The sequence below is a fragment of the Lissotriton vulgaris genome, chromosome 4_1, assembly GCF_964263255.1.
Source record: "Lissotriton vulgaris chromosome 4_1, aLisVul1.2, whole genome shotgun sequence".
NCBI lineage: Eukaryota > Metazoa > Chordata > Amphibia > Caudata > Salamandridae > Lissotriton > Lissotriton vulgaris.
The window spans coordinates 196,832,192-196,904,280 of record NC_141691.1 but is presented as its reverse complement, the minus strand read 5'-3'; positions in this window follow the sequence as shown (position 1 = coordinate 196,904,280).

Below are 72,089 nucleotides of genomic sequence, written 5' to 3'. Positions count from 1 at the left end.
TGCTCACTTTGCCACTGGATTCAAGCAAGCCGGGCTGAAGACGGCTGGAATTCCAGAAACCGGTCCTCGGAAGCTTGTTTCCGGTCCAGGGAAGACATGGCTTGGCAGTTCGGGCTGCACTGTTCCCATGAGGCACAGGGTCAGACTGATTTGCATATAGCCATGTCTGAACTGGGGTGGCAGAGTGGGCTAAAGAACGGTGATGGATTCAACCCAGATCTTTTGACTGGGTGTGAGTGTTTGATTGATTCAGATGCTCCGTCCATCACCACCCCCTTTTGTACCGCTTTTGCCCGCCATAAGTGTGGCAGGGTATACTCAGAAGTGAGTCCCTTGCTCACTTTGCCACTGGATTCAAGCAAGCCGGGCTGAAGACAGCTGGAATGCCAGAAACCGGTCCTCGGAAGCTTGTTTCTAGTCCAGGGAAGACATGGCTTGGCCGTTCGGGCTGCACTGTTCCCATGAGGCACAGGGTCAGACTAATTTGCATATAGCCATGTCTGAACTGGGGTGGCAGAGTGGGCTAAAGAACGGTGATGGATTCAACCCAGATCTTTTGACTGGGTGTGAGTGTTTGATTGATTCAGATGCTCCGTCCACCACCACCCCCAATTGTACCGCTTTTGGCCGCCATAAGTGTGGCAGGGTATACTCAGACATGAGTCCCTTGCTCACTTTGCCACTGGATTCAAGCAAGCCAGGCTGAAGATGGCTGGAATGCCAGAAACCGGTCCTCGGAAGCTTGTTTCCGGGCCAGGGAAGACATGGCTTGGCAGTTCGGGCTGGACTGTTCCCATGAGGCACAGGGTCAGACTGATTTGCATATAGCCATGTCTGAACTGGGGTGGCAGAGTGGGCTAAAGAACGGTGATGGATTCAACCCAGATCTTTTGACTGGGTGTGAGTGTTTGATTGATTCAGATGCTCCGTCCATCACCACCCCCTTTTGTACCGCTTATGGCCGCCATAAGTGTGGCAGGGTATACTCAGACATGAGTCCCTTGCTCACTTTGCCACTGGATTCAAGCAAGCCGGGCTGAAGACGGCTGGAATGCCAGAAACCGGTCCTCGGAACCTTGTTTCCGGTCCAGGGAAGACATGGCTTGGCAGTTCAGGCTGCACTGTTCCCATGAGGCACAGGGTCAGACTGATTTGCATATAGCCATGTCTGAACTGGGGTGGCAGAGTGGGCTAAAGAACGGTGATGGATTCAACCCAGATCTTTTGACTGGGTGTGAGTGTTTGATTGATTCAGATGCTCCGTCCATCACCACCCCCTTTTGTACCGCTTTTGGCCGCCATAGGTGTGGCAGGGTATACTCAGACGTGAGTCCCTTGCTCACTTTGCCACTGGATTCAAGCAAGCCGGGCTGAAGATGGCTGGAATGCCAGAAACCGGTCCTCGGATGCTTGTTTCCGGTCCAAGGAAGACATGGCTTGGCAGTTCGGGCTGGACTGTTCCCATGAGGCACAGGGTCAGACTGATTTGCATATAGCCATGTCTGAACTGGGGTGGCAGAGTGGGCTAAAGAACGGTGATGGATTCAACCCAGATCTTTTGACTGGGTGTGAGTGTTTGATTGATTCAGATGCTCCGTCCATCACCACCCCCTTTTGTACCGCTTATGGCCGCCATAAGTGTGGCAGGGTATACTCAGACGTGAATCCCTTGCTCACTTTGCCACTGGATTCAAGCAAGCCGGGCTGAAGACGGCTGGAATTCCAGAAACCGGTCCTCGGAAGCTTGTTTCCGGTCCAGGGAAGACATGGCTTGGCAGTTCAGGCTGCACTGTTCCCATGAGGCACAGGGTCAGACTGATTTGCATATAGCCATGTCTGAACTGGGGTGGCAGAGTGGGCTAAAGAACGGTGATGGATTCAACCCAGATCTTTTGACTGGGTGTGAGTGTTTGATTGATTCAGATGCTCCGTCCATCACCACCCCCTTTTGTACCGCTTTTGCCCGCCATAAGTGTGGCAGGGTATACTCAGAAGTGAGTCCCTTGCTCACTTTGCCACTGTATTCAAGCAAGCCGGGCTGAAGAGGGCTGGAATGCCAGAAACCGGTCCTCGGAAGCTTGTTTCCGGTCCAGGGAAGACATGGCTTGGTCGTTCGGGCTGCACTGTTCCCATGAGGCACAGGGTCAGACTGATTTGCATATAGCCATGTCTGAACTGGGGTGGCAGAGTGGGCTAAAGAACGGTGATGGATTCAACCTAGATCTTTTGACTGGGTGTGAGTGTTTGATTGATTCAGATGCTCCGTCCATCACCACCCCCTTTTGTACCGCTTTTGGCCGCCATAAGTGTGGCAGGGTATACTCAGACGTGAGTCCCTTGCTCACTTTGCCACTGGATTCAAGCAAGCCGGGCTGAAGACGGCTGGAATGCCAGAAACCGGTCCTCGGAAGCTTGTTTCCGGTCCAGGGAAGACATGGCTAGGCAGGTCGGGCTGCACTGTTCCCATGAGGCACAGCGTCAGACTGATTTGCATATAGCCATGTCTGAACAGGAGTGGCAGAGTGGGCTAAAGAACGGTGATGGATTCAACCCAGATCTTTTGACTGGGTGTGAGTGTTTGATTGATTCAGATGCTCCGTCCATCACCACCCCCTTTTGTACCGCTTTTGGCCGCCATAAGTGTGGCAGGGTATACTCAGACATGAGTCCCTTGCTCACTTTGCCACTGGATTCAAGCAAGCCGGGCTGAAGATGGCTGGAATGCCAGAAACCGGTCCTCGGAAGCTTGTTTCCGGGCCAGGGAAGACATGGCTTGGCAGTTCAGGCTGGACTGTTCCTATGAGGCACAGGGTCAGACTGATTTGCATATAGCCATGTCTGAACTGGGGTGGCACAGTGGGCTAAAGAACGGTGATGGATTCAACCCAGATCTTTTGACTGGGTGTGAGTGTTTGATTGATTCAGATGCTCCGTCCATCACCACCCCCTTTTGTACTGCTTTTGGCCGCCATAAGTGTGGCAGGGTATACTCAGACGTGAGTCCCTTGCTCACTTTGCCACTGGATTCAAGCAAGCCGGGCTGAAGACGGCAGGAATGCCAAAAACCGGTCCACGGAAGCTTGTTTCCGGTCCAGGGAAGACATGGCTTGGCAGTTCGGGCTGCACTGTTCCCATGAGGCACAAGGTCAGACTGATTTGCATATAGCCATGTCTGAACTGGGGTGGCAGAGTGGGCTAAAGAACGGTGATGGATTCAACCCAGATCTTTTGACTGGGTGTGAGTGTTTGATTGATTCAGATGCTCCGTCCATCACCACCCCCTTTTGGCCGCCATAAGTGTGGCAGGGTATACTCAGACGTGAGTCCCTTGCTCACTTTGCCACTGGATTCAAGCAAGCCAGGCTGAAGACGGCTGGAATGCCAGAAACCGGTCCTCGGAAGCTTGTTTCCGGTCCAGGGAAGACATGGCTTGGCAGTTCGGGCTGCACTGTTCCCATGAGGCACAGGGTCAGACTGATTTGCATATAGCTATGTCTGAACTGGGGTGGCAGAGTGGGCTAAAGAACGGTGATGGATTCAACCCAAATCTTTTGACTGGGTGTGAGTCTTTGATTGATTCAGATGCTCCGTCCATCACCACCCCCTTTTGTACCACTTTTGGCCGCCATAAGTGTGGCATGGTATACTCAGACGTGAGTCCCTTGCTCACTTTGCCACTGGGTTCATGCAAGCCGGGCTGAAGACGGCTGGAATGTCAGAAACCGAGTCCTCGGAAGCTTGTTTCCGGTCCAGGGAAGACATGGCTTGGCAGTTCGGGCTGCACTGTTCTCATGAGGCACAGGGTCAGACTGATTTGCATATAGCTATGTCTGAACTGGGGTGGCAGAGTGGGCTAAAGAACGGTGATGGATTCAACCCAAATCTTTTGACTGGGTGTGAGTGTTTGATTGATTCAGATGCTCCGTCCATCACCACCCTCTTTTGTACCGCTTTTGGCCGCCATAAGTGTGGCAGGGTATACTCAGACATGAGTCCCTTGCTCACTTTGCCAGTGGATTCAAGCAAGCCGGGCTGAAGACGGCTGGAATGCCAGAAACCGGTCCTCGGAAGCTTGTTTCCGGTCCAGGGAAGACATGGCTTGGCAGTTCGGGCTGCACTGTTCCCATGAGGCACAGGGTCAAACTGATTTGCATATAGCCATGTCTGAACTGGGGTGGCAGAGTGGGCTAAAGAACGGTGATGGATTCAACCCAGATCTTTTGACTCGGTGTGAGTGTTTGATTGATTCAGATGCTCCGTCCATCACCACCCCCTTTTGTACCGCCTTTGCCCAAAGGCAGCTCTGTCTGTGCCTCCCGAGACAATGGAAATCCCAGCTTAACTTCTTGACAATATTGTGTTATCCTAGCCAATGAGTATAAAGCTAGCCCTCTCTTTCCAGATCCCTTAGCTGCTTTGGTATCTGGAAGATGGCATGTCGTACTTTTGATTTCACATGAATATGCACATGAATGCCGTGAAGTGCACGGAAACGCGCCCACGAATACCGGGCTGCTAGTCGCCAAGTAAAGCTAGAATGGACGCACAGATTCCCTACAGAATTAAACCAAGAGTGCAGGTCAAAAATGTACTATACTCAGGATGATCGAAAGAAGGGGTGTGAGGGGCAGGCCAATATTAACAATGTGAGAGCCTATGAGGATTCATGTCACCCTTACCATCGAAGCTCTGCTTCCTTGGTTGTTCCGCCATGACGTTGCAGCTTTGGTCACTCTCTCCAGCTCTTCTTTTGGGAAGCTGTAAACAAATCCCTGCTCTACAGCTGGAGTGGAGCAGCTCAGCTCCCTGCCAGTACAAGTAGATATTGTTGTTTACTACTTCCTGGTCTGACTCCACCCTCCCCTCAGCCGCACCTCCTGATACGCTTCTGAGAATGACCCTCGGCGCCTCGAGCCATCTCTATGCCGGTCACGGTGTTGCTTATTATTTGATAACGCTTTTTTGCCGGACCCTGCTCTTCAGCTGACTTCAGAGAATAAACTCTGCTCAGGCAGTATCAGGCAGAAACCACATGCGGTCGCCACAGATCTCAGCTCGGGCTGAGTTACGGCTTCACGATTTAATGGCATAACAAACCAAGCCTTGCTCTAAAAGTGAGAGGGGTGGGGGGAGTGTTGCCCAGAGCACACAAATCGTTTCCATTGCGGGAGAGAGCCAGGGGCACCATGTGTTTGCAAATTGATTAAAAACATATTGTGTTAAAGCTCGCTCCCGCAAGGGAATCGCCAAACATGCAAGCGTTGCCTTTGAAGCCAATGCAACGCGTGCACGTTTTTGGGACACAAACTGCATCGATGGCTAAAGGCCTTTTTCCAAGCATCGCATGCGAGCTGCTAGGCGAGACCTAAAAGTAAAGGAACGTGTTACTCATATGGGGCCCAGCTGGGCACCCTGTGAGGGGAAGAAAGTGACAACTCTTATGTATGTAGATGCACACGTCCAATTTATGGAGAGAAAAGGAGACACCAATCCAAGTTTCAATATGTCACCGGGTTTCATTAAAAGAGTGATGAGTCATTTATTCATGGATCCGAGGGGAAGTGGGCTGCCTTAGTCAGCTACACAGTGAGGCTAGCAATTAATAACTAAACTCACATTCCCTCGGAGACTGCCAAAGTCAACCTCCTTGAGCTGATAATCAGAAAACCTTTTTTCATCTGTGATAGAATATAATTGCAAAATTTGTAAAAACAACAGTGGTCTCCATGGGAAGCTTGGCTAGCTGTCTGAAGATGGCAGACGTATGAGCAAAGAGCTCTGCACCGGTCTAACATATTTCACCCCAATTCTGGGGTAACCTCTAGAGGGCACCAGAGCGACACCATCAATCCAAATCCCATAATTCGCTGAGTCACAAACACCATACCACTGAGAGTGTGGCTAACAGAACCCATCGGCTTGGGGTCTGCGCTCTTTGGGGCCGGTGTGTGAGCCGCCCCACAGAGAGAAGCACTGGTATGCCACCCCTCTTGAAGGATGCCCAGCAGCGCAGTGCATATCCTAGGCTTCATGCTTAGCAGTGCCACTGAGCAGGATCGAGTGTCTAGGGGGTCGTCAGCGGCGGCCCTGCGCTGTTGTGGCCTGCTCTGGATGCAACCGGGCCAGAGAGGGAACTCTAACATGGTTGGGCCTGGGGCATGGTGCCCTGAACAACCACCGCTGAGGGAGGCGCCTTGAGATGACCACACAAAGACACAGGTGAGTGGTGCACTTTCGGGCTTTGGATTGGAGCCCGGCGAGGAGATGCGATCAGCCCTGATCCATGTGGCAAACTGGTGAATAATGCGGTGAGTTTTTTGGGGTCTAAATCAGGGCCGGGTGAGTATGCAGCTGGGTGGGAAGTTGCAACACGCCTCCTGCCCTGGTAGACACAGTGGCCTGGAGGCCGAAAAGCATAGCAGAGCCGCACCAACAGCCGGGGGAGTCTGGGTGGCCCCGGGACATCACTGTGGAGACCTAACACAGTGGCCAGGCACCTGGGGGGTGGCCCTGGATGGCAGTGACCCCTAACGCGGCACGGCAGTTGCGGAAACACTGCAGATCAGGAGCGCCTCCCTGGCACGGTACACTATTGGGGCCTCAACTGGCACTTGGCGATCCTACGAAGAGGCAGGAGGATGTACCTGTCCCCCTGCCCATGACGAATTTTGTGGCCTAAAGCTTGAGAAGTGCAGCAGAGCTGCCTATGAAACTTAGGGAGCCTGATTGTCCCGGGAACCCCAGAAGCAAGGCCAGACAGGCGTGGGAAGCACCAAGAGAAGCAGAACCCTGCTGGACCAGTAGTGCAGTCTCAAAGCGGCGCATTCCCAGGGCCCAAGCCGGGGCCAGGCAATCCCAAGGCAGGGCGGGTGGATGCGATTGCGATTGGCTCCAAACCCCTGGTGGATCCTACGACCTGGAGACTGGTAGACACATTGGAGCCGCTCCTAAAGTCTGGGGACCTGATTGATCCTAGGCTAACACTTTGAGGACCTCATGTGGCAGCCAGGGAGGGCGGGCCCGGGTGACCGGGCCTTTAGAGTCTGGTTCTGTGGGTACGGAGTCTCACCAACATAGTGGCGCCATCTTGGCAGTGGACCTGGACAGACTTGGGAGAGTGCCAGGACTAGCTAAAGGGTGCCTTCCCTGAAAGAAGCACCGCAACTGGATCCGGGTGAGACTTGCGGATCGATGGGGCCTGGGGCACGGGGGCTGACTGGATTCTAACCAGCAGAGGACCCTGCCCCACAAGGAGTGGGGCAGCTCCTATCAAGAGTCTCCAGGGCCTGAGTCGGGGCCCATCGGTGGTCCCGGGACACAGTGAGCAGTGTCTGAGCCCACATAAATCATCGCTCCCATTGGGACACAGTGCGAGAGAGGTCTGAATACACCTCAGCAGCGCTGCTTCGGAACACTCACGGATTTCCAAGAGTTGGACCTTGCTTGGTCCACAGGGATGGGCAAAACTAGAGCGAAACAATAGGGGCGGCCCCAGAACAGGATGAAGACTCCCAAGATCAGGCACAGAGCAGCCTGGAGGCACAATCAAAGGCAGACCCCATCCAACAGCAATTATCCAGGATCCTAGAGGCCATATCGGACACCAGGGCAACGCTGCACCAGGATATTAGCTCAGTGTCAGTGGGTTTGGCTCCCGGAGGTGGGCGAAAATGGAAATATGGAGGCATACCTGGAGCCCTGGCTCGGCACGGTGGTGGCCTCTGGGAACCTGACGCAGTTTTACTCCCTCAAGAGGGTACATCCGGTCCCAGCCCACCCGCCAACAGCAGGCCACCCCCTGTGACCAGTTATTTTCAGGCGTCGGCACACTATGGACAGTGACATCTTGCTACAGAAAGCTTGCACAAATGGTCCCTCTAAAGTGAACAATAGCAAAGTCTCAATGTTTCCAGACTATATCCTCGATGTCCAAAGGAGACGTACTTCATTTCTTGAGGTTAAGAAAGCTCTAAGAGTGGAGGGTCTCCAGTACTCCCTCATGTTTCCCGCACATCTTCGTTAAGTCCTGGAAGGCAAGACCCACAACTGTGAGGACCCCAAGGAAGCCTGGGACTGGATTGAAGCTTATCGAACTGAAACTCTCCAGCATGCACAGGGGCGACCCCCTACAACTGAAGGGCACAAACCCAGAAAAAGAGATCTAAGCAGCGGTCTGAGCGCACCCTCTCCAAGAAACCAAGCCCTTCACAGCCTGAACATGAGCGAGTAGTGGCATTGCAAGCAGTCGCCAAGATTGTCCATGAAGGTGGCTCCCCATCGGAGACAGGGTCGCCGTCTCTCGGGGGAGAGGGAGGGTCAGACTAGGACTCATCCGATGGGGCCAGCCTTTATTTACCCGTGCTGACACTGAAAACAGCAGATGAGATAGTCTAACTGGGCCCTATCTTGCGACGCTCTGCAGGAAGCAACACTGCCTTGAATTATGGTGTATGAACAGGGCTTGCGGACCATTAGGGCTGGTGCAGGAGGCACCACATTGCAAATGTCACCCCACATAACACTACTTTGCGCACCCCAGTGCATTAATCTGTGTGGCCACGGTCCCCCGTATGCTGTTGCAGTGGCTGGCTTGGGCCTTAACTGAACTTGAAAGATGTATCCATGGTTTGAGCAGATGGCTGTTGCCAGTATGCGCTGGGACTGGGGAGTGGTTGACAGTTTTTGTTGGGGGGGGGTTGAGTTGTTCAGTTTGTAAGGCTGGCTGGGGCATGATCTTTTACTACCCCTGGGCCCGGGACAGGGTGGGGGAAATGGGACCGGGGGACTGTAAGTAAGTAAGTAAAAATTATTTCTTGTGTAGGGTCCGCTGAGTCCAACGCTTGGACTATAGCTGAGCGGCATGTGCAAATTCCTAGTTCATTGAATTTTGCCTTGAGCAGGTGCCGACGTTCACTGTCTAATTGGGGGCAAATGCAGATCAGATGAATGAGGTCTTGTACAGCAGCGCCACATAAGTTACACTCCTTTGAACCTGGTGTCCTCCAGCCCAGTTGGTCAGTAGTTGTAGGCAAATTACCCATTCGTAGGGTTAGGTATTTTGATTTCAGATGTGAGGAAAAGGCTAGCCCTAGATAGGGTGCCGGGGCCAGCTTCTTATATGATTGGATTATCATCCAGGCGTGTGAGCGTTGTCTCAGGATTGGTTTATCATCAATCAACGAGTGCCAATTAGCTGCCTTTTTTGCAGCCTGTTTGAATGAAGACACTGGTAACTTCTTTTGCTACAATAACGCCAGCGCTGTGATTTCTAGGGAGGAATTTAAATACTTTGCGTGCTGGGAGTTTGGGTTGCTTTGCATGGCTTTCCAGATAGCGAGGTTAATTTGTGTCTCACGGTTCAGCCACCCATTGTACCAGAATCTAACTGTGTCGTATTTTTTTGCAATGTTTGACACTGCAATCCAAATTCAAGCCGAACCTGGGTGGGTGAGGCATTGCATGGTAATCTGAATATGCGTTTATACACCCTTGTTTGGATTTTGTCCAAGAGCGGCGCGCTATTTCCACAATGTACCACACTGCCATAGGCTATTGTTGGAAGTAGCTTGGCTTTGATGACTGTTAAGAGGGGGTGAACAGGGGGCCCTTAGCGACTTAGATAAACTGCTGAATGCATGGAGTAGCGCTGTTCCTTTCTTCACGATGTCATTGAAGTGCGCAGAAAAGGTGAACCGTCTATCCAGGTATATCCCCAGGTACTTATAATTGTCCACTACTTCCAGTTTGTTATTGTCAATTGTATAATTCAGTAGTTTTGTACGACGGTGAGTTATAATCATGACCTTTGTTTTCGTGGTGCTTATTTGTGCAAGGTTCTGTTTGGTGTATTCAGCCCGTTCATTTATGAGACGTTGCAGTCCTATTTTTGTCTGACTAAGGAGAACAACATGATCAGCATAGGAGAGATGCGTGAGGGGCATTATTCCTAATCGTGGGGGGGGTGCATTGATCCCATCAAGCCTTGGTGTCAGGTCGGCCATGAATAAGTTAAACAGATGGGGGGCCAAGACACAGCCTTGGTTTAGACCTTCACAGGTGCTGATCTTCCTCGTGAGCTGACTGCCGTTATCAAACTTTACCTGCATCCAGGGGTTGGTGTATAGGTTGATTATTGGGTTTAAGATCGCGTCCGGCAGGCCCTGCTGCTTCAATTTTTCTCAGAGTAATTGTCGGCTGACACGGTCAAAAGCTGCCTTAAAATCCACGAAGCATAAATGTAGAACTTGATGGTTTTGCAGGCTTTTTTCGGCAATCAGGCTTATTGCTACGGCGTTTGCCATGGTACCTATGCCACGGACAGGCCAAGGACAGGGGGACTGGAATCCCTTAAAATGACAACATCACACCACAAGATGATAATCCTTACCTGAAACATTAGGGGGTTAGGGTTAATGTCCAAATGTCACAATATTCATAAGTACTTTAAAAGATGGGGTTTGTAGATAGCCTCTTGCAGGAGACAAACCTCCTCTAAGGGGAAGTGGATAGACTGTACAGGCTATAGAGAGGGCAGATATTTGCCACCAATTACTCAGCATATGCCCGTGGGGCTCTGCTATGGGTTAGACCGGGGGTCCTTTTTGAAGCAACACGCACCATAATAGACAAACAGGGCAGGTATGTTCTGCTAGTGGGATGACTCTTGGGCTGGTAAATTACACTGTGCTGCCTTTACGCACCAAACCATGATCAGTTTGCCTATACGGCAAGTCTATCTGCACATTTGGCTGACATCAAGGTGTGGCAAGTGATCCTGGGTGGAGACTATAACTGCGTGGCTGATGTGATGCTTGACCGCTCTCACCCCCCGTCGGGGGCTCAGGCCTATCAAACAGCAGTGGGGCTATGGGAATGAATGGCTCATTGGAACATGCAAGACGTCTGGAGCATCCAACACATAAGGGTTACTCCCCCATACACCACCTCCATACAAGACTGGATGCCTTCTGGTGCTCCCCAGGGATTGGCAGCTCCATTAAGTACACAGAATCCCTAGGTCGGACATTCTCAGACCATAGCCCCTTGCTCCTGTCATAGCAACCCTATATGCAAAAGCCCCCGATCCCCACGTGGAGGCTTAACTCCTTGGCATAGGAAGATGTTCCGTTTAGCGAATCCCTGCAGGCATTAGTGGGTACGTTCTTTGCAGACAATGTACATACGGCCTCGTTGGCACTGGTGGAGTGGGAGTCATTGAAATAGATGGTGAGGGGACATTGTATGGGGCAAGCAATCAGCATATAAAGGGAATTACACCGGGAGCTCCTGTCTATTGAGGAAGTGCTGCGCACACTGGACAACACGCAGGGAAACAAGGTTACACAGATACACGTCTACTTGCCACACACAAACAAAACAATGAGGCCCTAGAGAGATTCCGTTCACACTACAGGGCATATATGGATTGAGCACAGGGAGAGAGGAGAAGGCTGGTCACCTGCTGGCATGGTTGGTGAGACTGGAGTCCCGGGCAACGCAATCACTCACATACAGACGGACACAGGCACAACTGAATTTGACCTAGGTAAGATTAATGAACTATTCCAGAGCTACTACGAAACACTATATACCGCCCCCCCAAGAGACCTCCTAATCAGATCTTAGTGCACTCCTGGCCTATCTGCCCCTTCGCGTTGCAGATGAAAAGACTGTGGAAGAGCTGGGAGCCCTGTCCAGATTTAGGAGGTCAGAGAGTCTATCACGTTGTTGGCCAATGGTAAGACGCCGGGTCCTAATAGCCTCCTGGTGGAGTTCTATACAAAATATGTAATAGAGCTGACCCCCATCTAGTCTCCATGTACCGTGAGGCTCAAGAGCTGGGACATTTGCCGGACTCACACAAACCGCAATCGTGGTACCACTCCCCAAGACATCTGGTCCTGATGTCAGAGTAAGGGACTTTAGACCCTTTTCGTTGCTCAACACAGACTATAAAATACTGAGCAAAATCCTGGTGTCATGATTGCTCTCACACATGAAACATCCCATACACCTTGACCAAAAGGGGTTCCTCCCCTCGAGTAGCTCCTTGTACAACTTGCGGAGACTGTATTCTGTTCTCTACCAGCAGGAGTCGAGGTCCCTCCTGCAGGCTGCTATCTTATCAGTCGACCGGGAAAAGGTATTTGGCATGGTGAGCTGGGCCTATTTATTTGAGGTCATGCAGAGACTGGGGCTGGGAGCAGGATGGCTGAAGTGGGTGCGGCTGTCGTATACCCGCCCACAGCACTATTCAGGACGGGTAGGAGTATCTCGCCACAATACGCGTTAACACGCCGCACACGCCAGGGATGCCCCCTATCCCCACTTCTGTTTGTGCTGGCGGTAGAACCCATACCATCTCGTTTTATGCAGATGCCCTATTGATTTACCTAAGCGACGCAAAGGATGGATCAGATACAGCTGTCATGATCCTCAATGCTTTTGTGTCTCTTTTGGGCCTGCGGGTCAATAAACGTGAAACGTACCTGTTTCCAGATGCCGGGCCCCTTCCTAGGTCCTGTTCCTGTTGATATTAACTGGGACCCGACACATTTAAATATTTGGGTATTTGAATCTTAGCTGATTTGAATGAGGGCAACCTTGACAGGGCACTTTGATCGCTCTGCTCCAGCATGGCTTTTTGGGGTACCTTGTGGCTCCCCACAATGGCATGGGTCTCTTTGACCAGTATGGTCATGCTGCCCCACTACTTTTTTAGCTAATCTACTGGTACTTATGCCTGCGGCATAGTTTTGCCAACTTAATGCACTGGTGCGTGACCTCATTTGGGGGGATGGGAGACAAATTCTGAGACACCCCATGAGTGAGGGGGGTCCGCGGGTGCCAGACTTTGAGTTTTATCAACTAACTGCACAGCTGCAATGGGAAGCTCAACGGTTAGAGGGCGTGAACCAGGGGGGAACCTTTGTCATGGAACCAAACCAGTGTCCGTTCCTTCTGCTAACAAAACTCCTGAATCGGACAACTAAGGTTCCCTATAACATGACAATACAGATCACAGCTTTGCAGTGCTGGAAACATTGCATGTCCAGATTGCCGGATGCGCTGCGATACTCTCCAGCGCTACCACTAGTAGAACTGCCATATGGGGAGTCGCAGTCGACTCTTACGGCCAAGCAGATGACGGCCTGGACAGAGACTGGGATTGAAACTGTAGGGGAGCGCTACTAGGACAAAACCTTACTTCCGTTTGCAGAACTGGTCGACAGGTGTGGACTCCTGCCGGGACAGTTCCTCACATATGAGGTGCTTGTGCGAAAGTTTGGGTGGTTGTGGGTAGTGGCCCGAGAGGAACCAGAAACTCATGCAGGGCTTCACTCCTTGGTCCCCCTGGGTACCGCAGGTCATCAAATAAAATGGTATCCTGACCCCATTGTCACAGCTGAGGAGCATATGGGAGAGGTTCCTAGATAGAGATTTTACTGATGTAGAGTGGAGTAGAGTGTTAAAGTCTCCCAAGAAAATTTAACATAACACGCGACTAAAATACACTCAATATAACGTTCTACACATGTCCTACAAGACTTCTCACCATCTCTTTGCTGCATTTTGTGGGGAGCCGAGAAGCTACCCAAGATGTGGCAAGATGGAAGCAGACTTCCTGCGCATGACCTAGTGTTGTGACAAACGACACGTCTTCTGGCAGGTGGTGCTGTCCAAGATCATCGATGCGCTGGGCCATTCTCTAGAATTAACTGTAGAATTATGCCTGTTTGGACTGTGTCCTCTCCCGCCCAAGCGGAAAGTTGGTAACGAGTTTATGCATTTTGCCTTGCCTCTTGCCAGGAGCTGAATAGGAGTGATTTTGAAGCAGACTTCTGAGCCACGGATAAACATCACCACCCCCTTTTGTACCCCTTTTGGCCGCCATAAGTGTGGCAGGGTATACTCAGACGTGAGTCCCTTGCTCACTTTGCCACTGGATTCAAGCAAGCCGGGCTGAAGACGGCTGGAATGCCAGAAACCGGTCCTCAGAAGCATGTTTCCGGTCCAGGGAAGACATGGCTTGGCAGTTCGGGCTGCACTGTTCCCATGAGGCACATGTTCAGACTGATTTGCATATAGCCATGTCTGAACTGGGGTGGCAGAGTGGGCTAAAAAACGGTGATGGATTCAACCCAGATCATTTGACTGGGTGTGAGTGTTTGATTGATTCAGATGCTCCGTCCATCACCACCCCCTTTTGTAACGCTTTTGGCAGCCATAAGTGTGGCAGGGTATACTCAGACGTGAGCCCCTTGCTCACTTTGCCACTGGATTCAAGCAAGCCGGGCTGAAGGCGGCTGGAATGCCAGAAACCGGTCCTCTGAAGCTTGTTTCCGGTCCAGGGAAGACAAGGCTTGGCAGTTCGGGCTGCACTGTTCCCATGAGGCACAGGGTCAGACTGATTTGCATATAGCTATGTCTGAACTGGGGTGGCAGAGTGGGCTAAAGAACGGTGATGGATTCAACCCAGATCTTTTGACTGGGTGTGAGTGTTTGATTGATTCAGATGTTCCGTCCATCACCACCCCCTTTTGTACCGCTTTTGGCCGCCATAAGTGTGGCAGGGTATACTCAGACGTGAGTCCCTTGCTCACTTTGCCACTGGATTCAAGCAAGCCGGGCTGAAGACGGCTGGAATGCCAGAAACCGGTCCTCGGAAGCTTGTTTCCGGTCCAGGGAAGACATGGCTTGGCAGTTCGGGCTGCTCTGTTCCCATGAGGCACAGGGTCAAACTGATTTGCATATTGCCATGTCTGAACTGGGGTGGCAGAGTGGGCTAAAGAACGGTGATGGATTCAACCCAGATCTTTTGACTGGGTGTGAGTGTTTGATTGATTCAGATGCTCCGTCCATCACCACCCCCTTTTGTACCGCCTTTGCCCAAAGGCAGCTCTGTCTTTGCCTCCCGAGACAATGGAAATCCCAGCTTAACTTCTTGACAATATTGTGTTATCCTAGCCAATGAGTATAAAGCTAGCCCTCTCTTTCCAGATCCCTTAGCTGCTTTGGTACCTGGAAGATGGCATGTCGTACTTTTGATTTCACATGAATATGCACATGAATGCTGTGAAGTGCACGGAAACGCGCCCACGAATACCGGGCTGCTAGTCGCCAAGTAAAGCAAGAATGGACGCACAGATTCCCTACAGAATTAAACCAAGAGTGCAGGTCAAAAATGTACTATACTCAGGATGATCGAAAGAAGGGGTGTGAGGGGCAGGCCAATATTAACAATGTGAGAGCCTATGAGGATTTGTGTCACCCTTACCATCGTAGCTCTGCTTCCTTGGTTGTTCCGCCATGACGTTGCCGCTTTGGTCACTCTCTCCAGCTCTTCTTTCGGGAAGCTGTAAACAAATCCCTGCTCTACAGCTGGAGTGGAGCAGCTCAGCTCCCTGCCAGTAAAAGTAGATATTGTTGTTTACTACTTCCTGCTCTGACTCCACCCTCCCCTCAGCCGCACCTCCTGATACGCTTCTGAGAATGACCCTCGGCGCCTCGAGCCATCTCTATGCCGGTCACGGTGTTGCTTATTATTTGATAACGCTTTTTTGCCGGACCCTGCTCTTCAGCTGACTTCAGAGAATAAACTCTGCTCAGGCAGTATCAGGCAGAAACCACATGCGGTCGCCACAGATCTCAGCTCGGGCTGAGTAAGCCTTGCTCTAAAAGTGAGAGGGGTGGGGGGAGTGTGGCCCAGAGCACACACATCGTTTCCATTGCGGGAGAGAGCCAGGGGCACCATGTGTTTGCAAATTGATTAAAAACATATTGTGTTAAAGCTCGCTCCCGCAAGGGAATCGCCAAACATGCAAGCGTTGCCATTGAAGCCAATGCAACGCGTGCACGTTTTTGGGACACAAACTACATCGATGGCTAAAGGTCTTTTTTCAAGCAGCGCATGCGAGCTGCTAGGCGAGACCTAAAAGTAAAGGAACGTGTTACTCATGTGGGGCCCAGCTGGGCACCCTGTGAGGGGAAGAAAGTGACAACTCTTATGTATGTAGATGCACACGTCCAATTTATGGAGAGAAAAGGAGACACCAATCCAAGTTTCAATATGTCACCGGGTTTCATTAAAAGAGTGATGAGTCATTTATTCATGGATCTGAGGGGAAGTGGGCTGCCTTAGTCAGCTACACAATGAGGCTTGCAATTAATAACTAAACTCACATTCCCTCGGAGACTGCCAAAGTCAACCTCCTTGAGCTGATAATCAGAAAACCTTTTTTCATCTGTGATAGAATATAATTGCAAAATTTGTAAAAACAACAGTGGTCTCCATGGGAAGCTTGGCTAGCTGTCTGAAGATGGCAGACGTATGAGCAAAGAGCTCTGCACCGGTCTAACATATTTCACCCCAATTCTGGGGTAACCTCTAGAGGGCACCAGAGCGACACCATCGATGCAAATCCCATAATTCGCTGAGTCACAAACACCATATCACTGAGAGTGCGGCTGACAGAACCCATCGGCTTGGGGTCTACGCTCTTTGGGGTCGGTGTGTGAGCCGCCCCACAGAGAGAAGCACTGGGGTGCCACCCCTCTTGAAGGATGCCAAGCAGCGCGGTGCATATCCTAGGCTTCATGCTTAGCACTGCAACTGAGCAGGATCAAGTGCCTAGGGGGTCGTCAGCGGCGGCCCTACGCTGTTGTGGCCTGCTCTGGATGCAACCGGGCCAGAGAGGGGACTCTAACATGGTTGGGCCTGGGGCATGGTGCCCTGAACAACCACCGCTGAGGGAGGCGCCTTGAGATGACCACACAAAGACACAGGTGAGTGGTGCACTTTCGGGCTTTGGATTGGAGCCCGGCGAGGAGATGCGATCAGCCCTGATCCATGTGGCAAACTGGTGAATAATGCAGTGAGTTTTTTGGGGTCTAAATCAGGGCCGGGTGAGTATGCAGCTGGGTGGGAAGTTGCAACACGCCTCCTGCCCCTGGTAGACACAGTGGCCTGGAGGCCGAAAAGCATAGCAGAGCCGCCCCAACAGCCGGGGGAGTCTGGGTGGCCCCGGGACATCACTGTGGAGACCTAACACAGTGGCCAGGCACCTGGGGGGTGGCCCTGGATGGCAGTGACCCCTAACGCGGCACCGCAGTTGCGGAACCCTTGCAGATCAGGAGCGCCTCCCTGGCGCGGTACACTATTGGGGCCTCAACTGGGACTTGACGATCCTACGAAGAGGCAGGAGGATGTACCTGTCCCCCTGCCCATGACGAATTTTGTGGCCTAAAGCTTGAGAAGTGCAGAAGAGCTGCCTATGAAACTTAGGGAGCCTGATTGTCCCGGGAACCCCAGTAGCAAGGCCGGACAGGCGTGGGAACCACCAAGGGAAGCAGAACCCTGCTGGACCAGTAGTGCAGTCTCAAAGCGGCGCATTCCCGGGGCCCAAGCCGGGGCCAGGCAATCCCAAGGCAGGGCGGGTGGATGCGATTGGCTCCAAACCCCTAGTGGATCCTACGACCTGGAGACTGGTAGACACATTGGAGCCGCTCCTAAAGTCTGGGGACCTGATTGATCCTAGGCTAACACTTTGAGGACCTCGTGTGGCATCCAGGGAGGGCGGGCCCGGGTGACCAGGCCTTTAGAGTCTGGTTCTGTGGGTACGGAGTCTCACCAACATAGTGGCGCCATCTTGGCAGTGGGCCTGGACAGACTTGGGAGAGTGCCAGGACTAGCTAAAGGGTGCCTTCCCTGAAAGAAGCACCGCAACTGGATCCGGGTGAGACTTGCGGATCGATGGGGCCTGGGGCACGGGCGTTGACTGGATTCTAACCAGCAGAGGACCCTGCCCCACAAGGAGTGGGGCAGCTCCTATCAAGAGTCTCCAGGGCCTGAGTCGGGGCCCATCTGTGGTCCCGGGACACAGTGAGCAGTGTCTGAGCCCACATAAATCATCGCTCCCATTGGGACACAGTGCGAGAGAGGTCTGAATACACCTCAGCAGCGCTGCTTCGGAACACTCATGGATTTCCAAGAGTTGGACCTTGCTTGGTCCACAGGGATGGGCAAAACTAGAGCGAAACAATGGGGGCGGCCCCAGAACAGGATGAAGACTCCCGAGATCAGGTACAGAGCAGCCTGGAGGCACAATCAAAGGCAGACCCCATCCAACAGCAATTATCCAGGATCCTAGAGGCCATTTCGGACACCAGGGCAACGCTGCACCAGGATATTAGCTCAGTGTCAGTGGGTTTGGCTCCCGGAGGTGGGCGAAAATGGAAATATGGAGGCATACCTCGAGCCCTGGCTCGCCACGGTGGTGGCCTCCGGGAACCTGACGCAGTTTTACACCCTCAAGAGGGCACATCTGGTCCCAGCCCACCCGCCAACAGCAGGCCACCCCCTGTGACCAGTTATTTTCAGACGTCGGCACACTATGGACAGTGACATCTTGCTACAGAAAGCTTGCACAAATGGTCCCTCTATAGTGAACAATAGCAAAGTCTCAATGTTTCCAGACTATATCCTCGATGTCCAAAGGAGACATACTTCATTTCTTGAGGTTAAGAAAGCTCTAAGAGTGGAGGGTCTCCAGTACTCCCTCATGTTTCCCGCACATCTTCGTTAAGTCCTGGAAGGCAAGACCCACAAATGTGAGGACCCCAAGGAAGCCTGGGACTGGATTGAAGCTTATCGAACTGAAACTCTCCAGCATGCACAGGGGCGACCCCCTACAACTGAAGGCCACAAACCCAGAAAAAGAGATCTAAGCAGCGGTCTGAGCGCATCCTCTCCAAGAAACCAAGCCCTTCACAGCCTGAACATGAGCGAGTAGTGGCATTGCAAGCAGTCGCCAAGATTGTCCATGAAGGTGGCTCCCCATCGGAGACAGGGTCGCCGTCTCTCGGGGGAGACGGAGGGTCAGACTAGGACTCATCCGATGGGGCCAGCCTTTATTTACCCGTGCTGACACTGAAAACAGCAGATGAGATAGTCTAACTGGGCCCTATCTTGCGACGCTCTGCAGGAAACAACACTGCCTTGAATTATGGTGTATCAACAGGGCTTGAGGACCATTAGGGCTGGTGCAGGAGGCACCACACTGCAAATGCCACCCCACATAACACTACTTTGCGCACCCCAGTGCATTAATCTGTGTGGCCACGGTCCCCCATATGCTGTTGCAGTGGCTGGCTTGGGCCTTAACTGAACTTGAAAGATGTATCCATGGTTTGAGCAGATGGCTGTTGCCAGTATGCGCTGGGACAGGGGAGTGGTTGACAGTTTATGTTGGGGGGGGTTTAAGTTGTTCAGTTTGTAAGGCTGGCTGGGGCATGATCTTTTACTACCCCTGGGCCCGGGACAGGGTGGGGGAAATGGGACCGGGGGATTGTAAGTAAGTAAGTGAAAATTATTTATTGTGTAGGGTCCGCTGAGTCCAACGCTTGGACTATAGCTGAGCGGCATGTGCAAATTCCTAGTTCATTGAATTTTGCCTTGAGCAGGTGCCGACGTTCACTGTCTAATTGGGGGCAAATGCAGATCAGATGAATGAGGTCTTGTACAGCAGCGCCACATAAGTTACACTCCTTTGAACCTGGTGTCCTCCAGCCCAGGTGGTCAGTAGTTGTAGGCAAATTACCCATTTGTAGGGTTAGGTATTTTGATTTCCGATGTGAGGAAAAGGCTAGCCCTAGATAGGGTGCCGGGGCCAGCTTCTTATATGATTGGATTATCATCCAGGCGTGTGAGCGTTGTCTGAGGATTGGTTTATCATCAATCAACGAGTGCCAATTAGCTGCCTTTTTTGCAGCCTGCTTGAATGAAGACACTGTAACTTCTTTTGCTACAATAACACCAGCGCTGTGATTTCTAGGGAGGAATTTAAATACTTTGCGTGCTGGGAGTTTGGGTTGCTTTGCATGGCTTTCCAGATAGCGAGGTTAATTTGTGCCTCACGGTTCAGCCACCCATTGTACCAGAATCTAACTGTGTCGTATTTTTTTTGCAATGTTTGACACTGCAATCCAAATTCAAGCCGAACCTGGGTGGGTGAGGCATTGCATGGTAATCTGAATATGCCTTTTTCAAAAACACAATATGGACAGTGGACAACTTTTAGCACCCTATAAGCACCAATCCATCTATTACCAATATATACATTTGGGTTGTCTTTCTAATAGCGTGCAATTTCCAGAATACTCCCTGTCCGGAGAGTATATCCCAACTGCTTTGGGAAGCACAATGTTACAACAAGTTCTGAAATGCACCACTTCAACAATCAAATTGACACCATGTGTCGGTGAAGGAGTCTATGTTCGAAAGAAATAATCCAAATAAGAGAACGCTGAGTCCGAAATTGCAAACAAGTGTTCAGGATTCCTTTAATGTTCCAATTGAAAAACCAGCCAACGCGTTTCGTTCCGTCAAGCGGAACTTCTTCAGGGCGTGATGATAGTTGACGAATGTAGAAATTTTCTGAGCCGGGATAACAAACTGCCGTAAATATCTATGTCCTATGTCTGGATATTGGTGACTGAGTTAGGTCACCGGATGCCAAATTCGAAAAAGGTAGTTACCTTGTATCTTCCAAAGGAAAAGCTCCTTGCGAAAGCCTTCCTGCTATTTTTTCTATTTTTTCATTTTTTCATCTTTAGTGACAATAGGCTGTGCAGTTTATTGCTGGATGTTAACCTTAAAGTGTATGGAATATATGTATTATTCACTGTCAATTGTTCAAATTCGTAGATCCCTAGTCGGCTCTGACGAAACAGTCACATTCAGGTAGTTACCTGTCAGGGTCCCATTCGATGCCCCCAGTTGGAAATAATCTGAATATGCGTTTATACACCCTTGTTTGGATTTTGTGCAAGAGCGGCAAGCTATTTCCACAATGTACCACACTGCCATAGGCTATTGTTGGAAGTAGCTTGGCTTTGATGACTGTTAAGAGGGGGTGAACAGGGGGCCCTTAGCGACTTAGATAAACTGCTGAATGCATGGAGTAGCGCTGTTCCTTTCTTCTCGATGTCATTGAAGTGCGCAGAAAAGGTGAACCGTCTATCCAGGTATATCCCCAGGTACTTATAATTGTCCACTACTTCCAGTTTGTTATTGTCAATTGTATAATTCAGTAGTTTTGTACGACGGTGAGTTATAATCATGACCTTTGTTTTCGTGGTGCTTATTTGTGCAAGGTTCTGTTTGGTGTATTCAGCCCGTTCATTTATGAGACGTTGCAGTCCTATTTTTGTCTGACTAAGGAGAACAACATGATCAGCATAGGAGAGATGCGTGAGGGGCATTATTCCTAATCGTGGGGGGTGTGCATTGATCCCATCAAGCCTTGGTGTCAGGTCGGCCATGAATAAGTTAAACAGATGGGGGGCCAAGACATAGCCTTGGTTTAGACCTTCACAGGTGCTGATCTTCCTCGTGAGCTGACTGCCGTTATCAAACTTTACCTGCATCCAGGGGTTGGTGTATAGGTCCATTTTTAGGTTTAAGATCGCGTCCGGCAGGCCCTGCTGCTTCAATTTTTCCCAGAGTAATTGTCGGCTGACACGGTCAAAAGCTGCCTTAAAATCCACGAAGCATAAATGTAGAACTTGATGGTTTTGCAGGCTTTTTTCGGCAATCAGGCTTATTGCTACGGCGTTTGCCATGGTACCTATGCCACGGACAGGCCAAGGACAGGGGGACTGGAATCCCTTAAAATGACAACATCACACCACAAGATGATAATCCTTACCTGAAACATTAGGGGGTTAGGGTTAATGTCCAAATGTCACAATATTCATAAGTACTTTAAAAGATGGGGTTTGTAGATAGCCTCTTGCAGGAGACAAACCTCCTCTAAGGGGAAGTGGATAGACTGTACAGGCTATAGAGAGGGCAGATATTTGCCACCAATTACTCAGCATATGCCCGTGGGGCTCTGCTATGGGTTAGACTGGGGGTCCCTTTTGAAGCAACACGCACCATAATAGACAAACAGGGCAGGTATGTTCTGCTAGTGGGATGACTCTTGGGCTGGTAAATTACACTGGGCTGCCTTTACGCACCAAACCATGATCAGTTTGCCTATACGGCAAGTCTATCTGCACATTTGGCTGACATCAAGGTGTGGCAAGTGATCCTGGGTGGAGACTATAACTGCGTGGCTGATGTGATGCTTGACCGCTCTCACCCCCCGTCGGGGGCTCAGGCCTATCAAACAGCAGTGGGGCTATGGGAATGAATGGCTCATTGGGACATGCAAGACGTCTGGAGCATCCAACACATAAGGGTTACTCCCCCATACACCACCTCCATACAAGATTGGATGCCTTCTGGTGCTCCCCAGGGATTGGCAGCTCCATTAAGTACACAGAATCCCTAGGTCGGACATTCTCAGACCATAGCCCCTTGCTCCTGTCATAGCAACCCTATATGCAAAAGCCCCCGATCACCACGTGGAGGCTTAACTCCTTGGCATAGGAAGATGTTCCGTTTAGCGAATCCCTGCAGGCATTAGTGGGTACGTTCTTTGCAGACAATGTACATACGGCCTCGTTGGCACTGGTGGAGTGGGAGTCATTGAAATTGATGGTGAGGGGACATTGTATGGGGCAAACAATCAGCATATAAAGGGAATTACACCGGGAGCTCCTGTCTATTGAGGAAGTGCTGCGCACACTGGACAACACGCAGGGAAACAAGGTTACACAGATACACGTCTACTTGCCACACACAAACAAAACAATGAGGCCCTAGAGAGATTCCGTTCACACTACAGGGCATATATGGATTGAGCACAGGGAGGGAGGAGAAGGCTGGTCACCTGCTGGCATGGTTGGTGAGACTGGAGTCCCGGGCAATGCAATCACTCACATACAGACAGACACAGGCACAACTGAATTTGACCTAGGTAAGATTAATGAACTATTCCAGAGCTACTACGAAACACTATATACCGCCCCCCCAAGAGGCCCCCTAATAAGATCTTAGTGCACTCCTGGCCTATCTGCCCCTTCGCGTTGCAGATGAAAAGACTGTGGAAGAGCTGGGAGGCCCTGTCCAGATTTAGGAGGTCAGAGAGTCTATCACGTTGTTGGCCAATGGTAAGACGCCGGGTCCTAATAGCCTCCTGGTGGAGTTCTATACAAAATATGTAATAGAGCTGACCCCCATCAAGTCTCCATGTACCGTGAGGCTCAAGAGCTGGGACATTTGCCGGACTCACACAAACCGCAATCGTGGTCCCACTCCCCAAGACATCTGGTCCTGATGTCAGAGTAAGGGACTTTAGACCCTTTTCGTTGCTCAACACAGACTATAAAATACTGAGCAAAATCCTGGTGTCATGATTGCTCTCACACATGAAACATCCCATACACCTTGACCAAAAGGGGTTCCTCCCCTCGAGTAGCTCCTTGTACAACTTGCGGAGACTGTATTCTGTTCTCTACCACCTGGAGTCGAGGTCCCTCCTGCGGCTGCTATCTTATCAGTCGACCGGGAAAAGGTATTTGGCATGGTGAGCTGGGCCTATTTATTTGAGGTCATGCAGAGACTGGGGCTGGGAGCAGGATGGCTGAAGTGGGTGCGGCTGTCGTATACCCGCCCACAGCACTATTCAGGACGGGTAGGAGTATCTCGCCACAATACTCGTTAACACGCGGCACACGCCAGGGATGCCCCCTATCCCCACTTCTGTTTGTGCTGGCGGTAGAACCCATACCATCTCGTTTTATGCAGATGCCCTATTGATTTACCTAAGCGACGCAAAGGATGGATCAGATACAGCGGTCATGATCCTCAATGCTTTTGTGTCACTTTTGGGTCTGTGGGTCAATAAACGTGAAACGTACCTGTTTCCAGATGCCGGGCCCCTTCCTAGGTCCTGTTCCTGTTGACATTAACTGGGACCCGACACATTTAAATATTTGGGTATTTGAATCTTAGCTGATTTGAATGAGGGCAACCTTGACAGGGCACTTTGATCGCTCTGCTCCAGCATGGCTTTTTGGGGTACCTTGTGGCTCCCCTCAATGGCATGGGTCTCTTTGACCAGTATGGTCATGCTGCCCCGCCACTTTTTTCGCTAATCTACTGGTACTTATGCCTGCGGCATAGTTTTGCCAACTTAATGCACTGGTGCGTGACCTCATTTGGGGGGATGGGAGACAAATTCTGCGACACCCCATGAGTGAGGGGGGTCCGCGGGTGCCAGACTTTGAGTTTTATCAACTAACTGCACAGCTGCAATGGGAAGCTCAACGGTTAGAGGGCGTGAACCAGGGGGGAACCTTTGTCATGGAACCAAACCAGTGTCCGTTCCTTCTGCTAGCAAAACTCCTGAATCGGACAACTAAGGTTCCCTATAACATGACACTACAGATCACAGCTTTGCAGTGCTGGAAACATTGCATGTCCAGATTGCCGGATGCGCTGCAATACTCTCCAGCGCTACCACTAGTAGAACTGCCATATGGGGAGTCGCAGTCGACTCTTACGGCCAAGCAGATGACGGCCTGGACAGAGATTGGGATTGAAACTGTAGGGGAGCGCTACTAGGACAAAACCTTACTTCCGTTTGCAGAACTGGTCGACAGGTGTGGACTTCTGCCGGGACAGTTCCTCACATATGAGGTGCTTGTGCGAAAGTTTGGGTGGTTGTGGGTAGTGGCCCGAGAGGAACCAGAAACTCATGCAGGGCTTCACTCCTTGGTCACCCTGGGTACCGCAGGTCATCAAATAAAATGGTATCCTGACCCCATTGTCACAGCTGAGGAGCATATGGGAGAGGATCCTAGATAGAGATTTTACGGATGCAGAGTGGAGTAGAGTGTTAAAGTCTCCCAAGAAAATGTAACATAACACGCGACTAAAATACACTCAATATAACGTTCTACACATGTCCTACAAGACTTCTCACCATCTCTTTGCTGCATTTTGTGGGGAGCCGGAAAGCTACCCAAGATGTGGCAAGATGGAAGCAGACTTCCTGCGCATGACCTGGTGTTGTGACAAACGACACGTCTTCTGGCAGGTGGTGCTGTCCAACATCATCGATTCGCTAGGCCATTCTCTAGAATTAACTGTAGAATTATGCCTGTTTGGACTGTGTCCTCTCCCGCCCAAGCGGAAAGTTGGTAACGAGTTTATGCATTTTGCCTTGCCTCTTGCCAGGAGCTGAATAGGAGTGATTTTGAAGCAGACTTCTGAGCCACAGATAAACATCACCACCCCCTTTTGTACCGCTTTTGGCCGCCATAAGTGTGGCAGGGTATACTCAGACGTGAGTCCCTTGCTCACTTTGCCACTGGATTCAAGCAAGCCGGGCTGAAGACGGCTGGAATGCCAGAAACCGGTCCTCGGAAGCTTGTTTCCGGTCCAGGGAAGACATGGCTTGGCAGTTCGGGCTGCACTGTTCCCATGAGGCACAGGGTCAGACTGATTTGCATATAGCCATGTCTGAACTGGGGTGGCAGAGTGGGCTAAAGAACGGTGATGGATTCAACCCAGATCTTTTGACTGGGTGTGAGTGTTTGATTGATTCAGATGCTCCGTCCATCACCACCCCCTTTTGTACCGCTTTTGGCCGCCATAAGTGTGGCAGGGTATACTCAGACGTGAGTCCCTTGCTCACTTTGCCACTGGATTCAAGCAAGCCGGGCTGAAGACGGCTGGAATGCCATAAACCGGTCCTCGGAAGCTTGTTTCCGGTCCAGGGAAGACATGGCTTGGCAGTTCGGGCTGCACTGTCCTCTCCCAGCCCTTCACTTTGCTTTATGTCCCAAGAGGCCAGGAGCCACGCCCACTGGGCAGGACTATATGTAATTGAAGTGCAATGGAACAGAACGAACAGTTGGCTCATAGCACACAACCATTGAGAAAGGGGATTGGAGTCCCAGAAACGCGTCTGGTGTTTGTGCAAGAACTTTGAAGCTGTTGGTGCGCCGCTATTCACAAGCAGTTGAAGTCCAAATAAAAGGAGCTATGAATTTTGCCTGTGGATTCCTTTCTTAGAGGGCAACCTGTCGAATTTATATTATATATATATATATATATATATATATATATATATATATATATATATATATATATATATATATATAGAAGATGATACATATGAATGTTGTCAGTTAATGCCCTCACTAGCTATATTTTAAGTGTCGAATTGAAGGGATGATAATGGAAAATACTAATTATGAGATGTAAAGAATGTTAACAAAATGCCAATAAACATATTTTCTAAAAGAAAAAACAACAACATTGGTCTTCATATTGTGTTCTATGAAATTGCCCACCATCTGTGTCAAGGCAGAGATCACTGTAGTCTATCCCGCTTTTGACCCTGCTTTTAAACTCTGTCCTTGCACTGCATCACAATCGCTTCTCCCACACATCTGCCTTGGTTTCTCCCTTCCCCTTTCCGCTGTGCTGGGAAAAACCAGTACCATGATTCCCAACATACTCTCTGCATCCTCTTGAAATTCCCCATCCCACTAAAGCCCCTGTGCACCTGACAGTCCTGACTACTTCTTTCTACCTGCTGAGTCCTGTCTCCCCGGCGGAGACACCAGCTGTCTTCTCTCCTTAGTTGCTTGCCACCTTCTCGATGCTGCTCTAGTCCACTTAATCTTCGCGCATGGCTCTTGCCCTGACATTCACCTTTCCTGTCTGGGCTACCCTCTCCACTGTCAGAAGACTCTCCCCCCACTTGTTCCTCTTCTGGACTATGGTCACCGCTGTCCTGAGCTCGTCCCAGGGCAGTATTACACCAATTTCTCCCTGAAAGGAGGCCCTACCCCCGGCTCTCTCTGTTGCCTGCACCAGACAGGTGTCCATCCATAGCCAAAGCATACATTGGCCTACCACCCCCCCCCCCCTCTGCACCCCTCATTAGGCTCTGCTGGATCCATGATCCTTTCCACCCCGACCTGGAAGCAGCCCTGTGCTTCCCACCCTTTACAGACTTAATTATTTCCTGTTCCTCATCTGCAGCTCTTACATGATACCGTCACCACTAATAACCCCATCTTCCTCGTCCTGCAGTCTCAGACCCAGTTCTAAGTTTGAGTCTCTCCTTGGTCTGTCTGCGCCGGGATGCCCCAGGGTAAGCTGAGCGCATTATAAGTTTCCTATTATTATTATTATTATTATTATTAATCGAAAATTATTGTTCGAGAGCTCAAGAAAACCCCTTCTTTAGGGAGTGAGCCTGCAACAGGGGCCTTACCCTGCATCAGAAAACTCTGACATGGAAAGTTTTTGGGGAGCCAGCTGCTCACACCATCCCTGGGTCCTACAAATCCCGTTTGTTGAGGATTCTCTGGAAGATGGTGCTGTGAAGTATGCAGCACCCCATACCCCACTCAGCCCTAACACTGGTCATAGGGATGCCCAGCCTTCGGAAGTGTTAGACCTGCAGCGCGAGCACCTTTCTCACCCAACAGGGAGCGGTACCACAATGGCCTGAATTTTCGCTTGGACCCAGTTTCTGGTGCACCCATCTAGCTCAGGTTCCCAGCCCTCTCTGCCCCAGGAAGGAGACCCATCCGAGGCTCACACCAGTCTTACTGTGTGATGTTGCCCAATTCTTTCCCTGGCATGCACCAGGGCCATCCAGGTAAGCCTGATCACCTCCTTCTGACTGGACCTTGGATCCTCCAGAACTCTCTACCCATTATCAGTCCACCCCAGGACTGGCGATGCTGTTCTTCTGACGAGTACCAGGAGGGCGCAGTTGCAGCCCCTCCACCATCCTGCTCACGGTCACCTGCACTTCTCCCCCACCTGGAGGTTGAGCCACAAGCAAACATCACTGCAGAAACAACTGTGGAGGTTGCGTGGTAGGGGCAAACGGCTTTGTCCCCCTCTCTAAATTGATTTATTGCAGGGGAAGCCACCCCGCCACTTCCAAAAGCTCAAGCATGCGCTGAATATTAAGTTCTGAGGGAGCAATTGAAGCCATTGATTTGCTCTTTAATCCAAAAGTTACTGTCTTAAATTGATATAAGTATGTCAGTGTTGTGCCTGAAATTAGAAATATTGCCACTCGCAGCAACAATTTAGGCTTTCCATAACTCAGTCACAAAGTCAGGAGCTCTAGAAATTCCCTTCATTGCGGCGGTGGGCGCAAAGGGAAGTCTGCACTCACACTACATGGGCAGCCACACGGGTGCCACGTGGAAGTGTCATTTCCCCTCCTTCCTCCCAACATCTCCAAGCATGGAGCACGCTGCATTGCCAGTGCTCAGTGTCTTGGCTCCATGTAGTCTTCTTAATTGTCTTTATTACAGTGCTGTCTGCTAAGAATTAGCCTGCATGTATCTCATATGCCTTGAAAAAGTGTATGCTATATTCCCTGTAGAAATATCACACAGGCCTTTCAGTCCAAAACTTGTCCAACTAATCCTGTCTCCATGTTTCAATGCTGTTTGAAGCCTAGAGTGGAACTACAATGTGAGCTCCCTTGTATACAGTATTTGTGACCCAGTCATTCTAAATAACAGTTCCAAAAATATTGCACTGTCTGAAGCATCTCCAGTATCTATAGAAAGCAGGCGGCATACCCATTTTCACTCGGCCACCATACTATTTACTAGGTATTTACCCCAGATATTCCCGGAAGCTCTCAACTTGTCACCTGTGGAAAATTTCACTCTGGTCACGGAATTGGTGGAATTTGGTGACTGTTCGGTACTCTGGTAAAGTAGCATTCTGGCCAAATTCCACCAATCGCTGAAAGGCTGAATCTTTTCTCGTGTGAGGCTGCAGAAAAGTGAGTTGGCGAGCAAGCACGAAGGAGATTTGGAGACCGTAGCCCGATTTCTGGTCGTTAGGAGGACATCCAGTGATATTTTCTAGGACAGGCAGTCGCGACCGGTTATGGGCGCGATTAGAGGGCTGTTTCTCGAGTAGATTTTCTACTTGAGCGGCAGAAAATATCAACTCAAATGGGCATCCACTCATGAGCACCATTTGCTGTTGTTCGTGGTGATGTGCATCATTTTGCCCATTGGCAGTACTCGGTGGAATCTTGCACGTTTTTATGTAACTCAACGGAATGTGGCGGAGTGAAATTCCCCGAGTTCCGCCCACCCCTACTCTAAACATGTTCAGTACTCATTCCAAGTTCCAAGCCAATACTTATCTTTGGTGGCAAATCCACCCTCCAGGTACATAAACATAGTTGAGTCCAACCATAGTGGCTAAAACCTTGACTTGACATCACCAATGGGTCCTGTGATTTTAGACGGAAAAGGCAGTATTTCCCCATTTGGCTTTCAGCCTAAAGGAAACACCAAAAGGATTCACCATCAACATTACTTGGACAAGGTCTGTACTTATGTTGCTGATGTATTGTAGCACATCATCTGAGCTGTCATGATGCACTCCTGCAATCCTCAATACCTCTTTCGTTTGCTTTTTGGCATACCTAACAGGCCAAGAGTATCATGGGCAACATTAAGAGGTGTTGCAGAAGTTGGAACCCCCGTCTCATACATTTACCTACCGGTCACTGGTATGAGATGACCTTCTCTGTTCGGGATCACGTTGTATGGTTGGTCAAGAGAAGTCTGTTCCATCCCACATATTTCGGGCCAACATTTATGTATTCTAGAATTTGATGTAAATTTCTTGTTTGGAAATATGGGCAAGGTTTGAGCCCAGTTATAAACTTCCAAGAGCCAAGATTTCATAAGTCTTTCGCACACTCAGTAAATGTTGTATGGCAAGCCCTCCACCACGAGTTCTTGCCCTTAGTCAATACTTCTATAGCTTGCCTAATTTCATCCAGAGCAAATGGTGCCTCTGGAGCAAGTCTTTGATCTTTTAATAAAATAGAAAGAGCCTTTCAATAAGTGAGCCCATATATCTTTCAAGGTGGCGCATCCCAGGAGGAGTAGTAATTAGCTAAAATGACTTTGATGTCAGTCTATGTTATAGTGCATACTCTGGGTATCTCCTCACAGCACCCCACTGGCATTTGGGGAGTGTCTGAGATCGGGAGTTGCTCTAGTAGTTCAATATATGTATGTATGTATAAAATATTTATAAACCACAACTATCGCTCCAAAGGAGCATCTTGGCGCCAGGCGGAAGGGAATAAAATATTCAAGTCTGTGTAGAACAATGCAGGAATCATATAAGCAAGAGGCGCAGGGATTCCGGGGCTGCAAAGATCCAAGTTTTCAGCGACTACCTAAAGGTGGATTCTGTGTGTGTGAGTCTGAGTTGGCCAAGAAGCAGGTTCTAGGCCTTTGCACTGAGGACAGCTAAAGATTTTCCACCTTTTTTTTACACCTGAAAGGAGGAGGTTTCAGGAGGTTTGCGGACGAAGATCTGAGCATACTGAAAGTGACATAAGGAGTGAACTTGGCCGCTAAGTATTTGGGACCTGATGCTATGGTCACTCTGAAAGTGATAAGCAAGATCTTAAATAATATTATTTTATGCATTGGCAGCCAGTTCAGTTCAGTTCAGTAAATCTTTATTCGATGGTTAGAAAACATCATAAAAGCACATATATACAATTAAAAATACAATTAAATACAATATCAAAACTCCATCTAAAAATTGCTGATACAGATAAAAGGTAGTAAAGGATTTTATCTTAAACATTAATTAACTCACTCCTCTAGTGTTTCTTAACCTTACTGAGACCTTAATAAAATTCATAATACAGCATACAGTGTGCATATCATTTGCTCTTTGTAAAAAGAGCAGGGCGACTTTAGCATGACGGAACGTCGCCTGTTTTAGGATGTCTACCAAACATTTTTGTCTAGGCATCCTATAAAAGGGATAAAAAAGTACAAAATGAAGGGTGTCCTGCGGAGACCGATTGTAGCAGCCGCAGGCACCCTTCTGCTCAATTGTTGAAGTAAAACATGGTGGGTCAGCCAGTATATTTGGGAAAAAAGTGAGCCTAAAACGAGACATTAAAAACCGGTCCTGGGAGTTGTGCATCAAATACAAATAAGGTTCCATGCCCTCACTATCCTTAATGAGACAGTGAGCACTAACTGAGCGTTTGGAAAGTTCCAATCCTGCTCTGCGTGTGGCAAACTGTTCAAGCAACATTTTTTTAATCTTCAGTTTGTCAAGGTTTGATATTGCACTTGGGTTACTGAAAAGATCCTTTTCATCTAAATACTCTAGAGTGTCCTTAATGTATTTTAGCCACGGAATCTGTAGACTTTTATCCCTATTCAGACAATCTCTCATTATTTGTCTGCTTAGGACTGCCTTGGGTTTCCCCAGATACTTAACCATGTCATGATTGGTCTAAGCTTAACCTGGTCCTCAATGAATGGTCTACCTAATTCTCTATGCGCAATTATTGCTGGGGTACTCTGAGGGGTTTTTAAGATCCTTTGTATGTATTTATCTTGCTCCAGCTGTAACTGCTTGGCATCCACAAAGCCCCACACTTCTGCTCCGTACATGGCTTTCATACTGCTTATAGAGCCATAAAGGTTCATAACCTGTTCTGGGGACCAGCGACCCAACCTTCGGGCAAAGTTTGTTATAGCACCATTTGAAGATATGAGTTTTGTGCACCACTCTTCTACCAAAGATTTACATTTCAGTGCCCCATCAAATAGCAGCCAGAGATAAGAAAAAGACTGCACCTTCTCTAGGGTATGGGTCCCTGTTTTGTATGAAAACTTCCTACAGGGGTTTTTGCCTGCCAGCATCACGAAGGACTTGCTTAAATTCACTATACGAAAAGGCAGCAGCGGACCTTGAAATGCCGCACCTAAACTCCAGTTCCAGTGAATCAATGTTTCAAGTATGTTTTTTGTGCTGCCAACCCCGACACCAGCTGCTGTTTGGTGTCGCTGTGTTCTCCAGATCAATTAAACAATTTTTTACTGTTCATGGGGGCGCACCAAAATAGAAGTCCAAGATGAAGTAAGTAGAAAAATGTTCTTTATTTATTTATATCCATTAAAATACACGTCATCAGTACAATATGTCACAAGTTCAGCCAACGCGTTTCACTCCCTACCAAGGAGTTTCTTCAGGGCGATGCAAACATTTTTTGGGTGTGTTGTATTCCAAGGTTCCTTCCATGATCACACTCGTTTTCTAATGCCACATGTTTGTTCACTCCAGCATACTTCTTAAGAATCAGCAGTATCTGTCTTCCCTTCTATTCCCACGTTTTCACAGACTCTATATATCTTGTCCAAAAAGCAGTTCTGCTATTTCATTGCTTAACCCGTCCCTGGCCGTATTCATTCAGGGTAATTGCGGTACTGTATCGGAAGACGATCAGTTTCAGCGTCTCGGCATGGCTGGTTCCAGGCTCCTTGCTTAAATTCACTGACAGGTTTAAAGTGTCCATGAAGTTACCAAATCCATCAATTAGACACTGCAAGCCCCTTGGGGTACGGGCGAGCAGGACCGCGTCATCCGTGTGCAAAAGCACCGGTATGTGGCGTGTACCTGCTTTAGGGCAATCTGTGTTCAAGGCAATCAAGGTCCTCTCTAAGTAATTGATGTAAATCGAGGATAGAAAAGGGGCAAGAATGCAGCCTTGTCTCACTCCACTGGTACACGGAAAGGGTTCTGTGTTCCCCCCCACCATGTTGTAGCGGACTTTTGGCAGTGGTGTCCCAGTGTAACTCTCTGAGAATGTCAATCAGACCTTGATCAATACCCATTTTACTCATCATGGCCTATAACTTATTCCTATTCACGTGATCAAACGCGGCTGCTAGAGTCATGAACCCCATGTAGATGGCTTCATTGCTGGCTTTGGTGTATTTTGCCACCGGCATGTAGAGGTTCAGACATTGGCCACTAGTGGACCTCCCAGATCTGAAACCGTACTGGGTGTCTGCAATGATACGATGCTCTTCCGTCCAATCCATAAGCCGTTTCAAAATTACCCGGCCCCGAATTTTGGCTGAGACATCGATCAGTGAAATTGGTCTGTAACAATGGGGGTTATCCCTATTGCCCTCTTAAAGATAGGGACAATTATTGCGGTAGACCATGAGCGGGGTAATCCAGACTTAACAGCCGCATTTAACACCCTCATGAGGATGGGGGCCCATAAGTCCACATTGCTCAGATATAGGTCGGGTGGGGTGCCGTCAGGGCCTGGAGTTACGAGTGAGGCCTTGGATCCCCTTGATTATTTCTTCTCGGAAAAATTCTATGTCTGTACTCCTCTTTCCATCCCACCCCCCCTACCCGTCAGTATCCTGGTTATGATTATAAAGACCCTCAAAATGTGTCACCCACTGTTTGGGTAAGATGTTTGTCCCAGTCCCAGGGGCAGTGCTATCCTGAAAGCATGGCCTGTTGATTATCTTCCAAAATTCTGTCAGGTCCCTTTTTTCACCAGCCTCCCTTAAGTCTGTTTGTCCAATCAGCTAGACCCTGTTCTTTTTGCACCAAGCCCTCACAGGTGTAATTGCTAGCCCTGGGTGAATTTGAACCCATCCACGCTCTACCAAAAGTGTACCTTGAATCATGGATGACATGTTGCACGGGTAAAAATATCCCAGTGGCCGAGGTCTTATAGTGCTTATCTGACTTATATTGCCACTGTTTAATATGTACTCCACTAGACTTGTGTCCCTAACATTCACAATTATACAATTGCCTACCATATCTTTACTTCTAAAGCCTAGCCAGTTCACCCTTCTGACATGCAGGATCTCCCCACTTTTGTTATCTGGTAGTGGCCTGTTCTGATTTAGCCAATTTATTATCTTATCTTTTAGTTCGGTGTGTGTCTCTTTCTGTTCAGGCTTCAGTTCCGGAACCCCCACAAGTACAACTACGTAAGGGCATGCTTCAGGGGGTAAATTTATGGTTGGCACAGGACTGGTAATTCTTCCATTAGTCTCCCACCTTGTGTGGTGTGTCTCCACTGGTTTAGGAGTTGGGAGCTTATTGTTTTGTGGTTGCAATGACGAATGACTCGCCCCCCTGTCTGCACCCATTATCCCTGCCCCCGAACTGTTATCAGTACCCAATTGCATTGATGCATTTAAAGTGATTGGTGCCTGTATAGCAGTATGTTGCTTACAGCTAGCACTTTTAATTTGTATGGGGAGCTGAGGATCCGAGCTAATATCCATCACAGCAGTGTTGTCTAATGGTTTGGTGTTTGTGGTAGTGTCCTGTGTCTTACCCCGTTTGTTTAATTCATTTATAATTTTATCTAACCTACTAGCTAGTGGTTTGATCTGCCTAACAATGAACATTTCTAGGTGGTTTATACCTGTAACTATTTGGGCCATCCAACTTGGTGGGGCTGGTTGTTCTGATGCTTGTGCTTCCGTGACCTCTACCTCTATACTTTTGGTTGGCGGTGAGGTGGACCTCCCTTTTGTTTTCTTAGCGCAAGACTTCTTTGGGCCTACTCTTCTTCTTCTACTGATAGGCGCTTTCTTATCAGGCAAATATATTGCCTTCTCTATGACAAAAGGCATCTGGGCACAAGGAATATCATGAACGAGTGACTCCAGAGTGATATGTGGGGGGTGGATAGGTCAGTTGTTGGGGTTAGGGATAGGCGTCTCTCCGTACGCTCTATCTCACTACAGACTGCTCCAATGGCTTTCCGCAACATAAGATCAATCGCGGTAGGCTGTACTTTGGGGGGGGGAGCGGTAAATTAGGCTCAAGAACTGTTACCCGTGGAGTAAGGATGTTATGAGGTTTAGCCTTTGATGAATGAGTTTTCACATTACTGGCCATACTGTGAATGATAGATCTAATGTGCCAAGGCTACCCCAATTTCTCCGGTTAAATGATCCCCCGACAAGCCAATGCCCCCCACTACTAGGCGTAGACCATACAACACACTCCCCCTTTCAACCCTCGTTGTTAGTTCAAGTTTAAAATACCCAGAATCCCAATCCAAGGATTCTTTTACGACTGATTGTCTTACTTTGCGAGATATCGTCAGTTCAACAGGCTGTAGAAGTCCTGGTATCTCAGAATGCCAAGGTGGGTGTCCCAGCCCGGCCTCTCCTGGCCCCGGACGGCCACAGACGGCCCGCCCTTTGCCCGGCTCCGCCAGTGCGCGTCCCACGTCGTGGGGGCTCTCGTTGATGTTTATGCGCCTCCGGGCACTGAACAGGCGTGCGCTGCTTCCTGGTGCATGGAACGCTGGGAGATGGAGTCCCCCCTCACTGCGGCCGCGCCGTGATCTGAGGAGGCTGCAGCGGCAGGGGGAGACCAGCGGCAAGGGCGTCATGCAGGGCGCCGACAACAGGAAGCGGAAAAACCACCAGGAACCCCCTGCGTAGTCACTGATCAGGTAGGTTAGAGTCCCGCTCCACCAGGGCTCTCGTTGATAATTATGCGCCTCGGGGCACTGAACAGGCGTGCGCTGCTTCCTGGTGCAGGGAACGCTGGGAGATGGAGTCCCCCCTCACTGTGGCCGCGCCATGATCAGAGGAGGCTGCGGCGGCAGGGGGAGACCAGCGGCAAGGGCGCGATGCAGGGCGCCGACAACAGGAAACGGAAAAGCCACCAGGAACCTCCCGCGTAGTCACTGGTCAGGTAGGTTAGAGCCCCATTGGCAGTCAATGTAGTGTCTTGAGGGCTGATGAAGCAGACGATTGGTGGGGAAGTTTTGGCACAAGACATGCTGCAGCATGTTGAACTGTCTGCAGTTTTTTGGAATTGTCTTATTGGTCCCTGCATACAGGCTATTGCAGAAGTCCAGTTTTAAGGTGATTAGGGCTGTGGCCACTGTTTTTCTTGCCATGCACATAATCAAGTTAAAGAACATTTATAAGGTTTTAACCAACTGGAAAGATTTCCCAACCACCGCTGGAGCTTGTGGCTAAAAGGAAAGTGATTTATCACATTTTACATCTAGATTCTTTACCAGCTCCACCCTGAGATGTCTTTGGGCCACCATAAGCTAGGGGTAAAAAGGATAGGACTTTTATATGTATAATCGTCCTGTACCTTTCCCTACATGATAGTATTCTAAAATTGCTCTCATTGTCAAAGACAGAATCCTTTTATAGGGTACACAAGGCAGTCAGTGTCTCACATACTTCAAATCTCTACCATAATTCAGCCCCAATTTACTGTCCTGATACCCACTCCCCAAATCACTAGCAATAACTTTTTGTTTTTATTATTCTGTCAGCATGCTTCCCAACGTATCCTGAGTTATACTCAGGTAGTCTACCTTGCCATCCCTCGCAATCTCCCCAAAAGGTGCATCTCTCAGTGCTGCCACCTGCCCTTCCCATGGGAGAATGCTAATGGACAATATACCCCATCCCGGATTAACTTAGCGTATCCAATGGCCTGTTAATGTTTTGCTGAGTTCTTCAGCCAAGTTTCATGGTCCCTTGAGTCCTCAATAATCACCAATGTAATGTCTCCTAAACCACTGGTGACAGTGAAGCCCAGTGATTCATAGAGTGCCTCCACCTCTGTGGCCGCCCTCTCAGCTTGTGCAGAGTAACAGATGGTCTGTCACATTTTTGTGGTTTTCTCCTTCGCTGCAGTCTTAGGGCCAGATGTACGACCGTTTTATTGGTCGCAAACGGGAAATCGTCCTGCTGGCGACCGCAAAATAGGTTTTCCCCATGTACAAGCCCTATTTTGCGATTAGGTAACCTATTACAGACTCGTAAAAAAGGGTATGCGTTTTACTTTTAGGAAGGGTCCCTTCCTAGTAGCGAGTCCCTCTGTAATGTAAGATTGTTTTGCGGCCGCAATTCACCACCCATTTCAAATGGGTGGTAAGCCATTTGCAAAAGGGAAGGGGTCCCCAGGGGACCCCTACCCCTTTGTGACCTGCACTGAAAATATTTTTTAAGAGCAGGCAGTGCTCCCATGGACCTCTGCCTACTCTTAAAAAAGAAATGTTTAATTTTTCTTTTTTAAATGCATCCTGTTTTCCTTTAAGGAAAACGGGTTACATTTTAAAAAGACCTGCTTTATTTAAAAAATCAGTCACATATGGGAAATGTCCATTACAACGCAATTTTTATAGTGTTGGTGACATCACATTGCATTACAACGCATGTGCCATTGCTACGCATGCCAGTACAACGCATGCCATTCCAACTAATTGTTAGGTAAGTAATGGAGGTAAGCGAGGTAAGTGTTTATATTCGAATATTTTTTTATATTTTGGTATTTTAGGTAAGTAATTCTCATGCCGGGACACTCACGAGTAGCCGCACGCGTAATAAATTCATATAACATAACATAATGGAGGTAAATGAGGTACATTTTTATTTTTGATTAGTATAAAAAAAAAAATTGGGGGAAGTATTTTAATATTTTTCAGTTGGTTTTATTTTTAGAAAAAAAATATATATTGAAAATATATTATATTTATTAAAAATATATTAAAAGTGCTTTGCAAATATTTCCTGAGATGAGATGTTTGAGAAACAGGGATTTTGGGTGGGAGAGTGTATTATTACTCAGGTATTAATTATAATACTTGAGAAATAATTGATATATTTTTGGAGTGATAGTATATTTAAATTTTTTTTAAAAATAAATCAAAAAACAAAATTTGCCACCTATCCTCTAAGATGGTACACATGGGAAACAGCGATTTTGGTTCGGGGAGTGTATTAATACTCTGGTATTATTATTAATGCTTGAGAATTAATAGTAATTTATTTTCACTGTTCGATAATTTTAAACATAATTTATATTTAAATTAATAAAAAAGGATTTTCCACATATCCTCTGTGATGGGATGCATGGGAAACAGGGGTTTTGGGTGGGGGAGTTTCTTAATACTCAGGTATTAAGGTTAATACTTGAGAATTAATTGATATTTTGTTTTACTAATAGATCATTTTTTTAATATTTGTATCTAAAATTATAAAAAAAGGATTTGGCATCTATACTTTGGGACGGGATGGATGGGAAACATGGGTTTTGGGTGGGGGAGTGTATCAATATTTAGGTATTATTTTCAATACTTGAGTATAATTTTTTACTTCATTAAAAATCTATTTCATTGTAAAATTCCTTGAATTAATTTTAATTATTAAATTTAATTAAAATGATATGCAGACAAACTGACTGTTTTTGGGTAGGGAGGTGATTTGATATCAAGGTTTAACTATAAGCCATCATTAAAAAATGAATATAAATGTAAAATTTAATTTTATAAAATTATTAATCTTATAAAGGTATATTAACATATTAAAAATAAAATAAAAGCATATATGTACAACATCAGTTTGCATAAATAGACAAATAAAATGTATAAAACGTACATTTCAGTAATAAAAACTTTAATAGTTAACAAAACAATCAATTGACACATTCATAGATTTGTAGGTAATTTTGTTACATTTAAAAAAATATAATAGTTATGTTAAATAATCAAAAAAAATTAAAAAAAACGTTATCAGTTGTATTTTTTTAAAATAAACATAGATTTTTAAATGTATTGTAAGATATAATTTTTATTTTCTGTGTATGTTTTCCCACGGTTTCCCAATTAGGTGAATGGGAGAAATTGTCTTTTTTTTCTTTTTACGAAAAACTATGACGTTGCAGCTTGCACGTAAGTTTCGTCATTGTGAGGATCACCGTGGTCTGGATCAGAAGCAAGGGAGAGCTGTGTCCAGTTAAGACAAATTTAAAATATTAAAAATAGATAAAGGGTGGAATAGTTTATTGTAAGGAGAGAGGAGGGAGGTTTTAAAAACTAGGGAAATTGTATTTTAATTTTTTTGTATGTTTTAACTTTAAAATGTTTTCATAAACAGATAGCAGTTGTAGGCCCATGTCAGGTTGATTGCTTTCGTAACGCTTTTTGTTTAATAAAATAATTTTATAAGAATGATTACTTTTTCTATTAAACTATAGTGTTATGAAAGCAATATTTTTGATTTATTTTTGATGTGATGTTTCTTTTAAATTAAGTTATTGCGTCATTATGGTTTTTTAAATAGGAGGAAGGAATATGGAAAAATACTTATTGGATTGCAGAAATTCTTTTTGGGACATTTTTAATAAACAAGGTTTTATGTTTTTTTGGACTTATGCTGGATTTTAGATGAGAGAGGATTTAATTGATGGATTTTTCTGTTGCTTTTTTTATAATGTTTTTACTTTTTTTGTTCTTTTAACTTGAATTCAATCGAGGGAGGATTGCAACAATGGATTTCTTGTTGCGTTTTTTGCCAAACAATTATTTTTGGGGGGTATTCTTTTTTTTGGATGCGTTTTTTGTAGGTGAGCACAGTACAGTGCTTTTTGCCGATGATGGATGGTACTGCGGCCCGTCTGTCCCACGACTAGAATTCATAACTAAGATTGATACTCCTGGGTACACGCTCAGAATCTCCTCATGTCCCAACACTCCAGGCTGAGACTTTTCTGGGCTTCAGAGGACTGTCTACCAACTCCAACCCCATTCCTACCTGTCCTGAGGAAGACCCGTCGTGACCACCAACTGGGGAACCATAGGGTTGAAACGCTGATGCTTAGGCTAGGTCCAGTATTACAGGGATTCTATACAACGCAAGATAGGAATCTCTGGAGTGAAATCAGCCTCTGGCCTAAAAACACACTTGTATATAGATAACCATGATTTCACTGTATATTTTGATACCCACTTGAGCACTGTGCACTTTTGTCACTCCTACTCATTTGGTATTCCTGTAAATAATTTATCTTGACAGTCTACCTGTGTATTATGAATATCATCGAATGAAGTAATTCTGATATAAATAATAAAAAAAACATTAATATCAGTTCTTATTCATTAAGTGTTAAGTAATATAGCTCAGTTCTTATTCTTTAAGTGTTGAGTGTTTGATCATATGATGCGTGTTCCAGAGATTGCTTTCCAGATTGCATTTTGAGCACCTACAACTAACTTTTGTTCTACCCGACAGAACCGTTTCTTGTTTAAACAGTACAGTTTTGGGAACAATTTTTGCCGTAAAAAAATGGCTTTCCCATATTGTCAATTTTGGATTATTTCCTATGGATAAAAGGACTGCTCAAGACTCTTTGTGAAATGTGGGATTGTATGTAAGTCCAAGAGTTGAAAAAAGAAGACAACTGAAGGTAAGAAAAACAAATTATTATTATTTTTTTTTTTTAGAAAAATGGCAATTGAATTAGGGAAATTTGTTGTCAAAACAGGGAAGTAAGGTGGTTTAGGAGTTAGTGTAGATTAGAAATGTAGGATGTCTACAATATTATCTAGGTAGTCTGAAGCCATCATCAAATACAATTGTTGAATTGCACCCAATAGTTGCTCAGACATTTCTTTTGTTCTGTTAGAAATTCATGGGGTCATACTACCAGTTAATGAATGTGCAATTCTCATTTCTTCTTCAAAATTTCCCAAAAAATGATAGAAGTTAGGATGTGATTTACCTATAGGTTTGTTGAAGGAGTTGTGACATCCCTCCATGGCATTATTTGCTTTTGCTCCTCTCTCTAAGCAGGTCGAGTAGCCGTTCCACCACTTCACATGGAAACTTGGCTTCCGCCTGCAACCTGACCCGCTTAGTCGGCCAATCCATGTGTCTTCAAAGTAATTTGGAATGGGTGCAAATTTGTCCTCCTTTGCAGTAAAACAGTCTGATTCAGTAATAGATGTGTAGTATTCATCTACACAGACAGGAGGAACAAAGCAAAGTGCTATTAGTTTCTTCAATTCAAATTGAAGTTTACTGTTTGATATGTAATCCTCATCTAGGATCCGTCAAAAAGACTGTGAAACGTGAAAGAAACATCCTTAAATTTGGGTGTCCGTGTACATTTTGGGAATTGTGTTAATCATAGGTAATTCAAAGTCAATTAACACTTTTCTAGGACTTTGTTCATGGTTTTAGCTTTTATCACTGACAAAAATTCAAAGTATGTTGAGGTTTGTTCATCAGGGAGTAAACTGTACACTTAGGGTCCCATTTCGATGGCGGGGGGACTTTCTCCACCCGCAACATAACAAATAGGGGGACCGACCACCAGAGGTGCAGCAGTCCCACGAGGCAAATTAGGATGCGCCCGCCAGTGTGGCGGGTGCATTCTTGCCTTTAAAATTGCAGCAGGCGGTGCTGTAAACAGCATCCTCCACAATGTGAAAATGGCATGTTGTGCATTGCAATGCACAACGTGACAGGCACGTGGGGTGCCTGCCACCTGGTGTATAACAATGAAGGGGGGTACCATAGGTGCCCCCCCCAGTGTAGTCACCCACCCCCACCCCTCCGGGGGTCCCCAACGGGCCCCCAAATTCTCCGCATGCCTTTCCATGGCATAGTCTCCGCCATAGAAAGGCATGCCCACCGCACTCATCATAATGTGGATGGCAGTGCCTGCAAGGAACCGCCACCATATAGTGGGCCTTTTCCGCCAGGCAGGCAATTGTGACGATTGCCTGCTAGCTGAAAAGCAGCAGACGGTCTTTCCATCCGCCGCGGTACCCCCCGCCATGGTAATATGGCGGGGGTAAATGGCAGTCGGGTGGGGAGTTGTGGCGTGCGGATCACCACCACCGGTTGGGCGGTGGCGATCCGCACACCATCATAATGACCCCCTAGGGGTACTACTGCATGATTAATTTAGGTGTGAATAGTGTATATTTGGGTGAATGGATGGGGTGTGGATTTAAATGCCCCATTCATCATCCAAATAAAAAGAAAGGTTTCATTAGTAACGGTTACAGAACTTTGAGGAAGAATGTTAATATCAGAGAAGGTTTGGGGTGTTATACGTAGGGGGTTACTTGCCTGTTTTTTAAGCTGAATACCTCTGTGTAGGTTGGGAATTGTGGGCATATAACTTGCTACATGTGTAGGAATGTTTTGTGATACCTCCCTCAAAACTGAGCCACAGGGTTCATTGGAGGTGGATGCCAGGGCTTTCATTTCATTTATATTTTCTCTTACCTCTATCTCCTTTCTCTTACCTCTATCTCCATTGCAAAGGCAGAGTAGTAATGCTTGGTGGTCCTTTAAACTGTGTTACCAAGAGTAACCGCTCTGACTGTGTGATGGGAAGGGATGAGTAATAATGCACACACCTCCAATGACACCTGAGCTCAGTTAACCTCTCCTTCAAAAAAACATAGCCACTGTAACTTAACAGTCTATTTCCCCAGCTTGATTGCAAAGATTTGTCTTGTTTTCTTGCTGCCATTCTCTGTAAAAAGAAGAAAAGGAGAAAAGATCTTTTAGTGATTTTGTGTGTGGTTGCTTTTAAAAATATGTTGCCTGTAAGTGAAAAGTTACTGTTCATTAATTACTTTACAGCTTTTTTTAAACAAAATTGTACCAGGATTTAATTGCATTGGCTTGATAATGGTGGTTTGGAATTGTTTGCTGCTTTGATACCTTTGATTTAAAAAAGGTTAATTTTGGATAGATTTGACAAAATGAAAAAGGTTACCTTTTTTAGGTTTTTCTGTTGTGTGGTTGGAAAGCCATGGTGTAGATGCTGGTTTTCTTTTGAATTTTTTTTTCAGTTCTTCTTTATGTGATGTTTAGAGCTTTTGTTTCTTTCATTCTGAAAAAAGTATGTTGCTTGGAAAGAAATAGATTAGTGCTTATGTACTAGAAAAAAAGACATTTGGCTTTTGTTTGTGAGGCTCACATTTTTAATGTAATGATACATTTAAAAAGAATGCTTCTTTAGTTAAAACCTGTAAAACAAATGAATAATTGTAATTTTGGATCATTTTTACCTTGTATAGTTTGACTTCTTCAGTGTTGAAGGGCTTGTTTGGATTATTGTGGTTGTGTATGTGTTCCTCTAATCTGGTTCGGTTATAGGATGTTATTTGTCGAGAATTGTAAAGAAACAAAACTGTTTGACAGCATGCTTCAAAAACAACAGAAATGAAATTGTGAAATTTATAGTTTTATTTTTTAATTTTCAATTTAAGTACAAACAATTTGACCCCAACTCCATCCAGCACTATCCCTGTGGCAAACACCGGTCGGAGTAGGAATAATACATTTGCCCCCACCACCATCCAGCACTTTCCCTAAGGCAAGCACCTGTCAGAGTACGAATAGTAAATTTGCCCCCACCAAACATATCACTTATCAGTGCCAGCTAATATATTATTTCTGAAATTAATAAAGTTTTTTGTTTGGTTCAGACCATTTTTTACTGTTTATGTTATGTTATGTTATGTTATATATGGACTTGTATCGCACACTGCTACTCAAGAGTGTCCTGGCGCATTGGGGAAAACAGTGACCGAGCAGACTAGGGTGGCTACACCACTTGTTTAAACAGATATGTTTTCAGAAGTTTTTTAAAGGTGGTAAGTTCTTTTGTGTGTCTTAGCGTATCTGGCAGTGTATTCCACATGGTGGATGCTCTTTCACCGCCAGGGACTGACCTCCCAGGCGGGCTCTTCTAAACCTAGGGATAACCAGCCGCCTTAGCACAGCAGAGCGCAGATGACGGGTCGGGAGGTAAAAAGCAAACCTAGCACTCAGGTAGGAGGGGCAGGGCCCATGGAGAGCTTTATGTGCCAGGACCAGGGCTATAAAGCGTACTCGCTGAACAACCGGGAGCCAGTGAAGATCACTCAGTTGCTTGCGGACACTAAGGGGTCCATTAGGATGACGGGCGGTGGCACCACCGCAGTGGTGGCGGGGCGGAAAAACAGCATTTACCGCCCGCGAGCAGCGGAACTCACGTCCGCAACATTAGGATAGGTAAACACAGGTCATTTCCTGTCCGCCGCGGAGCGCCGCGCACCGCCATCAAAGTGCGCCCGCCACAGCGGTGGAGGGAGCCAATCGAGACCCTCCGCCGCGCCTGATGACGTCCACCCCACCCGACAAATCAGGATGGCGCAAACAAGCAGACGCACCGCAGCGGACACACCGCACAGCTGAAGCAGGCGGAAAGTCGACAGCGGAGCACAAACGCCGAGAGCCGACATGAACCCCATCGACCCAGCCCTCCATATGCATCCGGTAATGTTCCTGCTGCAACACTGTCGCCAGAGGGGCCGCTGCGGACGCTGCCGCAGGTACGCCACTACACATATGCACCACACAACACACATGCCGACACAGGGCCCACACAGGCAACCTGCTGGAGGGCACAACACATCCGCATGGGCACCCACACATCACCCACCTCACAACAAGGCACCCCACAGCATCCGGAACACACAACGTCCGCCAACCAGCAGCGACATCACGGTCACGTCACCGCCGCGGTCAACACATGCGCACCATCCAGAAGGCAGGGCCACACCAAGGCATGGGCAGGGCACAAACATCACAGGGACAGACCACCCACAACCACACTGCACCCCACCCGAGCTACTCACAGGCCAGGTGCTCATCCCGTGCACCCCCATGGACACTAACAAGCACTGTAACAACAAGCACAATACACACACACAGCAACACACAACACACAGCCAGGGACACAGGCACTGCAGGATTGGCTGACAAGGAACACACAACACCAGTGCACTCCCACAGCCCACACAATTGCATACAACCATCCACACAGGGCAAGACAAAACAAACAACAGGTATACAACTCCTGGCTGACACATGTGTGTCTCACACTATACAGGGGCACACATGCATACACTACAGACTTATACCCTTCACACTGCACACCTCTGCTACACTCAACACCACACATGACATGTAAGCCATGCCACCAGGACTAATGTCCAACACAAGATGACTATACACATACACGCCTGGGAATACAGAAAGGAAAACACACACATACCTCATGACATCACAGCCAGCAACAAACCCACTGAACCGCAGCACACCCTGTGCTGCCAGTGTCCCCCAACATGACCTGTGAACAGTGTATGCAACAATAGCAAATCACCAACAAGAGAACTGCAGTCCTGTAAAATAGCCATTACAGAGTACAACATCAGAAGTGCCAGAATGGACTGAAGACCCTGTCACCCCTGTTTACAAATCAGATGGCTACAAAGAGCCTTGCAATGTTGAAATGAAAAATAGAGCATGGTACACAGTCAAGCTAATGCAAACAAGAAAATGACTTTAATCATCAAGGAGACTAATAAAACACACACCAGAAGTAACTGTATTTATTCACAAATTGCACAGATGTAGCAATACAATATTAGTAGACAACAGCAAGCCACAAAATTATGTACAAATGGCAGAGACTATGCACAGGTGAAACACAAACAAGAAGGCCAGAGTCCATGGCAGGGGAGACAGCAGTACATGAGAGGCTGCACAGGGGAGAGTACAGCACATCAGAGCAACAGGCCCAGAGTCCATGGCAGGGGAGAGTACAGCACATCAGAGCAACAGGCCCAGAGTCCATGGCAGGTGAGAGTACAGCACATCAGAGCAACAGGCTCAGAGTCCATGGCAGGGGAGAGTACAGCACATCAGAGCAACAGGCCCAGAGTCCATGGCAGGGGAGAGTACAGCAGAGCAACAGGCTCAGAGTCCATGGCAGGGGAGAGTACAGCACATCAGAGCAACAGGCCCAGAGTCCATGGCAGGGAAGACAGCAAGTACATGAGAGGCTGCACAGGGGAGAGTACATCACATCAGAGCAACAGGCCCAGAGTCCATGGCAGGGGAGAGCACAGCACATCAGAGCAACAGGCCCAGAGTCCATGGCAGGTGAGAGTACAGCACATCAGAGCAACAGGCCCAGAGTCCATGGCAGGTGAGAGTACAGCACATCAGAGCAACAGGCCCAGAGTCCATGGCAGGGGAGAGTACAGCACATTAGAGCAACAGGCTCAGAGTCCATGGCAGGGGAGAGTACAGCACATCAGAGCAACAGGGCCAGCAACACACACAGGTTGCAAACAATGGTCTTCACTAGCACACTTGTGTGGGGTACAGGTGCATGAGTGTGTTGACAAGTCACTCCTGGCTGTCATGCGGACTGGGACCTGGCTGTGTCTTGTGGACAGCAGGCCCACTTGACTTGGCTGAAAGAGGCCCATGTGATGTGGTAATAACAGAGGGCCTGAAAGGTGGAGGGCTGTGTGGACCAGGTGGCACAGTGGCACGTGGAGGTGGAGTCATGCACACCCCTGACACAGTGTGGGTGGGAGAGGTTGGAGGGGTGCCCTTCCACTTTTTGGGTACATGAAATGGCTTCCCTGTCTTGGGGTTGATGGGAAGTGGTGATGACACAAAAGGCACACCACCAACTGTCCCACATCAGAGGCAGACACTGGCACTCCCTCTGGTGATGTGCTTGATCCTGCAGAACGCTTTGGCTGGCTACGCCTCCGGACCACCTTACCCTCTCCGGAAGGTGTACCCCCTACAGTGCCCACCTTCCCACTTCACCCAGGGGTGTTGTCTACAGTGCCCTCCTTTCCCTTCTTGCCAGGGCTGGTCACAACACTGCCCTCATTTCCCTTGATCACTGGCCTGGACCCAACACTGGCCTCCTTTCCCTTGATCACTGGCCTGGACCCAACACTGACCTCCTTTCCCTTGATCACTGGCCTGGACCCAACACTGGCCTCCTTTCCCTTGATCACTGGCCTGGACCCAACACTGGCCTCCTTTCCTTTGATCACTGGCCTGGACACAACACTGGCCTCCTTTCCCTTAATCACTGTGCTGACCACAACAGGGCTCTCCTCTGCCTCAATGACTGGGCTGGTCACAACAGGGCTCTCCTCTGCCTCAATGACTGGGCTGGTCACAACAGGGATCATCTCTGCCTCAATGACTGGGCTGGTCACAACAGGGCTCTCCTCCACCTTCCTCGATATACTGTGTTTTGGGGTTGATGTGGCGGCTGGTTTTGTCCCTGTGCTCCCCCCAGGTGTACTCATACCATGCCACACATCCTCTGTGGGCATAGGAGAGTCAATTACTGGAGATGCCTCTGCATCAAATGAGACTGATGTCTGCCACAATGATCTTCTGGCATTGCTCTTCTGTGACTTTTCCTTGTCTGTGCATATTGGGGGGGCTCTGCTCATCTTTGGGGATGGAGTCTGTGGACGTGATTGTTTTGTTTGGGTCTGACGTGTTCTCCTAGTGTTGTATCTTGTAGGTGATGTAGGTGCCTAGAGGTGACTGTGATCTGATGTGGCCACTGAATGGCTGGTCATCACAGGCACATGAGCTTCAATGGGAGCATGTGCCTGTTGGAGGGCTGACGTGACTGTGGCTGACAATGCCTGGACTGTACGGTGTAGCCCACCCACGTCAGAGTGTATGCCCTCCATGAATGCAATCACCTGGCCTAATTTGTTATCGTGGGCACTTGAAGGCATTGAGTAGGGCGGTCTGGCCCACGCAAATTTGGCGCAGGACCTCAATGCACTCTGCACTGAGGGCAGCAGGGGGGACAGGTGCAGGGGCAGCAGTGCCATGTGTGAATGTCACTCTTCCCCTCTTAGTAACACGGATACAGCCAGCACCAGAGGAAGTGGATGGGAGGCTGGGCACTGGCCGCTGGTTGTCAGATGCAGCAGCAGACTCCCCATCCCCTGTGCCTGCTAACATGGATGCATCACCGCTGGCATCAGATGAAGTGGTACTCTGTCTCTCAGCCACGGATTCCTCCTGCATACTCCTGTCACCCTCAGATGTGCTGTTTTGGTCACTGTCACTTGGCTCAGTCTCACTAGGCTCCGCTGCCACTGTCGTGCTGGTCTCGCCACCACTTGTCTATGGATCATGTTCCGCCGGGGTGTCTTGCGATTCTGCATTAGTGAGATAAACAGGGTTGTGTAAGTGTCATCATCTGGTCACACGATTACAGATCAATGGAGCACCTTACAGGCCTTGGGCTACATGGTAAACATCACACCCTGCAATCACTATGCAGTTACACACCATATAGTCCACAACAGTGCCTGTCATGCAGACAAACTGCTTGCAGTGAGGCATGTCGATGCCACACAGCACAACAACCTGCCAGTGGATGGATTTCCCCCACCCCACATAGACCTGCCCCATGGACATGAAGTTACAGCGCTATCTAATTTGGTTGAACTATCACCTGAATTTGTAGACCAATTCTTTGAGAGCCTGTCTGATACGATGTTCTCACCCACAGAGAAACAATAACTTTTAGAAGCTTTCCGACACACAGCGTTCCCATGAACTCTGAATTCGGCCTTCAGTTTTGATCAACAAAAACTGCCAGGAGCTTTGGAAATCTATTTTTTTTGAATTGGACAATTTTTCTAATATTGACCTTTTTTGGCACGAACAATTCTTTGCTTAACGTAAAAACTATTCTTAGAGAACAGAAGCTTCACACTTCTATTTCTAAACACATCTAGAGACATAACAACATAACACCAGCCTCTAGCACACATGTTATTACAATGCATTTTTATGTGAGGATTTATCTCGCCTTTCTTCTGTCAGAGATACTTCATGTGTAATTCCTTTTGCATAATCGTTCATTGATTTCATATGCAATAATTTTGAATGATTACTATGCTTTAAAAAACGTACAGTACCTAAATTCCATGTATTACAAGTACGCCTATTTCGAATGCATTTATGTATTTTGGGGTGGGCAATGTTACACATGCATCTAATTGCTTAGTTTTAGTAATTTTGATGGACATTAACCCGTGGAGTGGGTGTTGCGTGCTTATCTAGGTTCCTGATCGATACTGTGACCTTATGCCCCTATTCGGCTATAAATCCATTTATTCCCTATATTGGCATAACCGTTCAAGTGCGATTTTCTGAAAAGTCATCTCTGGCCTCACACGAACAGAGCCACATTCCAGCATGACTCTCTGCTACTTCCTTTGCGACCAATTAGTGCAATGACAGAGCAGCAGTCACTATCTGATATTCCTAGATAACACTCCGAGTTCTTCAACAAGATAAAAACTTAGCAAACCTGGAAATCCCCGCTTGCTATGTTTTGATTAGTAATGGAACTCTAATGAGCAACTGATAACTGTCACTTCCTAGTGACATCTTTAATTGACGTCTTATGTCCAGCAAACTTGCGTCAAACCCGGCACCTGTCAGGTATAAATATTACCAACGTTGCCTTAAGCAATGTGAGTTCGTTGCCTGTTGCTGATGCCAGCTGCCTGCATGACCCTGTGTTGGTAAATCTAGCACTCTGTCGCTGCAGCCTGCTATCCTGTGGTGGTGAAGCTGCTGATTACCATTATCGCCGCTACAGCGCGAACTATGGTGCAGTACGCTTAAGGAGCTGAACAGCCGTCCTCTGCGAAGACATCCAGCAGATTCCAGCTGCCCGCGGACGCTGTCCCCCGCCTCCTTCCTCGACGCGCTGAAGAGAGCCGCTGCCTTTCTCGTGCAGAGAAATCCAGTCCCGGCGCTTCCGGTTTACCCTCGCGGGTGACTGGGATATCGAGAGAGACCCCTGAAGGAGATACCAATCCTCCATCATTCTATTCAGAGGTATGGTGTTGACTAAACCCTTAGACGAGAATTCTTGAAACAAACCTTGGCAAAACCAACTTAACTTAAGCTACTTACTTACTCCCCCTTTCACGTGTTAGGCTTAGGTCAGGCACACTGGGGTAGGCTTAGTTAGAAGCACCAGTTGAGTATGTTAGCCTAATGTATATATGACTGTATATATGTTTTATTACTTTTAACCATTGTATGGCTAAGAAACCATATCAATGCTTTTACAGTTCTATTTCGCAATACTTATCTTACTGTACGTACTTTTTATAATAACAGTTATTGCAATTGTGGCAATACATTTCTCTTGTACGAGAAGAAAGACTGTTCAATAAATGTTAACCCTTTATTGACAAACGCCCGTCTCTCTATTCTCTACACCTCGTGAAAGTAAACTGCACTAGACTGACTGAGTAAAATACATGTCTATTGTTTCACACGACCCTAGAGATTGACTCTTGATCTGAGGAGCAAAGTTGTCATGTTGCACGGTTGTTGGAAAACTGAATCCCTTCTTGTCTGTGCCAAGGAAGCTGATCACTTCCTATGCAGAGAAGAAAGTTTCCAGTGACCTCTGAGCTAGTTGGTAACACAACCTAATTAAGTTTAGCATAGTCAGTGGAGGCCTGGAATATCTGCAGTTCCACGTCGATACTACTGTTTATGTTATTCCAATGCGCAGGGCCTAGTGGGAAACTAGGAACTACACTACATGGCGCCCAACGTTTGGTAAGGCGATAAACTAACGCAAGACTTGTAGAGTAACTCAGTCGTGCATATTTCACAGACCCCTTTCTCCCGTAAAAACTCCAATAGACGTCTGGAGTGGGTGAAAGGTTAAAATCCGCCCGACCTTAGTAGGAAGAGATTCCTATGTAAAGCTCCGGTTTATTCAACGTTCAAGGATACAGTGTTCCAAAATATTGTGCACCTAATCTTTGTCTCCTTGGAGACCTACTCTGCAAAGCCTGCATTTATAAAATGTCAGTAGAAACCAACGGAACCTCTGGGGCCGCAGTAGATGCGACTCAGCAAGGTCCCGAACAAGCAGACCCGGATGCTATTATCATCCCGGTTCACTTAAGAAGATCTATAACGTTAAAACTTATAGAAAACGGACTGACACCTCAAGGTGGTACAGTAATTTTCGTGATAGAGGCTCACGAGTATCGGCAGACAGAGGTATTCTATTCATGGATAAACTTTCCAGCGGCAAACGCTGCAACACAAGAGTTTCACTATTACAAAATAGAGGAACCTCCGGGAGAGTACGCTCCTTTCGAGGAGATTGAAATCCCACTTAAATTTCAAGAGCACCTGCTCTGGTTTAATGGCGCCCTAAAACACAATAATCACATAACCAGGCTCGGTCCTCTAGGGAGACTAGGAGCAACGTGGCCGGTTCTAGCCAGCTACACACCACATCCTGACATTGCAAGAATGTCAAGAGAAGAGCTGTTAGCACAGCTAAACACATTAATAAAAATACATAGGCAATTAGTCCAATATGTAATGCGGACTGCTACAGTCCAGCCAGCTGTTAATTCACACCAGCTGACCCCTCATCAGGGGAACACAAATAAAATTACACCACAGAACATACAATCATGTCTTGGTAAAACACCCGTAAAACGGGAACAAATTCCTTTCTGGTTAGCACAGAAAATCACTCAAATAGAGGCAGTATTTCCTGATACTACCCCTATAGAGAAACACAGAATCTTGACCATCTGCCTTCCTATGGGAATCGCACCACACGTGGAGGACTGGGACACTTGGGGTACAGTCTTTGCTTCCATTTACACAAAAACACACGGTGTTCCGTCTATGGCGGTAATACCTGAAGTGCTAAAACAGATTCAAAATGAATTCGGTCCAGAGCCCGCTTTAAATCTGGGTATGAAATTACTGAAAGATTTCAAGCAGGTCACGGCTATATTATTAGCCAACATAAATGGAGAAGCAGCATCTGTGGTGATTCGCCAGAAGTTGAGGGAAACAGATATAAAAGATCCTGTTGAGCTTGCAAAAATCATAGAAAAATGCTATGAAGAATTAGGTAGAGGCAGCTTGGGTGGAAAACCAGTTAAGCCCCAACTGCTCGAAAATCCTGAAAAATAATTTATTAAAAATAATTTAAACACTCCTAAAAAGAGCTGGGATGGGAATAAACAATCCACTCCCAAGGAAAAAGTTTTCCAGACCAGAGGAAGGTCTCCTCGACGGAGGGAAAGAACTCCGACTCGAGAACACCAGTCTCCCCAGAGGGAGCCCTCTGAGAAAAGATATAACCTTAGAAATAGGGATAATCTGAAAAAACCTGATAGATATCAAAGTATTGATACACGTCCCTCTCGATCTTTTCCACAGAATTCGGAAAGAAGAGGACGGTCAGACCCAGGAGAGCACACCAAGTCCAAAGACAAGGAACCTGCTCAGAGTAAAAAATCTCAATTTCCTAAAAAGAAGGTAGCCAGTATTAGAGTAATCAACCATGCCGAGAATACTGAGGACACAGTTGAAAAACGGGGAGTGGGCATTGACAATGTTGGACAGTGCAGCAGAAATCAGTATAGCGCGCAAGAACTTGATGAGTCATCTGGAGACAGTGGACACGAATGAGTACATTCAGGTGGAAACTGCCGACACCAGACTTAGCGAGCCCCATAAAATATACGAAATAACATTGCGTATGGAGGGTGATAAGACTAGGAAAATTAAGGGTCTATTTTGGGATAAGCTCTCAAAAGGCTATGATATTCTGTTAGCTGAAAAAGATTGGCCCCCGGAGTTTGTCAGGGAGTGCCCTCGTGGCGAAGAAGTAATTATGCCTGCCTTCTCGAATCACATACCGATTCATAAAAAATATACATATGCACGGAAATGGGCAGTAGCCCAGGCACCCGCATTATATAAAAATCATGTAGGATGGGATGAGGACTCTCCTCCTCACAAAATCCAACTAAAAAGTGAACCAACTGCCCAACGGCAGTATCCCATAAAGCAAGAAGCTAAAAAACAGGTCAGGGAGATCTTAGATCAACTTGAGTACCAGGGGGTGATTGAAACATGCACCTCTCAAATGAACAATCCTTTGTTTCCTGTCTCCAAGCCAGACAATTCATATCGTCTAGTTTTGGACTACAGACACCTTAATACATGTTGCAAAACTTTTGCAGTACAAAACTCGCATAGTGCAGCCCTAATGAATAACATAGTTAGGAAAAAATATAAAACGACATTAGACATATCTAACGGTTTCTTTTGTCAAAACATTGCACCAGAAAGCAGATATTTGACCGCTTTCTCCGCATTTGGGTCGCAGAAAAAATTCTGTCGACTCCCACAGGGGTTCAAGAACAGCCCAGGACTATTCTCAGCTAGGGTAACAGAGTTACTACAAATTTATGATGATGAAGCATTATCTTACGTAGATGATATTTATCTCACAGACGACGACTTGGATACTCACTTGAAAAGAGTGAACACCATCATACTTGGGTTCGCAGCAGAGGGTTACAAATTCAACTTTAAAAAGTCCCGAATTGCCCATCTGACAGTACTGTTTTTATGGTACGAATTATCAAGTGAAGGGAAAAGCCTAGCGGACAACTTCTTAGAGAAGTGCGCTGTACTCCAAGCTCCAAAAACGCTGAAGAATTTACAATCAATACTAGGTTTTCTGAATTTTGGAAGAACTTACATCCTAAATTACGCAGAGAGGGTTAAACCTCTCTACGAACTAATTAAACCTGATTTTAAACAAATCAATTGGACTCAAAAACACACAGAAATTTTGAGATCACTGCAAACAGACATGTTAGCAAAAACAAAATTAGATACACGTGACAACACGATCGATCTTGTAATCCGAGTCATCCCAGGAAGATGCGGATTCACGTACCTAACCTCTAATGAGGGAGAAAAGGTACCAATTTCAATTAAATCTCACTTGTACACACAAGCAGAAAAAACATTCAGTCACACAGAAAGAACTGTGAACGCAGTGCAAATCGCATTAGCAAATGAACGAGAACTAGCACACGGCAAAAGGATTAACATCCTCACAGCGGAATCCGCCTTCGAAGCGCTATTCAGCCCAGTAAACCTGCCTACAGTGTCACTGGATCCAAAATGGATACAGTGCATAGATTCTCTAGGAGCGGAAGACGTGAAATACTATTTCGCCCCGCAATACGAAGAACTGAATGATTTAGAGTATGAAGAAGAATATCCTCTGCCAATCGAAATTCTGCCTCTCCCATTATATGCCTGTATAATCTATACAGATAGCTCTGTACAGCATTTCAACGTAGAGAGAAAATCCGACGATGCAGCATGTGCGATCATTAAATGTCGTTGGCTGTGCGGTAAAATCAAACCGAAAATAACAAAAACTGAATCAGTAAAATACTGTTCGGCTCAAAGAACTGAAATCAGATGTTTAAAGATGGCGCTCGAAAATGCAGAACGCGAATTCCCCACACTTATAGTGTGCGATTCTCATTTTTGCGTCAACTCTTACAACAATAAACTGCAGAGTTGGATCGAAAACAATTACAAAGATGACACAGGTGCCACAATAAATCATAAAAAGCTCTGGAACGAGGTAGCTCTTTTAAGTAAAGAACTACAAAAGACTCACGTGATTCACGCACAGAGTCTTCAACGTGATGGCGTTCACGTTGCAGGGAATTCATTGGCTAATACAGCCACCGCGGAAGCAACTAAACCGGCTTCCGTAGCCACAAAAAAGCGTACAGATAAATACATAGACGGGGAAACCATGCTGGCAGTAAAAACGACCGTAAAAGGCGACTGTGCAGCACTACCTGTAAACTATCCACTCAATTATGCATACATAATCGATGCAAACTCCGTTCCTTTTGCTCGAATCCCTGGAGTGGGGGATAGAGTAATTCCAAACACGAACAGGAGAATATTTTTAATAGCAGATGCACATATGGGTTTGGGTCTGAGACACCAAACAATTAAGGTTTCTCTGACTGAATTACAATCAGCATACTGGTGGCCGGGAATGAGTGTAGAACACCAAATATATGCGAACAACTGTGAAAACTGCAATAGGGATCGCAGTAGTGAACCTTGCTACCGGCTACCAATCAGAAAGAGCGTAACGCTGCCTGCACCCCAACCTGCGTCCTATTAATTAGTTAAGACGAAAAGCACTTTAAAAATGAGGCCTCCAGCGCTCGGCTGACGCCTAGAACTGTTATAAAAGATTTGCGAGTCTTTATCGGCACATACGCAATTACCACGTTCCATTCTGACCAGGGTCCTGCTTTCAGCTCTCGAGCTTATAAGGAGGCCATGGCTAGCATGGGAATTGGGTTGCGGTATTCTTGTCCGTCGCATCCCGAAGGGAATAGTGTGGTAGAAAGAAAAAAACGTGACATAAAGCAATCTATAACAGCGAAGGTATTAGGTTCAGGCGCTGGGTGGGTCAAACATTTAATAAGTGTCCAGACTAGTCTTAACAACATGCCAAGAAATTCTCTAAAAGGTTTCAGCCCATACGAACTATTGTTCGGAATTAGAATGCGCGTTCAGGACCTCGATAGTCAGATGTCAGTGGTACAAGAAGAAACAAAGCACTTTGATGTAAAGGATCGTTTGGCTGTTTTACAGGAACTGAATGAAACAAGAAAATCATTAAGCAAGATAAAGTTAAAGCAACAGCCAAGTACCACCGACGAGGCACCACCCGCAACAGCCCCAGCAAGGCCTGTCTGGATTCCAAAGATTGGGGATCTAGTCAGAGAAAAGATCGCGGTTAAGAAGGAATTTGGGCCTTCTTACAGAAAAGCAGTACCTGTCTTAGCAGTCACCGGAACAAGATCAGTTGTGCTACCGCCCCTTGCTGGTAAAAAGGAGAACAGAGTCGTGTCTATCGATCTGGTAAAACCACAAGCATGTGGCCTATAATCAACAGTAGGCCCAGTGGACTTCCAAGAAACAACAGAATACCCAAACTTGCAACAATCCAAGAGGTTCAAACTGAAAGACTCATCACATTCGATCAGCCTGCAGTGCACAATGAAGGACTATGCAATAATGCCATGGAACTCGTGCCTCTTGAAACACAGATTGAAACAGTTCGTCAAGAAACAACACCAGTCTACAATGATGTGGCATCAGAAAGTGCTACCGAGAGACAGATTGAAAGAACAATCCCATCAATTGACAGAACTGCCTCTGGTTATTTCATCAACTTCGACAACTTCTCTGAAGATTTAAATGAGCCCGAAGTGATGCCAGAAACAAAAAAGTATTCTAAAGCTAATACAACAGGACTCCTTCAACAAATCAAAGAACTATATCTGGATTCACCGTTGATTGAGCATTGGATTATCTCAGGGGTATTCATACTCCTACTATGCCTAATTTTAGTTTTAATTTTAGGGAAGTTCATTACAATTGAATGGACACAGCAAGTCAGAACATCAACCTAGTCCTGAAACCACACAGATCATCCCACGTGAAGAAAAGAGAACTGTCAACAGTAAACGTCACAGCAATTCCAATACCTGGTGGGGTAGTATGGGAGAAAACAGACTATGAGATATATGGTCCGGTCGAAATCCTGAAGTATCCTCATCAACTGAAGGTTTCCTTAAGTGACTTTGTGACACCGAGTACATTCTCTGATGATTGGGACTTTAACAGTATTAATGACATGATGTCTGATTTAGTAATGTCAGCTAGATTCACAGATCATGATTATTTACAAGGTTCATCTAGTTATGAGCAATTATTCTGTTACACCCACTATGGGGATCATTACTTGCACAAATCTGCACAGCCTAGAAATGTTTTTATGTATAATCAATGGGAACATTGTTCTACACCACCTAAAAGCAGTTCTAAAGCATTTTTTGAGAAATTCAAATACTTCTCAGGGTTCAACACCAGTGATGCAGAAACGTTTTATTATAAACTGTTAGATAAAACAGGAATGAAAACAATGCTGACAAATTCTAAATTGATATATTCAGAAGCATTTTATGACAAAATGATGACATTTGGTTTTAATTATTGGAAAAATAATATTGAAACGAAAACAATTTGGGGTACAAAAGATTGGCAGGTGCAAGGCATAGAAGCACTATTTAGAACCTGCATGATACCAGAACATATGTTATTTTTAAATGACACAATACACCAAACATCTTGTCTTGGCCTAGCTAAGAACAAAGACCTTAAAACACCGTCTATACCAAAGCCAATACCTGAAAATGTAACCGCAGATATTGAATTAGACGTGTCACAAATTTTACATTTCAACAGAACACATCCTGATTGGAAAAAGTGGTTAATCTGGCCTACAGACACAAATAGCTGTCAAGATAGATTCCTGAATAAAACACAGGGTTTAAAAATGACCGGATTAGACTCAAGATATTCCCAGAGACAACATCCAGGGATTATAACCACATACAGTGTAGGGAAACTCTGCCTAGAATGGCTAACATCATCCACACTGGCTGAAATTAAGCAACACTTGTCTTTATTAAAAGATGGTGCTGATTTGCGCGATTTCATTCTTGGACCACGCAAACAGCGTCAAAAGCGTTTCATAGCGACCAGTATCTATGCTGCTTACAACGAGGCTTGGAAAGTAAAGCAAATTGAAACTGCTGAGAAAATACGAGAAATTGATCGTATTAATTTGGAGAAATCACTTTCTGTGGTAGACAATGGGTTAACGACTCTGTCTTCCAGAATATATTCGTTGGACAATATTGTATCCTCTGCCTTTGATGTGATAGACAGAGATTTGCTAATGTTACAACATGGCCAGTCTCAATTACGCTCTATTATAGAACTAGGCTGGACGCTGCAAAATCTTCGTTCAGGCTATGTGCCTTGGCGTTTAATCAACACAACGTCATTATTTTCCAGTTTTAACCTTACTGATAAACAGATCAGTTTGGCACAGAAAGGAGCAGACTATACAATCCTGAGCATCGAAAGACTCGAGAGATTACCATTGACAATGTCAGAGAGTCCTGTCATTGAATGGATAATACACGGAATTATCACAATTCCGATAACAACTTTCCGCTTTAAAAAGTGCCTTGAGTACATACCTGCTGTCCAGTATGAACAATTGGGTAAAGGATATGTGAAATCCGAATGGAAATTACCATACACTCATTCTTGCTATAGTGACAGCGACAAAAATGTATTTCTTAGTGGGGAGAACTGTAAACATTCACTAAGCGGTATACTTTTGTGTCAGGGTATTAATTTACACGGAGCATGTGATGGAAATTCAAACAACCTTTCATGCCACCAGCTAGTCACACCTGCAACTCAGATAGAGCCCTTCTTTATGCAACTCGCAAACGGGAGTTACATTCTTAGAACGGATCACAGATGTTGTGGCCTGACGCCAGGGAAAAGTTATCTAATAGAAGTAACGTCCATGGTCAAACGTTGTATGCAAGCATTGTTCCCGAGCGGGCCTCCAGACATAGTGACTCCCCTCTGGCCTCGTCTGAATCTCTATTCTATACGAATTGATACATTAAGCAAAATGAAATCTGTACTTTTACAGACAACAGTGCCTATAACGTCATCTAAAGAGACGTATGATCTTCTAGTCGCAAGGACGGCTACTGAAGTTCATGACCTTTTATCAACAAATTGCCCCGTGCATTTCGTAGAAATGTTCAGCCAACTCCTTAACATGTCTAGTGCAACAAGCATCCCAGGCATATTTAAGACAGTCTTTACGGGACTGCTAACACCCTTCCAGGCAATTTTGGGAATCTTTCCTAATTTTGTGCACTCCATTTTTGGCGGCATACCATTATTTTTGGGACTCATCGCAGGGATTCTATTTTTGACCCTCCTGCTACGTTATGGCAAGCCTCGGCTCAGACATAGCTCCCATAGGAATGGAAGAGACAATCCTAGCAATACGCTACCGGGACAGGATAACTAACGTCCTTGGATTGGCCAGGCTGAGAGATCTAAACATGACCTGGTTCCTTTCATTCAGACCGATATGGCAAAATTGCATTTTACCTGTGCTACGGTGTATGCTTTGCGGCGAGGAATGCGTGTTGGACATCTGTCTTTCACTTCCATCAGCAGTACCAATGGACGTCGATACTTTGCTCAGTCCAATAACGGCTCACGCATTGTGTTGTCCCCAGCGGCTACCAATCCTGATGACGGCATTTGTGGAGACTCCTGTACTACAGCCAAGTGGTAACAGTGGAGCGAGTGACAAAAGCAACATCATCCAGGTACAACGTGCTGTGAGCATTGCTGGTCCTGCCTTCGATGACAGCAATCATTCTCACACCTGCCAAGTTACAGCGCTATCTAATTTGGTTGAACTATCACCTGAATTTGTAGACCAATTCTTTGAGAGCCTGTCTGATACGATGTTCTCACCCACAGAGAAACAATAACTTTTAGAAGCTTTCCGACACACAGCGTTCCCATGAACTCTGAATTCGGCCTTCAGTTTTGATCAACAAAAACTGCCAGGAGCTTTGGAAATCTATTTTTTTTTAATTGGACAATTTTTCTAATATTGACCTTTTTTGGCACGAACAATTCTTTGCTTAACGTAAAAACTATTCTTAGAGAACAGAAGCTTCACACTTCTATTTCTAAACACACCTAGAGACATAACAACATAACACCAGCCTCTAGCACACATGTTATTACAATGCATTTTTATGTGAGGATTTATCTCGCCTTTCTTCTGTCAGAGATACTTCATGTGTAATTCCTTTTGCATAATCGTTCATTGATTTCATATGCAATAATTTTGAATGATTACTATGCTTTAAAAAACGTACAGTACCTAAATTCCATGTATTACAAGTACGCCTATTTCGAATGCATTTATGTATTTTGGGGTGGGCAATGTTACACATGCATCTAATTGCTTAGTTTTAGTAATTTTGATGGACATTAACCCGTGGAGTGGGTGTTGCGTGCTTATCTAGGTTCCTGATCGATACTGTGACCTTATGCCCCTATTCGGCTATAAATCCATTTATTCCCTATATTGGCATAACCGTTCAAGTGCGATTTTCTGAAAAGTCATCTCTGGCCTCACACGAACAGAGCCACATTCCAGCATGACTCTCTGCTACTTCCTTTGCGACCAATTAGTGCAATGACAGAGCAGCAGTCACTATCTGATATTCCTAGATAACACTCCGAGTTCTTCAACAAGATAAAAACTTAGCAAACCTGGAAATCCCCGCTTGCTATGTTTTGATTAGTAATGGAACTCTAATGAGCAACTGATAACTGTCACTTCCTAGTGACATCTTTAATTGACGTCTTATGTCCAGCAAACTTGCGTCAAACCCGGCACCTGTCAGGTATAAATATTACCAACGTTGCCTTAAGCAATGTGAGTTCGTTGCCTGTTGCTGATGCCAGCTGCCTGCATGACCCTGTGTTGGTAAATCTAGCACTCTGTCGCTGCAGCCTGCTATCCTGTGGTGGTGAAGCTGCTGATTACCATTATCGCCGCTACAGCGCGAACTATGGTGCAGTACGCTTAAGGAGCTGAACAGCCGTCCTCTGCGAAGACATCCAGCAGATTCCAGCTGCCCGCGGACGCTGTCCCCCGCCTCCTTCCTCGACGCGCTGAAGAGAGCCGCTGCCTTTCTCGTGCAGAGAAATCCAGTCCCGGCGCTTCCGGTTTACCCTCGCGGGTGACTGGGATATCGAGAGAGACCCCTGAAGGAGATACCAATCCTCCATCATTCTATTCAGAGGTATGGTGTTGACTAAACCCTTAGACGAGAATTCTTGAAACAAACCTTGGCAAAACCAACTTAACTTAAGCTACTTACTTACTCCACCTTTCACGTGTTAGGCTTAGGTCAGGCACACTGGGGTAGGCTTAGTTAGAAGCACTAGTTGAGTATGTTAGCCTAATGTATATATGACTGTATATATGTTTTATTACTTTTAACCATTGTATGGCTAAGAAACCATATCAATGCTTTTACAGTTCTATTTCGCAATACTTATCTTACTGTACGTACTTTTTATAATAACAGTTTTTGCAATTGTGGCAATACATTTCTCTTGTACGAGAAGAAAGACTGTTCAATAAATGTTAACCCTTTATTGACAAACGCCCATCTCTCTATTCTCTACACCTCGTGAAAGTAAACTGCACTAGACTGACTGAGTAAAATACGTGTCTATTGTTTCACACGACCCTAGAGATTGACTCTTGATCTGAGGAGCAAAGTTGTCATGTTGCACGGTTGTTGGAAAACTGAATCCCTTCTTGTCTGTGCCAAGGAAGCTGATCACTTCCTATGCAGAGAAGAAAGTTTCCAGTGACCTCTGAGCTAGTTGGTAACACAACCTAATTAAGTTTAGCATAGTCAGTGGAGGCCTGGAATATCTGCAGTTCCACGTCGATACTACTGTTTATGTTATTCCAATGCGCAGGGCCTAGTGGGAAACTAGGAACTACACTACAACAACACCAGTGCACTCCCACAGCCCACACAATTGCATACAACCATCCACACAGGGCAAGACAAAACAAACAACAGGTATACAACTCCTGGCTGACACATGTGTGTCTCACACTATACAGGGGCACACATGCATACACTACAGACTTATACCCTTCACACTGCACACCTCTGCTACACTCAACACCACACATGACATGTAAGCCATGCCACCAGGACTAATGTCCAACACAAGATGACTATACACATACACGCCTGGGAATACAGAAAGGAAAACACACACATACCTCATGACATCACAGCCAGCAACAAACCCACTGAACCGCAGCACACCCTGTGCTGCCAGTGTCCCCCAACATGACCTGTGAACAGTGTATGCAACAATAGCAAATCACCAACAAGAGAACTGCAGTCCTGTAAAATAGCCATTACAGAGTACAACATCAGTAGTGCCAGAATGGACTGAAGACCCTGTCACCCCTGTTTACAAATCAGATGGCTACAAAGAGCCTTGCAATGTTGAAATGAAAAATAGAGCATGGTACACAGTCAAGCTAATGCAAACAAGAAAATGACTTTAATCAGCAAGGAGACTGATAAAACACACACCAGAAGTAACTGTATTTATTCACAAATTGCACAGATGTAGCAATACAATATTAGTAGACAACAGCAAGCCACAAAATTATGTACAAATGGCAGAGACTATGCACAGGTGAAACACAAACAAGAAGGCCAGAGTCCATGGCAGGGGAGACAGCAGTACATGAGAGGCTGCACAGGGGAGAGTACAGCACATCAGAGCAACAGGCCCAGAGTCCATGGCAGGGGAGAGTACAGCACATCAGAGCAACAGGCCCAGAGTCCATGGCAGGTGAGAGTACAGCACATCAGAGCAACAGGCTCAGAGTCCATGGCAGGGGAGAGTACAGCACATCAGAGCAACAGGCCCAGAGTCCATGGCAGGGGAGAGTACAGCAGAGCAACAGGCTCAGAGTCCATGGCAGGGGAGAGTACAGCACATCAGAGCAACAGGCCCAGAGTCCATGGCAGGGAAGACAGCAAGTACATGAGAGGCTGCACAGGGGAGAGTACATCACATCAGAGCAACAGGCCCAGAGTCCATGGCAGGGGAGAGCACAGCACATCAGAGCAACAGGCCCAGAGTCCATGGCAGGTGAGAGTACAGCACATCAGAGCAACAGGCCCAGAGTCCATGGCAGGTGAGAGTACAGCACATCAGAGCAACAGGCCCAGAGTCCATGGCAGGGGAGAGTACAGCACATTAGAGCAACAGGCTCAGAGTCCATGGCAGGGGAGAGTACAGCACATCAGAGCAACAGGGCCAGCAACACACACAGGTTGCAAACAATGGTCTTCACTAGCACACTTGTGTGGGGTACAGGTGCATGAGTGTGTTGACAAGTCACTCCTGGCTGTCATGCGGACTGGGACCTGGCTGTGTCTTGTGGACAGCAGGCCCACTTGACTTGGCTGAAAGAGGCCCATGTGATGTGGTAATAACAGAGGGCCTGAAAGGTGGAGGGCTGTGTGGACCAGGTGGCACAGTGGCACGTGGAGGTGGAGTCATGCACACCCCTGACACAGTGTGGGTGGGAGAGGTTGGAGGGGTGCCCTTCCACTTTTTGGGTACATGAAATGGCTTCCCTGTCTTGGGGTTGATGGGAAGTGGTGATGACACAAAAGGCACACCACCAACTGTCCCACATCAGAGGCAGACACTGGCACTCCCTCTGGTGATGTGCTTGATCCTGCAGAACGCTTTGGCTGGCTACGCCTCCGGACCACCTTACCCTCTCCGGAAGGTGTACCCCCTACAGTGCCCACCTTCCCACTTCACCCAGGGGTGTTGTCTACAGTGCCCTCCTTTCCCTTCTTGCCAGGGCTGGTCACAACACTGCCCTCATTTCCCTTGATCACTGGCCTGGACCCAACACTGGCCTCCTTTCCCTTGATCACTGGCCTGGACCCAACACTGACCTCCTTTCCCTTGATCACTGGCCTGGACCCAACACTGGCTTCCTTTCCCTTGATCACTGGCCTGGACCCAACACTGGCCTCCTTTCCTTTGATCACTGGCCTGGACACAACACTGGCCTCCTTTCCCTTAATCACTGTGCTGACCACAACAGGGCTCTCCTCTGCCTCAATGACTGGGCTGGTCACAACAGGGCTCTCCTCTGCCTCAATGACTGGGCTGGTCACAACAGGGATCACCTCTGCCTCAATGACTGGGCTGGTCACAACAGGGCTCTCCTCCACCTTCCTCGATATACTGTGTTTTGGGGTTGATGTGGCGGCTGGTTTTGTCCCTGTGCTCCCCCCAGGTGTACTCATACCATGCCACACATCCTCTGTGGGCATAGGAGAGTCAATTACTGGAGATGCCTCTGCATCAAATGAGACTGATGTCTGCCACAATGATCTTCTGGCATTGCTCTTCTGTGACGTTTCCTTGTCTGTGCATATTGGGGGGGCTCTGCTCATCTTTGGGGATGGAGTCTGTGGACGTGATTGTTTTGTTTGGGTCTGACGTGTTCTCCCAGTGTTGTATCTTGTAGGTGATGTAGGTGCCTAGTGGTGACTGTGATCTGATGTGGCCACTGAATGGCTGGTCATCACAGGCACATGAGCTTCAATGGGAGCATGTGCCTGTTGGAGGGCTGACGTGACTGTGGCTGACAATGCCTGGACTGTACGGTGTAGCCCACCCACGTCAGAGTGTATGCCCTCCATGAATGCAATCACCTGGCCTAATTTGTTATCGTGGGCACTTGAAGGCATTGAGTAGGGCGGTCTGGCCCACGCAAATTTGGCGCAGGACCTCAACGCACTCTGCACTGAGGGCAGCAGGGGGGACAGGTGCAGGGGCAGCAGTGCCATGTGTGAATGTCACTCTTCCCCTCTTAGTAACACGAATACAGCCAGCACCAGAGGAAGTGGATGGGAGGCTGGGCACTGGCCGCTGGTTGTCAGATGCAGCAGCAGACTCCCCATCCCCTGTGCCTGCTAACATGGATGCATCACCGCTGGCATCAGATGAAGTGGTACTCTGTCTCTCAGCCACGGATTCCTCCTGCATACTCCTGTCACCCTCAGATGTGCTGTTTTGGTCACTGTCACTTGGCTCAGTCTCACTAGGCTCAGCTGCCACTGTCGTGCTGGTCTCGCCACCACTTGTCTATGGATCATGTTCCGCCGGGGTGTCTTGCGATTCTGCATTAGTGAGATAAACAGGGTTGTGTAAGTGTCATCATCTGGTCACACGATTACAGATCAATGGAGCACTGTACAGGCCTTGGGCTACATGGTAAACATCACACCCTGCAATCACTATGCAGTTACACACCATATAGTCCACAACAGTGCCTGTCATGCAGACAAACTGCTTGCAGTGAGGCATGTCGATGCCACACAGCACAACAACCTGCCAGTGGATGGATTTCCCCCACCCCACATAGACCTGCCCCATGGACATGATGTGGCCACAACACTCATCACCACTGACAGCCATACATGGAACCAGAGGGAACCACACACACCTGCACTCACTACACATGCCACGATGCCAACCAGGCCACAGCAAGCACCATGTGCCAATCTGGGTTCACATTGTCATCGGATGTGTGGCCTTCAAACATAATGGTGCATGCAAAATAGACAGACATGGAGTCACACTCATCAATGGACACTGCAGTTCGGCACAATATGGACTCCCCACACCATCCCAATGAAGATTGACCATGTGGCCACAATAAATCTGTCACGGATTGAGGACTGCAGGCAGGAGCAGCACAGTAAGGCCATGGTGGGCCAATGCCTCATACAGGAACACATCACCGTCGCCACTCACATCACACATCACAGCATGGCAACACACGCACATCACATGTGTCACCGCTGCCACAGGCCCTGTACATATGCATCCACTCCCAGACACACTATCCCTCCCCAGATACTCACCATCTCTGTCTTGCAGCTGATGCCCCTTCAGACGTGCATCCAGGTCTGGATTGGTCACTGCCAGTATGCGTCCCCTCTGTGCAGTCATGGTGCGCCGTGCCAAACGCCCTGTGCGTGGTAGCATCCCCAAGGTCATCTCTGCCACTTGCTTAACCAGCCGGCTGATGTCGTCCCACCTCTTGTGACCATGTGTGTGTCGTCTGTTTGATACCCCCAGGGCTCGCACCTTTGCTGCTATGGTCCTCCACACGGCCTTACGTTGGGGTGCCTTGGGCTGCAGGTAAGGGCAAAAGAACATTTATGAAATGTGAAAAGTCAGCATCTATCAGTACAGCAGCCAGACACTGACTCAGGACTCACAGTAACCTCCCTCCCTCCCTAACTGGGGGTACCCTCACAAGGGCACTCTGCTTGACATAAACATTAGTGAATGCATGCACACATTGTGATTCCTAGTCTCAATGACATTCACACAAATGCATGATGTCCCAACACAAATGCATCGACAGCAGTGTGTAAATCAGTAATTGTAGAGGGCACTGATGGGGCATATCTAATATTCAGTGTGCAGTTACTGTAGCAGGTGAGTCTGTTGATGTTCATCGTTTGGCAGTGCAGGCTCTTGGGGCAGCAGCAGGACAGGGTCCCATGCAGCAGGCTCTTGGGGAGCAGCAGGACAGGGTCCCAGGCAGCAGGCTCTGTGAGCAGTGGAAATGTGAGGCTCACACCCACAGATTTATAGCCCCCTGGGGTCGTTTGGAAGGTCAAAAGCTGCTACAATTGGTTGTCCGGGTCTGCATTGTTCAAAAGCAACCAATGACCGCCTCCGCGGTAGCGGAGCACACCTTCCGCGATTTTTAAATATGCATCATGCCACCGCCATCATCGCTGCCATTGGCCACATGCAATGCTCCAAGCCTCTGACGCACCGCGGGTGCCCGGGAAGCGCTACCGCGATGGTGCATCATTCAAAAGCATCCAATGACCGCCTCTGCGGTAGCGGAGCACACCTTCCACGATTTTCAAATATGCATCATGCCACCGCCATCATCGCTGCCATTGGCTGCATGCAATGCCCCATGGCGGTGATGCACCGCCGGGGCCCGGCGGTAGGTACCGCGACTCATGCGGTGGAGCATACCCACCGCCATATACACATGTCCTCATGCCAATGGCGACCTTGTCTGGGGAGATGTTGGTGCTGGGGTCACACCTCCGGGGCCCGGCGGTAGGTACTTCCATTTTCGTACCCATTGGTGTGTATGTCAATCAAGGACACTGTATCAGCACCCTGCAGCATCATGGAAAAGGGGACATCTTTGTACACACGATGCCACACAGCCATGTCATCCACAGGTGGACGCACGTTCGTGTGAGTCAAATTGGCCTGTGGCTCAGCCATTTTAGTGACACATTTGATGGCTGATGATGATTGACAGACTTCAGCTGTTTTAAATGATGTCATTACGTAGAATGAGTTGATTGTCAATGCAGACCTTGACCTGGCTGGTGTCACCGCATTGTATCGGACCAGACTTCTGCTATCACAACTGCTCATGCACACAACCGGAAGTGTTCCTGCTACTATGATCATAGTGTTGATGAATGTGTTCTGACTTTACATGATGCCTTGAGGTGTGGCAGGTACAGCAGATGTGTATGATACACATAGTAAGTCACAATACCTTGGCGGGTCTTGCTGCACCTTGTCTGCACATGTGAATTGTTCATCCATTATATCCGCATTCACAGTCCCAGATGTATGTGTGGCAATTGTGTATTGTCACTGGAGAGGCGTGCCGTCTGTGTGTAGCTATTGCCAGCCATATAACCTGAAGTGCCATGCATCTCTCTGGCACTCGTTGTTTTCCCATGACATCATTGATGTTTTGTGCTATGCCCATCTCATGATGCTTGTCACTGACATTTTCATTTCACTCCTCAACTAGGAGGAGGCCGGATCTCCTACGTCAACTAACAGTGCTGGAGGACATGGAGAATGAGGCAATCATCAGGAAATTCAGGCTGGACAGACCAACATTGAAGATCTTGTGTGATCTATTGGAGCCCCACCTGCTGCCTCGCCGTCACTATCCTACGGCATTCACACCGACCTATAAGGTGATGGCAGCACTCTACTTTTTTGCAACTGGTTCCTTCCAGAAGACCGTGGCTAACGCTGGGGGGATGTCGCAGCCCATGTTCAGCATGGTGCTGCGGGATGTTCTTGCGGCCATGATGCTATATCGCAATCGCTACATACATTTCCCCAGGTGACGTGAATTGGCTGCTGTGAAGGGTGACTTCTATCCCCTAGGGCGCATCCCACATGTAGTTGGTGCAATCGATTGCACCCATGTGGGTCTGTTGCCGCCACTGGCGACGGAGCACATTTATCGGAACCGCAAACACTACCACTCCATGAATATGCAGGTGGTGTGCCTTGCGGACCTGACCATATCACATGTGTGTGCAAAGTTTCCAGGTTCAGCACATGATTCATACATCATGAGGAACAGCATGGTGCCACGGATGATGGAGAATCTGCATCCCGAACGTGCCTGGATTGTGGGTGAGTATCACTACTGCTATGGCGTGCTGTGTGTCACTTGCTGCACTCTGGCTGTACAACATTGCAATGTGTGATTGTCATTCACAGGTGACTCAGCATATCCCAGTCGCCCATGGCTGTTGAGCCCACTCCGGAATCGTCAGACACCAGCAGACATCCGCTACAATGAGGCCCATGGCAGGACACGACGGGTGATCGAGCGGACTTTCGGCCTGCTGAAGTCAAGGTTCAGGTGCCTTGACAGGACCGGAGGCGCACTGGCATACTCGCCTGGGAAGGTGTGCAAGATCTTTGTGGCATGCTGTATGCTGCACAACCTGGCCATCCACTGGGGTGTCCCCCTGCTCCTGGACGATGGTGATGTACCAGGGTCACCACCTGCTCAGGGACCTCAATCCAGTGATGAGGACAGTGGAGAGGAGGAAGGAGTTGACCCACGCCAACAGCTCATTGAACGCTACTTCACTTGAAGGTGGCTGACGAGGTACAACGTGTACATTGTCTGGTGATGTTGCTCTTGTTATGAATGGCTATGCGCGGAAGTAACCGATAGGCACATGTTCTGTCACCCATGCGTGTTATTTGTGAAATTGACGTTCAGTGCCGAGATGTATATTGGACTGTATTTGTGCACATCTGCTAGACATTGTGTAAAATGCCTGTGATGTCTTGGATATTTTTTGTGCAGTGATCTTTGTGTTGCCACAATGAGACCAGTGACTGTTGTTCTGTTGTGTCCCCCTAGGTGCGACAGAGGGTTCCTGCCCTGCATACTGTACATCATTTGTACAAATCATGGACATTATCAACAATGTAAATACTGCACTAGATAAATCACTACACAAAATCTTGTGCATCAGGTATTTTATTTTGGGAGTGGACATGTGATTGGTGCGGTGATATTTACATGAAGGTGTGGAATGAGCAGTGAGTTGACAGACCTGTTCAATGAGATGCAAGAGTAGACACCACATGGATGTGGTGACCCAGTCCAACAGAGAGGTGCCATTGTCAGGGCAATGTGGGGAAAGATAGTCCAAACAGTGAATGCAGTTGGGAAGATGGTTGTCTTCACGGCTGGCTCCGTGATGGCGTGTGGTAGGTGCTTTGCCTCCGGAGACTCCCAGGCTCTTCTTTGGATGCCCCCTAGATCTTTTGGGTGGTGGGGGTCCTGCTGAATGGCCAGCGGCATCACGGGACTCGTCCCTCTCTGTTGGCGCAGGGGAGGATGGTGCACTGTCATCCTGCGGTGCAACAGAAGGGGACAGAGGTGGTGGTTGGGACACAGGCCTGTCCCTGTGCAACGCCACTTGCTGGCCCATGAGGTCCACCATCTGTCCCAGGCGGTTATCGATGGACCTCATCCACAGGATGAGCTTCCTCAATAGTTCATCAGACCGGCCACTTTTTCCCTGGACCTCTTGGTAGGCATCCACAACTCTGGTGAAGTGGTCCAGGGATGGTGTCCACTCCTCCCGAGGTCTGGTGGTGACCCTGGCCCTCCCACGTGCTCTGCTGCCACGGACCTCTTCTCTCGCCACTGGGGGGCCACGCACTCTATCCCTGCCCTCCACAGCTGTTGGTGTGGGATGGTCATCCCTAGGGACAAGGAGGGTGCTGCAGGTGGTACTGGTGGTCCTGGTGGTGTTGGTTGCAGTGGCGGTGGTGGCTGTGGTGGTTGCGGTGGTAGAGGCCGTGCCTGCAGGGTCTGCTGCGTTGTAGTGGCAGCAGAGGTGGTGGTGGGGAGGATGGGGGCCTGGGACCTCTGGGACTGTGGCACACCAGATGGGCCGGCCTGGAGCTCATCATCCAAACTGTCCTGGGAGTCCACATCTGAGAGACCATGTGCCGGGGGTGGAGACTGGCTCTGCTGGGCGTTGGTTTTGTCCTCAGCAGTGAGTTCTTCGTCACCTGTGGAGTAAATGGGGAGTGGTCAGTGTTTGTGTCATCTGCGTATCATCATCTGTCTGTACACTACTTACATATACATTCATAAGTAGTACAAATCATGGCAACACCGTGTAACATTTCATAGTGCTGAGGGATATCATGGAGTCATACATGTTGATTGTCAATGCTTTGGGTTCTATTGTTGTAGGTTTTCTGGATTCAGGTCACACACACACACTTCATGTGGAATTACGGTAGATACGTACCTGTTAGGTGACTGTGCAGGATGCAATGGCTGACACATGCTCCTGGGTAGGGGAGGCCTCCATGCTGCTGGGGTGTGGGACAGGGGGAATGGTGGGAGTAGTAGTGCAGGCCTCCCTCCCACACTCACCCTCTCAGTGAAGATGGCTACCAACCTGTAAGTCTGTTTGTTAAACTGTGCAATGGCTGACACATGCTCCTGGGTGGGGGAGGCCTCCATGCTGCAGGGGTAAGGGACAGGGGGATTGGTGTGAGTAGTAGTGCAGGCCTCCCTCCCACACACACCCTCTCAGTGAAGATGGCTACCAACATGTAAGTCTGTTTGTTAAACTGTGCAATGGCTGACACATGCTCCTGGGTGGGGTAGGCCTCCATGCTGCAGGGGTGTGGGACAGGGGGACTGATGGGAGTAGTAGTGCAGGCCTCCCTCCCACACACACCCTCTCAGCGAAGATGGCTACCAACCTGTGAGTCTGTTTGTTAAACTGTGCAATGGCTGACACATGCTCCTGGGTGGGGGAGGCCTCCATGCTGCTGGGGTGTGGGACACGGGGAATGCTGGGAGTAGCAGTGCAGGCCTCCCTCCAACGCACACCCTCTCAGTGAAGATGGCTACCAACCTGTAAGTCTGTTTGTTAAACTGTGCAATGGCTGACACATGCTCCTGGGTGGGGGAGGCCCCCATGCTGCAGGGGTGTGGGACAGGGGGAATGGTGGGAGTAGTAGTGCAGGTCTCCCTCCCACACACACCCTCTCAGTGAAGATGGCTACCAACCTGTAAGTCTGTTTGTTAAACTGTGCAATGGCTGACACATGCTCCTGGGTCGGGGAGGCCTCCATGCTGCTGGGGTGTGGGACAGGGGGAATGGTGGGAGTAGTAGTGCAGGCCTCCCTCCCTCCCTCCCACACACACCCTCTCAGTGAAGATGGCTATCAACCTGTAAGTCTGTTTGTTAAACTGTGCAATGGCTGACATATGCTCCTGGGTGGGGGAGGCCTCCATGCTGCAGGGGTGTGGGACAGGGGGAATGGTGGGAGTAATAGTGCAGGCCTCCCTCCCACACACACCCTCTCAGTGAAGATGGCTACCAACCTGTAAGTCTGTTTGTCAAACTGTGCAATGGCTGACACATGCTCCTGGGTGGGGGAGGCCTCTATGCTGTTGGGGTGTGGGACAGGGGGAATGGTGGGAGTAGTAGTGCAGGCCTCCCTCCCTCCCACACACACCCTCTCAGTGAAGATGGCTACCAACCTGTAAGTCTGTTTGTTAAACTGTGCAATGGCTGACACAAGCTCCTGGGTGGGGGAGGCCTCCTTGCTGCAGGGGTGTGGGACAGGTGGAATGGTGGGAGTAGTAGTGCAGGCCTCCCTCCCACACACACCCTCTCAGTGAAGATGGCTACCAACCTGTAAGTCTGTTTGTTAAACTGTGTAATGGCTGACACATGCTCCTCGGTGGGGGAGGCCTCCATGCTACAGGGGTGTGGGTCAGGGGGAATGGTGGGAGTAGTAGTGCAGGCCTCCCTCCCACACACACCCTCTCAGAGAAGATGGCTACCAACCTGTAAGTCTGTTTGTTAAAATGTGCAATGGCTGACACATGCTCCTGGGTGGGGGAGGCCTCCATGCTGCTGGGGTGTGGGACAGGGGGAATGGTGGGAGTTGTGGTACAGGTCTCCCACACCAAAAAAGAGCTCCAATACAAGATGGTACCAACCTGTAAGTCTGTTTTTTAAACTGTGCAATGGCTGACACATGCTCCTGGGTGGGGGAGGCCTCCATGCTGCTGGGGTGTGGGACAGGGGGAATGGTGGGAGTAGTAGTGCAGGCCTCCCTTCCTCCCTCCCACATACACCCTCTCAGTGAAGATGGCTATCAACCTGTAAGTCTGTTTGTTAAACTGTGCAATGGCTGACATATGCTCCTGGGTGGGGGAGGCCTCCATGCTGCAGGGGTGTGGGACAGGGGGAATGGTGGGAGTAATAGTGCAGGCCTCCCTCCCACACACACCCTCTCAGTGAAGATGGCTACCAACCTGTAAGTCTGTTTGTCAAACTGTGCAATGGCTGACACATGCTCCTGGGTGGGGGAGGCCTCCATGCTGCTGGGGTGTGGGACAGGGGGAATGGTGGGAGTTGTGGTACAGGTCTCCCGCACCAAAAAAGAGCTCCAATACAAGATGGTACCAACCTGTAAGTCTGTTTTTTAAACTGTGCAATGGCTGACACATGCTCCTGGGTGGGGGAGGCCTCCATGCTGCTGGGGTGTGGGACAGGGGCTATGGTGTGAGTTGTTGTACAGACCTCCCTCCCCCAAAGAGGCCTCCTCAGTAGGATGGCTGGCTACATGTTGGTTGGGGATGGACAGTGTAATGGTGTTTGTGTATTGCAATGTAGTAATTGGCATTGTGGTGGTTGTCATTTGTCTGTACTTACCAGCCTCCGCTCCCCCGGCTACTCCTGTGAGACTCTCAGGTAGCAGTATGGCAAGCACCTTCTCCTCCCATGGTGTGAAGGTCTTCGGTGGGATGGGAGTGCCACTGCCAGTCTGGTTAGCCAGTG